The sequence below is a fragment of the Amblyomma mixtum genome, chromosome 4 (assembly GCF_055824585.1).
Source record: "Amblyomma mixtum isolate Tamu chromosome 4, ASM5582458v1, whole genome shotgun sequence".
Lineage (NCBI taxonomy): Eukaryota > Metazoa > Arthropoda > Arachnida > Ixodida > Ixodidae > Amblyomma > Amblyomma mixtum.
Window position 1 is genome coordinate 66,111,497 of NC_143015.1, and position 72,089 is coordinate 66,183,585.

Genomic DNA, 72,089 nt, shown 5'->3' on the forward strand with positions numbered 1-72,089 from the left:
CGCTAATCCACTACGTCGTAGACGAAACTGCGACGAACGCTTGTAAATGTGCTCTTATCAGTTCTAAGAAGTATTACCTTATTTTTCCGCTAGGTGGCGACCTGCTGAATTTCTTTACACGCAGTTTCCGGCAGCGGGGACTGCAGGGTTCAAAACGACGCCCCTCGAAATCCGGCGAGCCATCCCCTTGGCGACGGCAGGGTGGTGGTATACTTGGGCGTCTTCTATTTGGTCGTGCTGATACTTTGAGGAGCAGTTAGCGTTTCTTGCACGATTTACACAATACCAACTGCATCCCACTCGTTCGAAGATGTCGACGATGTGCCACCGCGAGACGGCTGTCAACTCAACGACGTCCAGTCACAGCGTGTCCCCGTCCAAGGACTATGGCGTCGGCAAGGAGGCATCGGGTGATTCCGGTGTTGCGAGCAGCGGCCACGAGCGAGGTTCGTACTCGACTCTGAGTCAGTCTCGTCGCACCCGCATCCTGGAGAAGAATGAGCTGGCGAACCTCAACGACCGTCTCGCGGCGTACATCGACCGAGTCCGTGAGCTTGAGACCGAGAACAAGATACTCGTCCAGATGGTCGACAAGCAACACGAGACGCGGGCCAGTGAGGCGAGCAGCGTCAAGAATCTGTACGAAAGGGAGCTGGCCGAGGCCCGGCGTGCGATTGACGTCGCAGTACACGAAAACGTGCAGCTTCAACTGGAAGCCAGTAAGTGGCAGGCTGACTGCGAAGCGTTGAAGGCCAAGTGAGTCCTGCCGTTTTCGTATCTGTTACTTTCGGTGTTATTTTGTCACTGTAATTTTCGGGGATGTATTCAAGAAAATATGCATCTTCGCCATAAAGGACATTGAAAGAAAGCGTAAAAAAAAATTCAGGGGGCACTTTGGATTTCCTGGCGCACTGTTTGGCATTGGCTGCGAGGCTGTTTCTGCTTTATTTGACTACACATTACCACTACACACTTTGACTGCCGGGTTTGACTGCTTCTTTAGCACGACGCTCCTCCGTCCTATCTGCTGTTTCGGATTGGTGGTGATGTGAAACTTTTATTACATCCTTTCTATTAGGCGTTCAGTGCGTTCTAGGCCAAGGCGACGAGGGCACGTTGCAGCCTCAGATCCAGGGAGGCGAGCCAGATGGGCCACGGTGGGGGTGGGGGGAAAGGATAGGCGGGGGACTGGAAGGCTGCGTGACACTGTGTAAGGATAGGCGGGGGACACTGTGTCTGCGACTGTGTCTGTGACACTGTGTCTGCATATGTGTGGGGACAGTTTGGGCACTGAGGTGTGGAAGTGTACCGGTACAGATAAAGTTTGGCTGGTGCATGTAGGAGATTAGAATAGTGTTTCAGCGACAGTTCAACTATTCTCATGCACGTAGCATATTTGGGCATCGCCGATTTAGACATCGCCGATTTTCTGAAGATCGACTTGCCGGTCGAAGGATCACTTAAACTCTCTTCCGATAATTCGGAAAGACTTCATGGTCGCTGCCACTGTACAGCCTTGCAGTTCGATCGGCCACGCACTTTAGTTCATAAAGTTCATACTGACTTTTGGCAGTGACTGTTGGCTTTCTTTGAATGTGTGCGTGGGCTCAGTTCGTTTAACTTTGCTGTCCTCGCTTAGTTTTACGCACAGATGTGATAGTGGCAAGTTGGCTGCATGATTAAATAACGTATATGGCTTGGCGAAGTGCACATCTGTTATCTTGATTTGTTCTATTGGACTTATGGTTGCGCCGTCTGTTAAAACCTAGTGATATTATTGATGGCAACCGGTACTTACAGTACCATACAACTCACGTTGGATGCAAAGAAATTCGAGTGGCGACCTATTGGCGAACTGGTCCAACTGTGATCTTATCATGCATTCTTGGCGTGCATCTCTCCTAATGTAAATCGTAGCTCAGGGGTGATTTTCTGTGCGCTCAATTTTCTCCGTGCAGGCGTGCCAAGAGAGAACATGGTTGGTCAACATCTGAGCGACGCGCAACAGAACTGGAGTCTCAGGTTGTCGTCTTGAAGGGACACCTGAACCAGACACTTGCCCAACTCAAGGTGAGGTTAAGGAATGTACTCCCCGAGGTGCTTCTTTTTCGAAAAGTGCCGGGGCACCTGTAGCTGGACCTCATTGCTGGGTTTGACTATGTGAGCGTAGGAAAGATTTAAAGGTGGCAGGTACTTCGAGAGCAGAAGGGGCATGGACTCTTCACTTCAGATATACCGGGTGTTTTACGTAAGATGTTCTAAAATTTAAAAATTGTGCTTTTTTGAATTGAAAGAGTGAATTTTTCAGCATAGCATTATCATCAATGTAGTGCATCAGATTGCTCAGCAAAGACGTGCTAACTAGCAGGCTCGTTAACTGATATTGACTAGTCGCCGCGGTGGATCAGTGATTGTGGTGCTCGGCTACTGACCCGAAAGACGCGGATTCAGTCCCGGCAGCGGCGATCGAATTTCGATGAAGGCGAAATTCTAGAGGCCTGTGTACTGTGCGATGACTGCACGTTAAAGAACCCCCAGGTGGTCGAAATTTCCGGAGCCCTTCAGTATGGCGTCCCTCAAAGCCTGAGCCGCTTGGGAAGTTAAACCCCATAAACAAACTAACTTTGACTAGTTAATTTTCTAACTATTACTGTTTGTCTCCTTAATTATTGGACGCCGCGTAGTCCGCCGTAGGGAATATCGGTAACAGTTTTTAGAATTTCGAAAACGCAGTTCCTCTCGGCGCTGTGGTCCAACAAATTTTGCCTGCATCGCCCCAAAATACACGCGCTTTCTAGAAGCTTGCAGGCGAAGCGACCTCTTCTGTGCGCGTAACTGGTTTCCATGTCTGGTTCTTCTTGTATTCGGCATCACTGGGTTGCTTGAGTCGATGATGACTCATTATTAAAATTTTTTTTCTTTGTGCGTGCTATATGGAGTTAGAAGCTTCTTCCTCATAATTGAGAATTGGAACAATGGAGGGTACGTGTACTGTCTACCAGAAAAAGAGTACAGTGCAAAGAAACATGCAAATGCTGTTTTACGCTCTTTCCAAAAGTTTTGCAAAATAACTTCTAGCAGAACGGTGCAGGATGCCCTACATTTTTTTTTATTTATTGCCACATGTTGTGTGGCATTCCAACGTCACACCTCAGAGGCTAAGAGGCAATTAAGTTGGCCTTTCTGCGCAGGATGCCGAAAGTGAGAAGGATGGCTTGGCGAAGAAGCTGGACAAGGCCAAAAAAGACCTACACGGCCAGCTTCTGCGTGTGAATGACCTGAGCAACCAAACCAACACACTGAATGAGCAGCTGGACTTCCAGAAGTCGCTTTACGAAAAGGTATTTTCTCCTGCCCGGGCCTGAATTCTGCATTGGTATACGTAGACTGCTTCCGTGTGAGAAGGCGCAAGCCCGACCGCTCACTTTGTGAACGCAGTCGCCGCGTGCTGCCGCATCCCCTAGTTAGCCGCATGCCCATATATGTGGAACTCCGGGCCACCTAGGACAAGAACTGCAAAGCATGATCAATCAGTTAGACAGGCAGATCAGAACGGTGGGGCTAAGAATTAACATGCAGAAAACCAAAGTAATGTTCAACAGCCTAGCAAGGGAACAGCAGTTCGCCATTGGTAGCGAGGTGCTGGAAGTAGTAAGAGAATATGTCTACTTAGGGTAGGTAGTGACCGCAGATCCGGATCATGAGAGGGAAATAACTAGAAGAATAAGAATGGGGTGGAGCGCATATGGCAGGTTCTCTCAGATCATGAATGGCAGCTTACCAATATCCCTGAAGAGAAATGTATACAATAGCTGTATCATACCGGCACTCTCCTATGGGGCAGAAACGTGGAGGCTAACAAAGAGGGTTCAGCTTAAGTTAAGGACAACGCAGCGAGCTATGGGAAGGAAAATGATAGGTGTAACGTTAAGAGATCGGAAGAGGGCGGAGTGGGTGAGGGAACAAACGCGGGTTAATGACATCTTAGTTGAAATCAAGAGGAAGAAATGGGCTTGGGCAGGGCATGTAATGCGAAGGCAAGATAACCGCTGGTCCTTAAGGGTAACGGAGTGGATTCCAAGAGAAAGCAAACGTAGCAGGGGACGGCTGGAAGTTAGGTGGGCGGATGAGATCAAGAAGTTTGCGGGGATGCAGTGGCGGCAACTGACAAAGGACAGGGTTAGTTGGAGAGACATGGGAGAGGCCTTTGCCCTGCAGTGGGTGTAGTCAGGCTGATGATGACGTGTTTTTGTTCTTTTAACAGGAGCTGCAGGAAGTGAGCGTTGCGACACAGACGGAGATCACGGAAATTGATGTCCGGCTCAAGGAGAACTACGATCGCAAAGTGGCCGAGACGCTGCAGGAGCTCCGTGAGCACTACGAATCCCGGATGGAGCTGCACCGGAGGGAGAGCCACGGCGTCTACGAAGCAAAGATGCGTGAGCTGCAGGATCAGCTGGATCGACGCTCCTCCGCCTGCTCGGCCTCTCTGGACGAGCTGAATAGCTGCAAGCACGTCTGGAAGGTGTCAACTCTCGAATTGCAGAGCTCGAATCTCTCGTAAGTTTACAAGGGTAGACGTGCAGGCTAGTTGGTGAACCATGAATCTTTAAAACAGCGCAAAAGACAGGGACACAGATAGAAAAGACACACACAGCGCTGACTTACAACTAAATTTATTCATGGAAAATACATGTATATATACATATGGCAAGATGCGCGAAGGCGGCAAACTGGTAAAATGCGCCAAAAAAAAGTTGAAAAAAAACCTAATGACGTGTCGCGCGCTTTGCCATGTACGCCCGTTCTTTTTCAGATAGCGCAAGAAAAGGGGTGCTGACGCAAAGGTCACCCAGAGCTGATATCCTTTGTGCCTCAATTATTTCCCTCGTGGTTCGGTCCTTGCTTCTTCTGAAAGTTCGGCACTTATGAAACATCGGTTTACACACTTCCTGATTTTTTTTTTGTGCATTCAGAGCAGTGAAACGGCAGGTTGCGGTCTTTGGAGGTAGCCAAATCATTATGTTCCCTTAATCTGTCGTTGAGGCAACGCCCTGTTTGTCCGACGTATATTTTTCCACAAGATAGCGGAAGTTTGCATTTTACCAGTTTGCCGCCTTCGCGCGTCTTGCCATATGTATATATACATGTATTTTCCATGAATAAATTTAGCTGTAAGTCAGCGCTGTGTGTGTCTTTTCTATCTGTGTCCCTGTATTTTGCGCTGTTTTAAAGACTCTCGTAAGTGTTGAGCCGCACGACTCATGCTGCCAACTTCTTCCTTCTAACAGCTAAAGTTTGATTCGGAAATAAACGCGGATTACATAGACACCGCAACCGACGTGCTTAAAGGCAACCGAAGTGCCGCCGTGGTAGCTGGCATGCGTGATGTACAATGCAGTTAGTCAAACTTTAAGACAACTAGGCCTTGAAATAAGATTCTCTTTTTGGAAGCTGGCATACACTTCACATCGCCACGACAAGTCGCAAATGGTCAACCACTGCAAAATCACATTTGAAGCTCCGAACAGAAGATGCAAAAGGTTGAAGGCACTGTGTGCATCTGTCAGTGGTGTTCAGGCAGAAAAGTTCACACTGCAGTACGCACAATTCTGCCTATCACACATGGACATTGTCACCAGCTATCTGATGGAAATGCAAGAGTCATAAAAAAACATGCAACATGCAACATCTGACGTTTACACGTCAGATAAAAAAAGCCGCTGCTGTAGCTGAGTGGTTATTGTGCTCGGCTTCTGACCCGGAAGACGCGGGTTCGATTCCGGCCGTGACGGTCGAATTTCGATGGAGGTAAAATTCTAGAGGCCCGTGTACTGTGCGATGTCAATGCACATTAAATGATGCGAGGTGGTCGAAATTTCCGGAGCCCTTCACTACGGCGTCTCTCATAGCCTGGGTTTCTTTGTGACGTTAAATCCCCATAAACCATAAAGGGCAATTGAAGAGGTTTTAGAATTCGATGAGCTTATGCGGGAAGAATGTGTGAAGCATGCAGGTAAACCTTGAGAAATCGTTTTGCTCTAGCATTTGAAACGGTGGTTTAATCGCCGAATAAAGCGGAGTCAGAGTTCAGGCTTCTCTGCAGTGCACATCGACGAGCAGTCTCCCGATAATGACGTCACGTACGGCGGCGCTGCGTTAACGAGGAAACGGTTGTTTAATGGAAGAAAACCAACGAAGCATTTTTTTTTTTGGTGGCATCAGACGACGCACAGCAGCATGCAGGCGAGGGCAGCGGACATCCGAAATTTCGACAAGTGATGTCACTACGAGTTTCCCCGCACGCCTCCATCGCAGTGAGGACGAGCCTGAACATCGTCGCGGTTTTAATCGACGATTACGTCACCATTTTAAATGCGAGTGCAAAAATACTTTGCGTGCTTTACCTAGAACCTTCATAGCTTCGAATTCTTGCATAACCTCGAACTCTGAAAAAACCGTTTCAGATTCCCTTTAAGCCCTAAATCGACCAGGCTCCTGTGCGACAAGTAAAACCACTTTTCTCGTAGTTTTCACTCTTTCTGGTTGTCACACATTGCAAAAGAAATCCTTAAGGTGAGTTTTTGCGAGCATACATTCTAGCTGCGGTTTAATGGCAAGTCTTTCTGTGGAAGCACTGCCGTAGGTATAGATGCCGGGTATTGGCACGTCCACTTTATGTATCCACATTTTTTGTAGCGCCTGCTCGCACACGCAGCCAGCCAAGTAAGCACGATGCCAGTAGCCGAACGAAGATCCTTTAATAGATTAGTCGCGGCAGTATATACACAGCCAGGGCCACCCGTGGCGCCCTCCAGGATAGGTTAATATAATTATATACATTCACGGTAATTACTAACCCGGCCTACTGTCCCTTGTGGGATTTGTGCAGAACCAGTCCCTGTCATCCCGCGTCCGAGACTTGGAGCGGCTGTTCGAAGAGGAGCGAGATCGGCACACGCGAGCACTGGGGGACAAGGAAAAAGAGACCCGGAGGTTGCGAGACGAGATCAAAGAGCAACTGGCCGTGTATCGAGACCTGCTGGACATCAAAGTAGCGCTGGACCTTGAGATTGCTGCCTACCGAAAGCTCCTGGAGGGCGAGGAGTCGCGCCTGAACATCACTCCATGTGTGTACTGCTCTTCTTTAAGGCGAGAGCCTTCAATGCCTCATCGTTGTCGAACGGAAGGTTGTCAGCAGAGGTGTAACGCTTTTCGGTTGGTCGAAATGGTTATGACGTCAGAGTGCTCGGATTCAAAGTAATGAGGTCAGGTATGGATGCCTGACGCCCCGTTTTGGAGCTGACGACCACTAATAAAAAATAGTTGTCGTCCACTCCGACAGGGGGCGTAAGGCGTCCGTGGGTGACCATATTACATACCTCATTACTGCGAACAGAGCCATGGACACAACCGAACTCATCGAAGCAGAGAGAGTCGTGCTAAAGAAGCAGTCAAAATAGGCCGTCAAAGGGTGTAGTTGTAATGCGTAGCCAAAGTGTGTCGTCAAATAAAGCGTTAGTACAGCACGACCAGTGTCGCAGTCAATGCCAAACAGTGCGCCAGGAAAGGCTTTTCGCCTTGCAGCACAATAGAGCCAAATTGCCCCTTGAATTTTCTTATCCTCTGGTTGCCCTGACTTCAAGGAGGGATATATTGCCAACTTTTTTTTTTCTCATATCTTCTGTTCGCAGAAGTATAAACTGCCCAACTCTGTTGCAGCATTTTTGTCTCGTCGCCTCTTTTTTCGAGATTTGACGTCACAGCGTTAAAGACCGCGTTACCCAGAAAATCGCCGTTGTGAGCCCAAGATCACGAGCATGACTCTGGCAGATGATGCCCAGAGAGCACCACGAGAGGCGGGCTAGCCTCGGAGGACGAGTGGTCTTGCGGCGGTATCGCAACCGGCCCACCGTGTGAGGTGGCAGTTATATCAATCGTTGCAGCCGTAGTGCCTCAGTGGTCATGGCGCCCGGCTGCTCGTCCGGATGACGCGGGTTCGATCCCGGCTGCTGCGGTCGCATTTCGAAGGAGGCTAGGTTCGAACCCTACCGCGGCGGCCGCGTTTCGATGGAGGCGGAACGCAAAAGGCGCACGTGTACTGTGCGATGTCAGTTCTCGTTAAAACATTTGCAGTTGCTTTGCTCTGGTTAAGCCTGGATATACAAGCGAAAAGCTGCAGTTACGCTTTGTTTGACATCATGGCTGTCGCAGTTCGCGCACAATGCACTGGGAGCACCACGATAACTGTGTAGGCAAGCGAGTTATATTGCCCTCCTTCCGCATGCTGTGGTAAACACGCGGCTGCAACGAAATGTCAAACGATGGCGAGGAGGCGAGCGCGCAGTAGTAGCGGCGGTGAGGAGGCGGCGCACGTGCGCAGTAGCGCGCGGCTGCGCCGAAAGGTGCGATGTCAGTGCACGTTAAATATCCCTAGGAAACCTCGAGCACTTCTTTTTCTTCTTTCTCTCTTCTTTCACTCCCACCTTCCTCCCTTCCCTTATGGCGCGCTTCAGGCGTCCACCGAGGTATGCGAGACTGATACTGCGCCATTTCCTTTCCTCAAAAACCAATTTAACTCAAAACCCGAAGTGTTACTAGCGAGTGAGTGAGTGAAAACTTTCAGTTCTAGATTCGGTTGTATTCTGCGGTTTTCAGATGGCTTCGTCATCTTCTTGCTCAAAGGTCGGTTGCCGTTAGTCCAGGGCTCCGCTGGATGCAGCTGCCAGTTGTGCTCGCCGAATCAGACCTTTTTGGTCGACCCGGCGATCGCTGGAGAGCACTCCCTCCCATTGCTCCGCACTCGGGTTTGTTATAACTTGTACCACGCTTATCCTCTGGCATGCCCACGTTATGTGGTACAGAGTGAGGGGTTCTTGGCACCAAGGGCATTTGTGTTTGTATTGTGTGGGATACATTTTGTTAAGTACGTACGTGTAGGTTCGGGTACGAGACTGTCTGTAGCTGCCTCCAAGCGACAGTCCTCTCTGCTAAATGAGCTGTCCGGTGGTGGATACCGCTTTCTACAGCCATTGTAATAGTTTAGTATCGCCGAATAATCTTGGGGTACAGGTTCGTTCCCCTCGAGGTCGCCTACGTTGGATGCTCGGTAATAAGTGTACCCTCGAGCTATCCTGTCCGCCTCTTGGTTCCCTGTTACTTCCGCATGTCCCGGCGTCCATATTATCGTATGCCTGATTGGTTCTCGTTTGTTTGTCGTTGTGTTATGTGGACCCAGAGCGCTGTATGCGGAGCGCTCTGTGCCCTATTCTGCCGCGTAGGTAGTTGCGGCATGCCGTTTGTGAGTCTGTAAGGATTGTTAGAGACCGTTTAGATCGATAGCCCTCCGCTGCCGCTAGAGCGACGGCCGCTTCCTCAGCCTCGACTATCGTACAGTCTTGTAGTGATGCGCTGGTGATATCGCCTAGGGTGGAGTCAATCACCGTTGTTACCGCATTGCTGTTGTGCTGCCCCGCTGTTCTGGTGTATGTGGCTGCGTCCACGTATACCGTCGTTTCTTGGGGTGCTAATGTCTTTTGTAGGTATTCAGCTCTTGCCTCTCTGTGTGCTTCGTGCAGGTTGGGATCCATGTTCCGGGGTGTGGGCGTTACTTTTAGTGTGTTGCGATGTTCGTCCGGGATTGTTTCTGTCCTCTGTATCTCTTGAATTTTATCGGCGCGGCCCGGTTTCTTCAGGAGCTCCCTGCCAGATGGGGTCTGCTGTAGTCTGCGCCGTTGGGAGACTAGTTGTGCCTCTCTCAATTCATAGAATGTGTTCTGTAGTCCAAGGGCTAGGAGCTTTTTAAGTGCTGTGAGGAAGGTGGAGTTGGCTTTGTAGGCTTTGCGTAGAATCACGTCCGCCTGTTGTACCTAACTCTTGATGGGATTGTAGTAGGAGAGGCTGTGTGTCACTCGGCTGACTACCAGGCTTCTGACCAGCTTGAGCGTGTCCTCCTCTCGCATGCCATGACGTCTGTGTGAGATGCGCGTGATCATGCGGGCCACTAGTAGAGTGGTTGCTTTGAGTAGAGCGAGGGTGTGGGTGCAGTGTTGGTTTGACTGTATCCACATCCCCAAGATTCTGATTGAGCGTTATTTCCGGTATCGACTTCCCCTCGAGGTAGACTTTTAACTTTAAGTCGTCGCTAGTGGGGACTGTGCGATTTTGCATTCCTGTTCAAACTCTTAGGAGCTGGGATTTCTCGGTGGAGCATGCTAGCCCTCTTGCTCTGACGTAGTTCTGTACGCAGGTTTTTGTTGTGGCTGCCTTTTGTAATTTCTCGTCTTTCTCTCCGAGCGAACCTGTGTTGACCCAGATGGTGACGTCGTCGGCATACATGGCATGGTGTATGCCGTCGATTGCTTTTAACTGTTTTGCCAAGCCAATCATGGCTATGTTGAAGAGCGTCGGGGAGATGACCGATCCTTGAGGTGTTCCTTTATTTGGAGTAAGGAATTTGATCTGAGCTCCCCCAGGCCAATCGTTGCCGTTCTGTTTGAGAGGAAGGCTTTGACGTAGCCGTACATTCTGCTCCCGCAGTTCAAAAATTATTCCGGAGACCTTCACTGGAGAGACCTTCACTACGGCACTTTTAGTTTCTTTCACTCCCACCTTCCTCCATTCCCTTGCGGCGCGGTTCGGGTGTCCACCGAGATACGCGAGACAGTTACTGCGACGTTTCCTTTCCTCACAAAACCAAAATTCTAGAGGCCCGTGTGCTGCGCACGACAGTGCGCGTTAAAGAACCCCCAGGTGGTCAAAGTTTCCGGAGCCGTTCACTACAGCGTCCCTCATAGCCTGAGTCCCTTTCGAGCGTTAAATGACCATAAACCAAACCAACCAACATGTATTTATATTTCGGTGTCCTAAATGCACTCTTTTCGGTTCAGAAGTATCGTCCGTCTCTTCCTGTAAGTACCTGGGTATTACTGTAACGCAAAACCTAACATGGTCATCTCATATCACGAACATCGCAAACGAAGCTAATCGTACCCTTGGTTTCATACGGCGCAATCTACGTTTTGCCACCCCATTCATCAAATCATTAGCATACATAACTTTTGTCCGTCCTAAACTAGAATATGCTTCGGCAATATGGGATCCTCACCAGTCTAACCTCTCTTTAACCTTAGAAAAAATACAAAATCGAGCTATCCGTTTCATTTATTCTGACTATTCGTACTACACTAGTGTGTCTGCCTTAAAAACTAAAGCTAACTTACCCAGCCTTGAAACGAGACGAAAAATTTCTCGATTGTGCCTCTTTCATATGTTTTATCATTCATCTTTAGGAGAATAAGTCATATCACCTGCTTATCGCCTCCCAAGCCGTATTAACCACCATAAGGCCGTCTACGCCCCCACCGCAAGAACTACCGCTCATTCTCGATCTTTTTTCGTCACGTCATCCCGGGACTGGAATGATCTACCACAGGACGCCGTGCATCACATCAACGCCATCCATTTTAAGAACGCCATCAAGACCATTATTGTTTAACTGTCATGCCCATCCCTCATGTAATGCCCCATACCAGGGGCCTTTGAGGTATCAAATAAAAAAAAAATTTGTACAGTGTATATTGTCGTCCTGCCCCTATCCTTCCTTCTATCGCTCCCCTTTATTTCCTTCTCCCTGTCCTCGCCAGCTGCCCTTTTATTCCCGCTAGCCGCAGCTCAGGTGCTTCAGGTTTCGATGGCAGATGCCGCGGCTAGCAGCATCTTTTATTGCGAAAGCAATACTAGTTGCACTTTCAGCCCGTCGCGTAGCGAGGTCGGTAGCTACCAATGACCTTTAGCATGACCCCCTGCTGTGACGTCATGCCGTCTGCCGCAAAAACCAGGGGCCCAACTCGCGGCCCGCTTAGCCCGCTTAGCGGTCCGCGCTAAGCGGACCCCCGAACCGCACCGTACAGGAAGGGAGGAAGTGGGAGTGAAAGAAGAGGGAAGCTTCTAGACAATCATCCGTTAGCGTCAGCCGCTCGTTTTGGCGACCGAGGCACGCATAAATCTCCCAGCACGTGGGGGCCCTCCTGTGGTGAGTATTGTCACGTTGTAGTGACGGCAGTCCAGTGGCCAGGAAAACACCAGAAAGACTTGCAAACGAAGCTCTTTATTTGGGCTGACTTGCGCCCGCAAAAGAACTGGATCACTCGGCGGCGGCGTAAGCAACAAGCGTGCTCGTCAATCGTCGAACTACGAATGTCCGCCGCTCGCGGCATCGCTCAATTTAAAGGCGGCAAGGAAACTTCCAGATAACAGGACAAGATCATCTACAGTAATCTAGAAAAACCTAGATGCAGCCCTTCATGGCTGCGATCAATCGAGATTAGTCTGGTCGCTTCTCGCGCCACGAACAAAAGTGATAACAACCCTTTCCTGCAGCCTTGAGCGTGAACGAACAAACACTACAATGATACGTGGCATTACCCCCCTTCCAAAGAAGCATCGTCTCGATGCTTTAAAATGAAAATAAACACGGAGAATGAAACTTCGAGTCCTTCAGCGTTCGTAATATGGCTTCAGGCGTACGACATGTACGACTTCCGGGCGTGGGCGGCGTCGCTGAGATGCTGTCGTGCCGTCGGGGATGACTTCATAGTCGAGGTCACCGATGCGACGGAGAACCCTGTACGGGCCAAAGTAGCGTCGCAGCAACTTTTCGCTCAATCCGCGGCGGCGAACTGGCGTCCATATCCAAACCCGATCACCTGGCTTGTAATGCGTGTCTCGTCGGCGCAGATTGTCGCGTCGGGCGTCGGTGTGCTGCTGGTCTTGAATGCGAAGCCGTGCAAGTCTTCGGGCTTCCTCGGCGCGATGAAGGTAGGCGGCGACGTCGAGGTTGTCTTCGTCGGAAACGTGCGGGAGCATTGCGTCGAGTGTTGTTGTGGGCTTCCTGCCGTATACCAGCTGGAATGGAGTAAACCTGGTTGTCTCCTGGGTGGCAGTATTATAGGCGAAGATCACGTAGGGCAGAATAGAGTCCCACGTCTTGTGTTCGGCGTAGATGAACATGGAGAGCATGTCTGCGATGGTCTTGTTCAGACGCTCTGTGAGTCCGTTGGTTTGCGGATGATAGGCAGTTGTCCTCCGATGACTTGTCTGGCTGTACTTTAAAATGGCTTGCGTCAGTTCCGCTGTAAATGCTGTTCCTCTGTTTGTGATTAGTACTTCGGGTGCGCCGTGTCGGAGGAGAATTTGTTCGACAAAAAATTTTGCAACTTCTGTTGCGGTACCACTAGGCAACGCTTTTGCTTCGGCGTAGCGGGTCATGTAGTCGGTGGCCACGATGATCCACTTGTTACCTGATGATGAAGTAGGAAAGGGGCCGAGTAGGTCCATCCCGATTTGCTGAAAGGGTTTAGTTGGCGGTGGTATGGGGTTCAGGAGTCCGGCTGGTCTAGTCGGAGGCGTTTTGCGTCGTTGACACTCACGGCACGTTTTCACGTAATGCGAAACGTCGGTAGCTAGCCGCGGCCAATAGTACTTCTCCTGGATGCGGTGCAACGTGCGAGCAATCCCGAGATGCCCTGCAGTCGGCTCATCATGACATGCCTGCATAATTTCTTGCCTGAGATTTTTGGGCACGACAAGAAGATGCACTGTCCTGTTGGGCGCGAAGTTCTTCTTCAGAAGGACATTATTGTGAAGGACGAAGGACGACAGTTGGCGCTTGAACCCTCGGGGAGGCGATGCGGTCTTGCCTTGCAGATAATCAACCAGGCTTTGCAACTCAGGATCCGAGCGCTGCTGCTGCGCGAAACTGCTCGCGCTTACCGGTCCTAAGAAAGCGTCGTCGTCTTCCTCTTCCGGTGCTGCGTCGACGGGGGCTCGCGACAAGCAGTCTGCGTCGGAATGCTTGCGGCCAGATTTGTAGACTACAGTTATGTCGAATTCTTGAAGGCGCAGGCTCCAACGAGCAAGGCGGCCGGAGGGATCTTTCAAATTGGCTAGCCAGCACAGAGCATGGTGATCGCTCACAACCTTGAATGGTCGTCCGTACAGGTAGGGGCGAAATTTCGACGTGGCCCAAATAATGGCGAGACATTCTTTCTCGGTGGTCGAGTAGTTGGACTCGGCTTTCGACAGTGAACGGCTAGCGTACGCGATAACCTTCTCTTGTCTGCCATTTTTCTGAACGAGGACCGCTCCTAAGCCCACACTGCTTGCATCGGTATGAACTTCGGTTTCGGCGTTTTCATCAAAGTGCCCGAGCACAGGAGGAGACTGTAAGCGGCGCTTCAGTTCGTTGAAAGCTTCCTCTTGCGGCCTTTCCCATTTAAAAGGCACGTCAGCCTTGGTAAGTTGGGTCAAAGGTTCAGCGATGCGCGAAAAGTTCTTGACGAATCGCCGGTAATAAGCGCATAATCCAAGGAATCTGCGTATAGCCTTCTTGTCATTAGGCTGTGGAAACTCTGCGATCGCAGCCGTCTTCTTGGGGTCTGGGCGAACTCCATCCTTGCTTACGACGTGACCAAGGAACAGCAGCTCCTCGTAAGCGAAGTGGCACTTCTCTCGTTTCAGTGTCAGGCCTGAAGACTTGATCGTTTCCAGCACTATCCGAAGCCTTCTGAGGTGGTCTTCAAAGCTTGAGGAGAAGACAACAACGTCATCTAAGTAGACTAGGCAAATCTGCCATTTCAAGCCTGCGAGCACCGTATCCATTACTCGCTGGAACGTCGCTGGGGCAGAGCAGAGGCCGAATGGCATCACCTTGAACTCGAAGAGTCCGTCTGGCGTGATGAACGCAGTCTTCTCGCGATCTCTTTCGTCGACTTCAATTTGCCAGTAGCCGCTCTTCAGGTCCATCGATGAGAAGTACTTAGCGTTGCACAGCCGGTCCAGTGTATCGTCGATGCGGGGGAGGGGGTAGACATCCTTCTTCGTAATGTTGTTCAGGCGGCGGTAATCGACGCAAAAGCGAAGGGTGCCGTCTTTCTTTTTCACTAGGACGACCGGTGCTGCCCAGGGGCTCCTCGATGGCTGGATGACGTCGTCACGAAGCATTTCCTCAACTTGCTTGCGGATAGCTTGGCGTTCTAACGGCGTTACGCGGTAGGGGCTCTGTCGCAGTGGTCGTGCGTGTTCGTCTGTGACAATGCGGTGCTTGGCAAGCCGGGTTCGTCGCACATTCGATGCTGATGAGAAGCAATCGGTGTACCTTTGAAGAAGACTGCGTATTTGGTCTTGTCTGCTCCGGGGTAATGCTGGGTTGATGTCGAACGTGGGTTGATGGCCTTGTTCAGATAGTTCTGCAGGTTGGTCGGGTAGGGCAAATACGTCTCTGATGTCTGCCAGCTCGTCGAGGAAAGCGATCGTCGTACCTTTGTTTAGATGCCGGTATTCTTCGGTGAAGTTGGTTAGCAACACCTGGGCTCGGCCATTTCGGATTTCGGCGACTCCCCTCGCGACGCCCAATCTTCGATCCAGGAGTAACTGGGTGTTCCCCTCGATAACACCTCCGGCATTTTCGATGTCTCCAGTACCTATGCCGACGAGAACACTTGATCGGGGCGGCACGCTCAATGCTTCATCGAGGACGTTTAAGGCAACGTGATGAGTCGCGCTCGTCGCAACAGGTATGCAGGGTTGCCAGATGGCTCTGACCTCAGGTAGCCAAATTGGCCTCCGTAGTAGCCCAAACGTAGCCAACAGCGAAATTTTTGCGTAGCCCAAAAGTAGCCAAAAAATTTTTTTTTTGACGACATTTCTTAAACATATTGAATTAATTTTCGGCAAGAATATTTACATATTAGATTTCTTTCCCGCAGATGATGTCTGAGGGGGTGCGCACGGCGTGTTCTTTCCGTTGTTACGTTTCGCATCCGTCTTGCGCGCTAACCAGTGCGGCTAACAGGTGCGCTAACCAGGTCCTAAAGATGGGGCCGCAGTTCCACTTTGCAGGCGCGGCAGTAGGCCATATCACCTGAGGCGGGTGTCGCCAGCCAGTCTGCACTCGGAAAAGAACGGCGGCGCTAAAAAACGCAATCGCAGCTCTAGTTTAGGAATATTTCACCTTTTAAATGTTCCCGCGCAGATTAGACACGCCGACAGTGAAAATACCTTACTGTATACTTACGCAGCCTCACTTTCAATTGTATGCTTTAAGAGGAAGGTTCTGAATGAGAGCGTCACCTCAAAGCATGCATCGAGCATGCGCCTTCTTGAAGTTACATTCTACGATATTCATGAGCTCAGAATAAACCAAAAATGATGAGAAAAACAATTACCCTTGAATTCCGGCCCCTTTTTCCATTTCTTTTTGTAGTTCCGGATGTACATCGCCCACTTGCCCATTCTTAAAGTTCTCGTAGCGACGGATCTAATGCCATGTGATGCCACTAACTTCGGCCGCCTTCGTTAGTTACAGTGCGTTCCGCTCCGCGTCGAAGGATGGCTCCACGGCTCCGCATGAGTGCACGCAGATTACGCAACGGACACGGCGCTCTCGCGTCGCTCGCAATGAATATCGAGGGCTGCACGTGTGCCGCTTGAGGCTGCAGAAAAAGCGCAGGCTCTTGCGAGTGGCACGCTTGCTGTGTCCAGCACGAGAATAGGAAGAAACAGAAAAAGACCTTAATAATGCGTAAGCATTACTTACCCCATGCGCGAATCTTCAGCAGAATGTGCCAGCAGAACCGGAATGAACAATACAAGAAAAGAACATGCCTGGCGGTGGGTTTCCAAACAGCCACCTACCGCAGCCGAAGCGGACGCCCAAACCACTAGGCCACGTCTATGGTTAACGGTTAACACGTGAGGATCACGAAACCAGGCAACAGAAGCGAAACAGTAGCATTTAATGCTTACGCATTCACACCACGTGGGGAGACTTAAGTTCTCTTAATGTTTTCTCTCTATTCTGGTACCATGGTTGTCATGGTCACCCGAGGTGCACCGTCAATGGTAGAACGCTCACATGTGCAGACGGCAAGTCTATATTCAATAACGTGCGCGCGGGTGGCGTTCGTTCGCGGATTAAGTGGAATCTATAAGCCGTGAAGTGTTTCCGCGGGGGCAACTTTCACGTTGTGTCAACTCTTTATAAAATAAATCGAAAGGCCATGATCCTTGACCACCTGAAATACAAGTTTTTTCGAACACAGCGTTTACAAATTGTCATTTTGTAGCAGACGCGCTCAATTTCTTTAACCTTCTATAGCGTGAATTTTGATTGCAGCATGCCTTTTATTTCTGTCACTGCATAATTGTAACAGAACACATTATAACTACTATAACATTTTTTTTCACGCATGAAAAATATGTAGCCCAAAAGTAGCCACATAGCCAAAACGAAATTTCTGACGCCAACTCGGACAACAAGTAGCCCAATTTGGCTATTAATAGCCCAATCTGGCAACCCTGCAGGTATGGCTTTTTCCGTGGAAAGCTTGATCGACTTAGATCGAAGGTCGATGATCGCCCGATGTTCGTTCAGGAAGTCCATTCCCAAAATCACGTCTCTCGAGCATTGCTGTAGGATCAGGAAGGTTGTCGCATAGGTTCTCCCATTTACAGTAACTCTCGCGGTGCAGCGTCCTGACGGCGTAATCAGGTTGCCACCTGCGGTGCGGATCAGCGGGCCATCCCAGGTTGTTGTCACCTTCCTGAGTCGGACAGCGAGTGGGCCACTCATGACAGAGTAGTCAGCTCCCGTGTCCACCAAGGCAGTAACCGCGTGACCGTCGACCGTAACTTCAAGGTCACTTGTTCGCGTTCTGGTATTGTACGTTGTCTTCGGTGCCCGATCTCGGCTTCGTCGAGTAGTGAGGCTGCGGTGGGCGTACTGCGACGTTACTTCACTGGGCAGCGGTAAAAGCTTCAAGTCTGGCCGCGTCGTCGTCGGTGTCGTCGGTGTCGTCGTCGTCGGTGTCGTCGTCGTCGGTGTCGTCGTCGTCGGTGTTGTCGTCGTCGGTGTTGTCGTCGTCGGTGTTGTCGTCGTAGTTGAGGCATGGTCTTGAGTACTCGTCGATGGAGGATCTTTGTCATTGCGCTTAGAAGCAACCTCACCTCCAGAGGCTGCTTTATTTAGTTTAACCTTCGTGGGCTGGGGGAGCGTCCACGCACGGCGTAACCTCGGCTAGGAGAAACAAAGCGCGGGGACGATGGCGACGGGGAACGTGATAGGCGGCTCGGCGATGAGTATTCTTCCCGACGTAAAAACTCCTCGATTTCGGCTGGTCGCTGGCCGGGTCGGGGTCGTGGAGCGTCGTATGAGAACCCTCGGATGCCCAGTCTTCTGTATGGGCAGTGCCGGAGGACGTGACCGGCTTCGCCACAGTGGAAGCATAGTGGGCGGCGCTGGTCGGGAGTTCTCCACTCGTCGCATTTCCTCGGCTGCGCGCGTCGCTCGTAGGACGGGCGGGTTGGGGCGAGTGGGCGGCGGTCCAACGCAGCTGGCTGAGGGCGATAGGGGCTTGGGTCCCGTCGTCGAGGTGCAGGACGGCGCACAGCTGCGGCGTAAGTCATGGCTGGGGGCTGCAGAGGCTGCGTGGGTGTCGGCGTCACACCCAAGGCCTGTTCAACCTCGTCCCGGATGACGTCAGTGAGCGATGAAAGTTGCGGCTGCGTTCCCGTTGGCAGCAACCGTCGGAGCTCCTCTCGCACAACTTCACGTATAACCTCCCGCAGGTTATCATTGTTAGCGGTGTCCATGCAGCTTGCTGACAAAAAGCGCTGCTGGCGGTCATACTGGCGGGCTCGGGCGTCGAGAGTTTTCTCCATTGTGGATGCCTCTTCTACGAATTCAGCGACGGTTTTCGGTGGGTTGCGAACGAGGCCGGCAAATAGTTGCTCTTTAACTCCTCGCATAAGCAACTTCACCTTCTCTTCTTCCTTCATGTTCATGTCGGCACGCCGGAAGAGACGCTTCATCTCCTCAGTATACACTGCAACGGTCTCGTTTGGGTGTTGTATGCGAGACTGTAGCAGCTGCTGGGCTCTCTCCTTTCGCACGACGTTTGTGAAGGTCTTCAGAAGCTGTTCCTTGAAGGTTTCCCAGTTGGCAAGGCTGGCTTCCTCATTCTCGAACCAGACTCTTGCTGGTCCCTCCAGGGCGAAGAAGACGTACCTAAATTTCATGGCGTCGTCCCAGTTGTTGAAGACAGCCACACGGTCGAACTGCTCCAGCCATTCCTCGGGGTCGGCGCCAGGCGAAGCGTCGAAGGTTGGTGGCACCCGGGGCTGCTGCAGAATGATTGGAGTGGTCGTCTGGGGCAAGGTCATGATGGACGTTGGTACTTGCTTTCGCTTCCGGGTAGGGTCCGGCAGGGTGCCGAACTCAGGTGCGTCCCCTTGCAGGCGTCGGCTTGCGCGGTGGACTGGACTCAGGTCTTGCGGTAGATGACTCAAAGGGCTGGCGTCTCGACTTGTAGGGGGTGTCCGGAACATGGGAGGCTACCCAGCACCTCCACCAGATGTCACGTTGTAGTGACGGCAGTCCAGTGGCCAGGAAAACACCAGAAAGACTTGCAAACGAAGCTCTTTATTTGGGCTGACTTGCGCCCGCAAAAGAACTGGATCACTCGGTGGCGGCGTAGAAAGAGAAGTTTATTTTTTCTGTTTTAACATAGAAAATACAAAACAAAACAGATGAACTTAATGCCCTGATCAGTCAAGCACATGCTCAGTGACGCAGCACTGAGCACGTCAGTAATGCAGTAAAAATGCCGATACTCGACCGCCGCGCAGGACGATAAAGTATGTCGACCATTTGCGCAAGAACTCAGCCTCGCTCATTGACAGAGCGTCCATGCATGCTTGTTCAAAGAGGCGCGTGCGCAGGCGCTGCAACATTGGGAACATTGTTCTTTGCGGACGCCCATTTAAGGATGCCACTCCACGCTGCCGCCACAAAACGAACATGCCGACACACAAGAGCATATTTGTGAACAGTTCGCGTGAACTAGTGCGCGCTTCGAGGCGGGTTAAAAACATGCGTGACACTAATGTCCAAAAGGTGCGCGCAACTACACACTCAAACATTGCGTGCTGCAAAGTTTCAAGCAGACCGCACTGCGGGCATCGGGCGGAGGGCGCCACGCCCCACGCCGCAAGGCGGTCTCTTGTGGGCAGGACCCGCCAGCCTCGCAGCCAGCCGAAGTCCCTGACATCTGCAGGAAGCGTAGCTGAGGTCAGTTGGCGCCAGCGTGCCCGTCTCGTTTTCTGGAGTTGTTCGCGGGTCAGCGCAGCGACCGTTAGTGCTTCACATATCCTGGAGGGCGGGGTTTCATCAACATCCAGATCGGGCACGCTGGCAGTCAACGACGTCAGTGTGCGGCGCACATTAACGAAAAATGCCGGGGGCTGCTCGGCTGTAGGGCCAACCACGTGTTGTGAAAAAAACACGTTACGCGCTGTACCCAGAAAGTATGTGAGGAGTGTTCTCCCGGGATAGTCTGGGTTGCGTACAAGATCTCGTACTCCTCGCAAGGCGAGCACATTGCACATGGTGCGGATACAAGGTATACCAAACCCACCCATGTACGATGGAAGGCGCATGAACATTCGTGACACAAGTTCGGTTTTGCCCGCCCAAACGAAAGAGCCACAGGCCGATGTTAGCCTGCGCGCAAACGTGCGCGGTGGGTTTGCGACGCGGGCGACAAAAAAACATGCGGCTAGGATTGTAGACTTAACTACATAGCAGCGCTCTGCCATTGAAAGGCGGAAAGTTGACGCCACCGAGAGGCGTTTCTCAGCGTTCGTGCGGAGGTTAGTCCAGGTTTCGCGGGCTACTTCTCCGCTGGCGAGGAATACTACTCCCAGGACTTTCACTCCCTGCACCCACTCCACCTCGCCCGCAAGGTTCGGTGTGAAGGTGCCAAACCTTAGTGCCTTGCTTTTTCCCTGTTCAATAGGGCCCCTGATATCTCGCTGTACTCGAGAAACAGCCGCGAAAAAGCGGCGTAGCTATCCTCGTCCTTGAGGAAAAGCGACACGTCATCGGCGTAGGCCGATACCTTGATTTGGCCCTGGCCAGGCAGAGGGAAGCCGCGTATGGATGGGCTGTCGTTAATGCGCCGGATGAGTGGATCCAGGCATAACACGAAGAATGTTGGGGAGAGAGGGCATCCTTGCCTTATGCCCCTGGTGACTGAGAAGGGAGCGCTCTGGTGGCCGTTTACAGAGAGACGAGCATTCAGGTCTGCGTAAAGTAAGCGCAGCCTGCTGACAATTTGCGGAGGGAATCCGAAGGCTTCAAGGACTCCGAACAGATACGAGTGTTCCACCCGATCGAATGCTTTCGCCTGGTCTAGTGAAACAAAGCACCCGCTGAAGCCCGTCCTGCTGGCAAATGTGAACAGGTCTCTAGTGAGTGCCAATGCATCAAACACAGAGCGGTCAGGGACGCTGCTGGTTTGAGCCCGGTGGATTAGGTGAGGTAGGATCGTCCGCATTCTTGTGTTCAGTAAAGATGTGACTATTTTGTAATCTGCGTTTAAGAGGCTTATGGGCCGCCATGCTTGCGGGTCGGAGGGGTCACCGCCCGCTTTCGGAATGAGTATGATGCGACATTCGCGGAAAGAGTTTGGACGTAACCCATCCGCGAGGAAGCCGTTGACCATCTTCAGGAGCGCTCCTTGGATCTCGTAAAAAAAGTTTGAATAAAAACTTGTTGGAATGCCGTCTGGACCGGGGGCAGAGGCTGCATTCATACTCTGCAGGATGGCGTGCAGCTCTTGGCTTGTGGCTGGTGCGCAAAGGTTTTCATGCAGCTCTTCAGCTACTCGTGGAAAGTTTCCAAAAAAGCTTTGTAGAAGCCCGTCATAACCATCTTGAAGATTTAGCCAACTGTCCGTAGAGAACAGGTTCGAGAAGTGACTTGCAAAGATCGTGCAGATATCGGACGCGGTTTTGCTTTGGGTGCCGTCTGGGAGTGTTACGAAAGGCACAGTAGCGGGAGCGAATTCCTCTGCCGTGCCTGCGCGTACGTGTCGTAGCACAGCCGGGTCTGATATCGGCCGCCCGAGCTGGTGTGCACGACTAGCTGCCCGTGATGACTGGCAGAGCAACACGTGGTAACGTGCTTTAAGTAGACTCAGGTAATCGCTCATGGCAAAGGTTAAGGGTGCTCCCCTTTGCACTATACGGATGCGCTTGAGGGTGTCATTCAGTGCATGAGTTACCCGGCGTCTGCGGTCTTGACCGGCCGCCACCAGGGTTGCTTGCCAACGAGCCTTGAGTGTGTCCCATGAATCAGTCGCAACGAAGCTCCTGCACGATGCTGCCAACGCCGTACGCAGCGACGCCACGCTTTCCGGGTCCGCCAGTAGGCTCGTGTCCATGCGCCACGTAACAGTACGTGGGGTGTCCTCACCAAAGTCGAGCCTGACTGACAAGGGGTGGTGATCGGAAATCACCGGCGTGCCTGCAGGGAACGCGAGAACTTCGCAGCTAACGACAAAAGAAGCGAGCTCTGGTGGAAAATAGAATTTGTCTATCCGACTCGCTGACTGTGCTCTCTCAAACGTCGCTCCAAAGGCATCCCCGTGAAGCTGCACCCACGCGTCAGACAAGCGGAACTGAGTCACGAGATCGCGGAGCGCGGGGGCACCGCAATAACGGCGACCGTGACCCTGTCCGCGGACGTCACGGTCGATGTTAAGTACACAATTGAAGTCACCGACGATGAAAGTGGGGTAGGGATCAAGGAGGAATGAGTCGAGGCGCTCAAAAAAATCAGAACTATTAGTCCGCCGTGCTGGCGCATATACAACCAACGCACGTACCCGCCGCTGGTTTAGTGTGAAGTCGACCGCAAGAGTGCGGCCGTCCAGCCCGAAAGTGCAATGAGCACCCGCGCGCAGGCAGGGGTTTACAAAAACGACACCAACACCGCACATATGAAAATCAGTCAACGAAAAATAAGCAAAAACAGAAAACCGGGTGGTGAAATTCAGCACATCAAGTGAAGTACGGAAGTTGCATTCCTGTAAAAACAGGATGTCGACGCCCCTAGCCCTGGCAAAGTGCATCACCTCTCTCTGTCTGTCTACGGATTGAAATCCCCGAACATTCAGGGAGAGGAGATGCACAACCGCCATGACTGCCAAGAGCACCGACGGCATAGCATACAACCTAAAGAGCGCTGCCATGGGCGGCGCTTGGCGCGCGCGGCACTTTTTTGCTAGAACGTTCGTTAACAGTCCCTTCGGATTCCGATGATTGGGGGTGGGCACGTTTGAAGTCTGGTCGGGAAAAGTCCATGTTTTCGGGGCCGTCGGCGCTTGTGGCCTCGCTCACCGGTTGCTGCGTGGTCTTGGCGACGCTCGCAGCTGAAGCCGATGCCGACGCCAGGGTCGCCGATGGGAGGGTGTGGCTGGCTGGTGACGGGAAGCGCGCGTCGTCCGCACCTCCAGGAGTCGTCGTTCCTGACACCTGGCCGCACGTCAAGTCGCCTGTCAGGCGAAGCGGCGTGACTTTGTTCGGTACGTCCACCAGGTCGCCCGACGCCACGCTCGACTCATCGCCGCTGCTGCTCTCGGTGTTGAAGGAAGCTGTGCGGGGTAGCGGCGGCAAGGGTTCCGCGAAAACAGCACCGAACGGCTCCACCTCGTTTGAAGGCGTCCCCTCGAGCTGCTCCTTCACGGGCACCTCCGTCGCGGGGGCGGGTTCGGGCTCCCTCGGGCGACTGGTCGTTGGGTGCTCGTCGGCAACAGGCGTCCGGACGGTTGGTGGGCTCCGCGTTTCTGCGGCCACGTTGTCCTTACTCGGTTCCTTCCTCGAGGCGGCGGCCGCCGCATAGGACCGTGGCCGCAGGCAGTCCGCTGTGGCGTGGCTTCCACCGCAGCGCCTGCAAGCCGCTCCGCATCCGGCCGTGTCGTGGCCGAACACCTCGCAGCGAGCGCACCGCGGCGTTCGACACGCCGCGCCGATGTGGCCGTCCTGCCCGCAGCGGGAACACACCTTCCGGACGCCTCGGTAGTCAAACATGACGCGGTGGCCCTGGACGGTCAAGAAGTTCGGCACCGCCTGCTTCATCTCGATCCGGACCACGCGCGTCCCGTTGCCGACGTGACGACGGCCCTTGAGGACGGGGTGGGTGATGTCCAGCACCTTGCCGAAAGAGCTCAGTGCCGCTGCCAGCGCCGCGTCTCCCACGAACAGCGGCACACGAAAAGCCGTCACGTGGACCACGGCAGGACCCACGCAGGCTACTGGGACGGAAGTGCCGTTCACGTTGAAGGCGCCTTCCACGAGCATCTTCTCCGCCGCCGCAGCCGAGGCCATGGCGACGCAGAACTTCATGCCTCCATGGTGCTGGAGGCTCTCTAGCCCTTTCGGGCCGACAACCAACTCGATGCCGTCGACGATGTCGTCAGCTGTCGCGTCGGATGTAACTGTGAACGAAAAACAGTGCGCCTTTGGGGGCGGCGCACGGAACACCGGAGGGGCAGCAGGTCCCGGGCCTCCCATGACGTCACGGGCGGCCGACTGGGCTGCTGCTTGAAGGCCAGGAAGTTGCCCGAGCACCGGCAAAGGCACGGCGCCTGGGCTGGGAGGCTGGTTGCGGATCCTCGGGGTCGCAGTGGATCCGAGGCCCGCCTGCACTTGTCAAAACTTCTCAGCAAGCCAGCGCCGAAAAAACTTCGCTGGTTCTGGACGAGCTCGGGCAGCAACAAGCGTGCTCGGCGGTCGTCGAACTACGAATGTCCGCCGCTCGCGGCATCGCTCAATTTAAAGGCGGCAAGGAAACTTCCAGATAACAGGACAAGATCATCTACAGTAATCTAGAAAAACCTAGATGCAGCCCTTCATGGCTGCGATCAATCGAGATTAGTCTGGTCGCTTCTCGCGCCACGAACAAAAGTGATAACAACCCTTTCCTGCAGCCTTGAGCGTGAACGAACAAACACTACAATGATACGTGGCAGTATAATGCCATGTAAAACAAATCGGCAAAACTTTGATAAACATAAGCTTTACTAAGAGCACTACCAAGACACGCCACCAGCCAAACCAGGCGCAGCCAGGGCTGTTGCTTTCGCAGCTTAACGGGCTTAACCAAGCTAAGCCTCTGTAAATTTTTGCTTTCATTTCTGTTTTTTATTACCAATAAATAGCCACTAACAGCAAACCGAAAAATCGAACTTTCGCGATCGAAAAGTGCAAGCCATAACATGCTGCAAAATATGCACGTGAAAGTGTGGTTTATATTCTCTGAAGTGCATTCTTACATGCAGTAGGTGGTGTCCAACTTATGGCGGACATTGCGTCACGGCGAGGTTTCGTCACGTGAATTCTGACTTCCGGGTCTTCTCTGTCGCGGTGTTTGCATTGGTTTTGCCTGTGAACGTGAGTTTTCGAGCATATTTTTTTTATTTTAGACGTCCACAGCACCGAGAAAATGGTGTGTTGCGCTGCCCTCAACTGCAGCAACTCTGGCAAAGCAGGCTACAAGATGTTCAGAGTGCCATGGGACAGAGAGCGACGAAAACAGTGGGCCGTTGCTATCCGCCGGCAGACTGCTGACGGCAAACTGTGGATGCCCACCGACAACTCTCGGCTTTGCTCCTAGCATTTCGTCAGTGGTACGTGTTTGAGACCCTTGCGTAAGAAATGCAGTCTGCTTGAGTGGGTTTTGCTCTTCTTTTTCCTTCAGGAGCACCAAGTGCTGACCCAGACGACATTGATTATGTGCCGCAGCTGTTTTCATATGACGACAAGAGCAGCGCTCGGTCATTTCGCATCCTGAAAAGGTTCGTACGAATGCCTTCTTGTTCCTTCAGCGTTTAGAGATGCTATAGCATTGAAATATTTTTCTTTTTCCCTCAGTCATCAGCGATATCGGCGTGTGCCACCACTGCCGGCAGCTGTAGGAACGGAAACAGCAAGCGCTGCGGAGTCAGCTGCAGGCGGTGGCTCTGTGACACTGCCAGACGAGGCAGACTCATCAGGCGCCACGCTCGCGGACTTCGAGGCTGACTGTGATGCTGGACGAAGGCTGGCCGATGCAGGCAAGCAGCTATGCACTTATTTGCAGCAACAAGTTAGTGTAATGGGTGCTAGTTAAAATTTTAAGTGAATCTCATTTTCTTGTTGAGATCTTAATTGAAGACCGTTGTTTCCTTTTTGTCATGTTGAAATCATCCGAGTTAGAGCACCCACATATGAACTATTCTTTTGGCAGCTTTGAACGCTTCTATGTTTCTCACACCTGTTGGATATTTTCTAGTTAGTGCTTTGATTTACATAATGATATTCTCTTCAATTTTAGGAACTCAGACAGAGGCGTCTGTCTGTATCAGCTGCAGCCAACTGGGCGCTGAATGCGAGAAGCTGAGACGAAAAGTGTGTGACCTGAGCAAAGCGAACAGGCGGCTAAGGCAGCAAAAGGCCAGGGATGCAGATGTGGCTGCAATGACTGAAGCCAAAGTTGCATTTTACACTGGTATGTGTGTGGCTCCTTCCTCTAATATAACACCTCTTTCTGCATTCCATTGTGACAACTTGGATTGGTGTAAAATGAGCCCCTATTCATTCAGCCATACGATATAGTGGTGCTCTTAGGCCAGAATATTATGTGGAAACACAACTCTCATTGCGGCTTCCAACTGTTACCAGGATGTAGTACAGTTCACTGAAAGTCGTTTTCTTCTATCTTTTCAGGTCTGCCCAAAGCAATTTTTTTTAGTCTTGTCGTTTGTCGCAGCAGGCCTGCCTTCTAACCATACTGCATTGCCACAGGGAACAGAGTTGTTTTTGTTCCTGATGCATCTGAGGCAAGGTTTTTCTGTAAAGGACCTGGCGTACCGTTTTTTTGTGTCCCGTACCACAGTGCATGCCATTTTGAAGGTTTGGATGGAGCCTATGAAGGCTTTGTGCAAGGAATTAATTAAATTCCCTGACCCGGCTGTTGCCCAGTCATGGCTGACTGCGAAGGACAGGCACTTTTTCCCGAAGCTGCGGTGCATCATCGACAGCACAGAAGTTGCAGTGTCAAGGTATGTCTGCATTATAAGCTCTGGTATATTTCTTCAGCACTGTATAGAAACGGATTTTCACGCCCAATACTGAAACTTTTTTTTTTGCTTACAGATCATTCAACCTCAACCCACAGCAGGAAGTGTGGAGTAACTACAAGCAGGACTGCACACTAAAGTTTCTTGTATGTGTGAACCCACATGGTGCAGTTACGTTTGTCCCCTGTGTATGGAGGGAGAGTGACAGACAAGCAGATCACATTAGAAAGTGGTAAGTTTGTTTATTGCTTCTTTTCACTCTTCATGTTTTAATTTTAGCGTTATGAAAAGCCCCACTTTGAACAGTCGCAGTCGTTCACCTTTATTCATACAGCACATAAACTTCAGATGAGGCGGATGAGATGAGCGGAACTTCAGATGAGGCAGATGAGGCGGAACAAAATCAATCCTCCAAAGTAGAGCCTTTGCATTTAAGATTGCTTACGAGCTGAGTATCGTAGTACAAATAAATTACAATTTACAATTATTTACCATTAATACATTACAATTCTATTACAAATAAATACTTTCATCTAAAGCTGAAGTGTGATGAAGTGCATGCTTTTGAATTTGTGTTGTACTTAAATGAAGTTAGTTTCACATTTTCAACTTAAAGGTCTACCGGACATGCTTGGAGATGGTGACCAGGTGCTGGCTGACAGGGGTTTCCTCCTTCACGAAGAGTTTTTTGTTAGAGGAGTGCACCTCATCACACCCGCCTTCACGAAAGGAAAACAGCAGCTCCTGGAAATGGAGGTCATAAAGTTCAGGCGTGTGTCCTCGTCAAGGATCATCGTTGAGAGGACCATTGGCCACCTCAAGAAATGGAAGATGCTGCAGGGAACTGTAGTCTACAATCTCGTCCCAAAGTTCGAGGATTACCTCACTATTATTTTTGGGCTGACAAACATGGCCCCATCCCTGGCAGCAAAATGTAAGCGTTCATATGCTTAGATTTGTACATTCATCTGGTTGCTAGAAACTGCGTAGCCTGGGGAGAATAATTTTCCCAAAAAAGCTTTCGAGGGCTTGATGTGCGTATCACTTCAGTCGAATGGTTGTTCATCTAAGAGACGTGTATGCCCAGACTGAGTACGAACCGGAGTGGCACTCACTATTAGTGATGTGCTCTGCATTGCCCCTTTTCTAGTGCATGGTCTTTTCAATATGTATTGTTTAACACTGTTTTCATAATGGCTTATATATAGTTCATGTACATAGAACATTACATCACTGTAATAAATACCGTGTTGAAGAAAAAAAAGCTGGCATGGCGGAGTGGTTAGCATGCTCGTCTCGCACTCCGGAGACCGGGGTTCGATTCGCGTCTTCGACCAATTTCCTACTCTGTTTTATTTAGTTATCTGGCTTACTAGAAAGGTTAATTAGGCTAATTGGGTTATTAAGCAATGAAATAAACTAATTCCCACTTACTTAGAGCATCACTATACGATCCCTTTAATTGGTTGCATGGTTACTAGCCAAAGTACAATTAGCCCCGTTTGAAATTCGCGCACTGTGACATCACCACCGTTTCGACCAATTGAAAACCGTGACATTTCTGTCGACAACTCATGCTTACAACGATGAGGCATTAAAGGCTTCCGCCTTAATAGCGCTTCTGTGTCCTTGAAATATGTGAAAGATACGAGCAGGCTACACTTACATAACCAGTTTTTTTACGAAACACCAGTAAGCACGCTCAAAAGTCTTCGCTGGTAACGACAAGTCGGATCCTTCGCACATTGCAACATCACAGCAACATTAAGCGCAAAGTTTAAGCTAGAAAATGTAAAGTACCCGCAAATATTTCACCTCAAAAAGGGTCGTACCACGAAAAACCCCCACCACGTCCATTGCTGCAAGTATCCGGTAAACAAGAATAGAGAAACGCATGATCCGCATTGTTTATTAAGCACACTTGTTGATTTTTTAAGAACTGCTAGAAGCTGTAACTATTAGTAAAACGAGCTTCCACATCACTACAGCGTAAAAAAGACGAGCACAAAGGAAGAAAACACTTACGACACGGACAAACGCTGCACTCACAACTGATTTTATTTCGCCAGCAATGGGACATATAAAGATTCCGCCGCGAATGCGCGCGCTCGAAAGTACACATGCCATGAATAACAAAGATACATTATCACCCATCAGATACATATTATCGTGTGGCAGAGAAAAGATCACATTCCGCTTTGTACAAATGGATAGAAGTATCGCTTACGCAAAAATCGCCCTTTTTCTTTATATGGTAAGCTTCTAGTAGTTCACGTGCAGTTTGATCTTTGCTTTTGCCTAGAATCCTTGCACCGTCAAAATGAGGCGAACAATCCTGGCAAGACCTGCAATGTTTTACTAAGTTAACATCTTCATCATTCTCAAAATTTCTTTCATGCTCCCTCGATCGATCATTGACACATCGGCCAGACTGGCCGACATTGATGCTCCCTCAATTGATCATTGACACGTCGGCCAGACTGGCCGACATAGGCTTTTCCGCATGACAGTGGAATTTCATATACCACTCCTGACTGGCACTGCACATGCGCTTGGTATGCTTTTTCCCGCATCCAGATTTTGTAGCCTCCTTACCGGAGATACGAGGGCATAGTTGGCCAAGGTTTTTCGGAACCGAAAAAACGAGTGGCACCCCAAACCTGTTCGCTACTTTTTGCAAGTTATGCGAGACTGTGTGCAGGTAGGGGGCAACTTCCGGACGCACAGTGCGCTCAACTTCCCTCGTCGTCGTGGACGTCGCGCTCTTCTTTACCTTTTTCAGGAGGGTTTCGGCAACAGCCGTCACGATCGACTGAGGGTGGCCCTAGCTAGTCCAATATTCTTGCCAATTGGCCGTCAAAGCTGATCTGCATTTCATGTTCGCACGATTTATCTAGTGCAGATTCTAGGCATAAGTTCACAATGCTTCTCTTTATTATTTTAGAGTGTGCAGAATCATAAGGTAAAAGTCCTTTCTGCACACGTGGAGAGTACCGCCAACACACGTGATCCCCACCGAACTTTAACCGAATATCTAAGAACTGTAGAAATTTCTCTTTTGGAACTTCGCAAGTGAAAGTCAGTCCTTTTCCATGCTGTTTAAAAGCGTCTAAAATCTTGTCAGCAATAGCGCAGTAGTGTAAAGGGATCTGCTTGTCCAATAAGATAAAAAAATCGTCAACATAACGGTACACTTTTGTAACTAGCAGCAATAACAATGACATTGTGTGCTTGCGTCTCGCGAGCGAAGTAAAAAAACACCGACACTTATCAAGACCAGAAACGAACTGCCGTGCCGTAGCGTCTCATGACACCGACTGGCGCCGTCTGTATTCGCTTCTAGGTGCGGAGCCAAAAAAGGGTGCTACGCCATGAACGTTAAGTTATAGTGAACAGCGATGCAAGAAACATAGTCGGAATTGCCGGGGAGAGGCTGGGTACATATTACACCTGCCACACAAATTTAGGGTTTGGTGCCCGAACGCAGTTTCAGCGTATTTACTTCTCCACCAGACACCTTGCATGATTACAATGTTTTAGCTTGCTCAAGGTCTCAAGCTAATTTTTCTTCATCCTCTCTTAAGAATCAACACTTGGGGCATTAGTAGTATTGGCCTAAGCTAAACATAAAGCCACCCGCTGCTAAGCACAATGCGAACATACAAACAACTTTAAACGATGTGAGAGTACAGGGAGCACAGGCTGCAGAGGAAGGAAGAGTAAAAGGTTTACCATTTACCAGCACCACTCTCTCGTTCATGTGCTAAATTAAAGTGCTACAGCGCGGCGGCTGAATTTCGGTGAAGGCGAAATTCTAGAGGCCCGTGTACTGTGCGATGCCAGTGCAAGTTAAAGAACCCCAGGTGGTAGAAATTTCCGGAGCCCTCCACTACGGCGTCTCTCATAGCCTGAGTCGCTTTGGGACGTTAAGCCGCAAAAAACCAAACCAAAGTACTGCAGCCGTTATAAGGGCGAGTGTGGCGACGTCTGTGTGCCGATCTGTGGCTACTTCATTTCACACCGCACAGACGGTGGTGAAACAGCACTACATTGCGGGAAGAATGAAGAGAGGCGGTTTCACAAGCACACTAACGGACACAACAACGGTGTGACGTCCTCACATACTGCGCGGGTCCACACAGGACCGAGAGGCAAAGGGACACCGCTCGAGACAGATGGAACAAAACATATATTCAAGATTCATATATAATCTACGTGATACAGAGGCTGGGGTACACAAGCTTACATGCAGATGCGCCGACAAGGAAGTTGTCCGTGTTCGTTCACTGATGCTCGTCTTCTCCCCGATGGCTTGTGCGCTTCGGGCGTCGGAGGAGCGACAGCCCAGCGGTGTCATCTCGGGTCCTCGTCTCTCTACTGCCCCGTTTGTTTTTCCCGTCCATTCGGGTGGTCTTTCTTTCCACTGCCCGTCTTCCCCGGACTTCCCACTGGCTCGGGCCTTTTCTCCTCCGGCCGGCGCCCCTGTCACTCTTGGCGGGTGTTCTTGGCCAGTTGAATGCTTGTCAGTGTGCGAATAAAGCTGACGGCCAGGCCATCGGCCTTCGGAGTCCTAATGAGCCTTGGACCCTCCGACGATTCCTGGCGCCATACAGTCTCTTGCTCAAGCGCCTCCGGGGTCCCACAAAGGGAAGATGTCGCCGAAGATAGTGGCCCCCTCCGGAGACACGCATCGCACTGTCACAATAGTAATGAACTGAAAACATGCAGAAGGTACACAAAGGGTTCCTAATGTTTTCCATTTCAAGGGTGTTGAATATTTCATAAGACCACAAACTGCAGGTATCTGAACAAGTTGACAAAATAATGTGAATTGTGGCCTAGGGTTCTGCGCGCAAATGTAATGAAATTCCATTTGAAAGGAGCTGAGAAGGGAGATGACTTTATTTGTCACCTGTCAACGTTCTGGGCACAGTCAGGTAGAAGCTCTTCCTTCTCGGGAACACCCAGTGAAGAGGTCACGCATCACACATTGAGCACTCCTGTTACCCGTTTGTTTAGTTTTGTAGAGGGCAGGCTTAACTTAATGCGAAAAGCTTGTGTAGAAGGCGGTTAAAATCCTGATCCTAAGCAGGAGGCTCAAAAAAACGGTTCCCCGTGCTAGGAATAAAAATTTCCGCCGGTGTTCCTCTCATGATGGGAATGGAAGCAAAGGGAAGTGCTCGTGTCCACACTAAAATCTTAAGAAATCATTAAAAAAAACATGGGAATCCCATAAAACACGGTGTTTTAAAGAGGACAAAGCACCAGAACTGATAAGCACAGTTAAAAATATACTACAGATAACCGATCAGAAATGTAAAGTACTTGCGTACTTCTGGGCATGCATAATAATGGCCCCTTATATTCCCGTTTGTAAAACACGCACAAATAAGCTGGAAACTGCACAGAAACATGCATGCGCACTCAATAATTAGCCTGTCAATGCTAGTCAATAGCGGCTGTCGACGGCGGCGATGAGCCCCGACCGTGCATTTCCGCTGTCTCGATGGAGATGGCATACTTGGAAAGGGTACTTCACATTACACTGCACTGACTGGGGTCATCTTGGTCCACCTGGGAAAAAGAAAACAGTTCATGTCAATCATTTTACTAATCTCAAATAATTTCTCGATAGATTGGAAAACATTTATTCCGTCAAAAATGCAGCTGCAGACGGTCCGCGCTAGATGGCCACCAAACCACGGCTGGCGGCGACCTGAGCGGCCCACTCGGTGGCAAAGCCTTGAATGCCCGGGTCCGAGCTGACCAGCACGGTCTGCCATCGCTCAATAGAAGGAATTTGTACTAGGTCCTCCGGTGAAGGTTCTTCTTTACATTGCCATAGTATACGGTCACACGTGGCTGTTTCGCCCTAGAACCTGCACTCGGGGATATAGTCATCCGGGTACATTTTTGATAATAGATAGGGGGTAAGAAAGGACCTCGTTTGGAGTCTCCTCCAGGTGGTCTCTTGTGCCTTATCCAACGTTTTGTCAGGTGGTGGAAATTTGTGTCTTTCCGATTTGTAATGAGTTGTAATATCATGAAAAGATGCCAGCGCCTCCTTGGAGTAATCCATCTACACGGACGACCCACCGACTCGGTGGACGAAACTTCGAGCCATGTTGTGGGCCGCCTCGTTTCCTGGATTCCCCGAGTGAACCGGCACCCATATCACCTCAATTTCTTTGCAAGGTTCCCTGGTCAGTTTCAGCATTCGCTGCGCCGCATTCGAGATTCTGCCCCCCGCAAAACTACGGACGGCCGATTTGGAATCCGAGAAGATCGTTTCCGCGTCAGTGCCATAGCTATGGCTAGCGCCACAGAAAATGGAACTTCTGAAGGCTAGATAGTACGAATGTTCGAAAGTGGCCGTGGGACATACAGTTCAAGCGTCAGCACGGTTAATGTTTGGTTCACATCACCTTTAGGATGGCGTCAACTTTTTTGCAAGTGATCCTAAGTCACGTGACTTTCTGATAACTTTTTGCAAGTCACGGGAGGCCACGTGGAGGATCGTTATATCCGGATTCTAGTTACGCCATACTACGACACTAATATCCGCTCCTTTTTTGAAAGTGATTTCAAGTCATGTGACACTTCGCTATACGTGGTCTTTATTAACTATCATTACGGCATACTACACCGGCATCAATTTTATAACCCCTTACGTCACGACTATGACGTCACCTGAATTCCGGTTCCACGGCCTGCGGACAACTTCTGGTGACAGATTCTGCGAACAACTTTCCGTCTCAAGAGCCATATAATGCTTTCGCATTAATCAAGACTCAAATCAACACTGACCTTTGATGCCTTGTTGTAAACGATCTCAAATGTGCCACTGTTGCACTGGTCAGGCACTTCGATCTCTTCTTTTGCAGATGCAGTCACGTGGGAATCTGCGTCGCTCTCTTCTCGGAGGGACATGCGTTTACGCTTCGTGCCTCGATGTGGTCCGTCCAATATCTCTGTGCTGCCTGCTGAACTGGAGGCTGGGAAAGGCAGGAAGGTACCACAAGCAAGGCACAATAAACGCCGCACGTTGACTGGAAAGCTTAGTTGCGTCGCTACCTTCTTTTTGTCCCTTCACAGCACTACGCCGTAGAAGCGCTATTCACATCTGTAACAGCTATTACAAAGGACATTGCAGAGCCAACATAGGTGCAACTTGGTTTGGTTTATTGTAATTTAACGTCCCAAAGCAACTCAGATTATGAGGGACGCCGTAGTGAAGAGCTCCGGAAATTTCGACCACCTGGGGTTCTTTAACGTGCACTGGCATCGCACAGTACACGGGCCTCTAGAATTTCGCCTCCTTCGAAATTCAGCCGCCGCGGTGGCTCAGTGGTTATGGTGCTCGGCTGCTGACCCGAAAGACGCGGGTTCGATCCCGGCCGCGGCGGCTGGAGTTTCTTTGCAGGAGAAATAATAGAGGCCCGTGTAGTGTGCGATGTCAGTAAACGCTAAAGAACCCCAAGCGGTCGAGATTTCCGGAGCCCTCCACTACGGCGTCTCTCATAGCCTTAGTCGGTTAGGGAAGTGAAACCCCATAAACCATAAATCATAAACCGAAATTCGGCCGAGTGCAACTGCATGTAAGAATTCACTGCAGAGAATGTAAACCGCACTTTCACGTGCATATTTTGCAGCATCTTATGGCTTGCACTTTTCGATTGCGAAAGTTCGATTTTTCGGTTTGCTGTTAGTGGCTATTTATTCGTAATAAAAAATAGAAATGAAAGAAAAAAACTGACAGAGGCTTAGCTTGGTGAAGCCCGTTAAGTTGCGAAAGCAATAGCCCTGGCTGCGCCTGGTTTGGCTGGTGGTGTGTCTTGGTAGTGCTCTTAGTAAAGCTTATGTTTATAAAAGTTTTGCCCATTTGTTTTACATGGCATTATACTCACCATCACGAGGGCCCCCACGTGCTGGGAGATTTATGCGTGCCTCGGTCGCCAAAACGAGCGGCTGACGCTAACGGATGATTGCCTAGAAGCTTCCCTCTTCTTTCACTCGCACTTCCTCCCTTCCTGTACGGTGGTGGTGGTGAAAAACTTTAATCAAAGAGAGCTTGAGGGTTAAAAAAAAAAATAACCCTGCTGCATGGTCGGTATCCTTAGTCCGGGACACCGCATGACGAGGCCCCGTCTCGCGCCCGCTTGACCAGAGCCCTTTGGGACTCCAGCGGTTCGGGGGGTCCACCGAGATGACAGAGGGGTTCGACCACCTGGGGTTCTTTAACGTGCACTCTCGTGCGCAGCACACGGGCCTCTAGAATTAAAATTTTGTTTTTGTGAGGAAAGGAAACGTCGCAGTTAATGTCTCGCATATCTCGGTGGACTCCCGAACCGCGCCGCAAGGGAATGGAGGAAGGTGGGAGTGAAATAAACAAGAAGTGCCGCAGTGAAGGTGTCCGGAATAACTTTTGAACTGCGGGAGGAGAATCTATGGCTACGTCAAAGCCTTCCTCCAAAGGCTTCCGTCAAAGCAAAAACAGAACGGCAACGATTGGCCTGGGGGAGCTCAGATCAGACAAATTCCTTACTCCAAATAAAGGAACACCTCAAGGATCAGTCATCAGTCATCAAGGCAAAAAAGTTAAAAGCAATCGACGGCATACACCATGCCATGTATGCCGACGACGTCACCATCTGGGTCAACACGGGCTCGCTCGGAGAGAAAGACGAGAAATTACAAAAGGCAGCCACAACAAAAACCTGCGTACAGAACTACGTCAGAGCAAGAGGGCTAGCATGCTCCACCGAGAAATCAGAGCTCCTAATGGTTTGGAGAGGAAAACAAAATCGCACAGTCCCCACTAGCAACGACTTAAAATTGAACGTCGACCTCGAGGGGAAGTCGATACCGAAAAAAAGACTCACCAGAATCTTGGGGATGTGGATACAGTCAAACCAACACTGCACCCACACCCTCGCTCTACTCAAAGCAACCACTCTACTAGTGGCCCGCATGATCACGCGCATCTCACACAGACGTCATGGCATGCGAGAGGAGGACACGCTCAAGTTGGTCAGAAGCCTGGTAGACAGCCGAGTGACACACAGCCTCTACTACTACAATCTCATCAAGAGTTAGGTACAACAGGCGGACGTGATTCTACGCAAAGCCTACAAAGCCAACTCCACCTTCCTCACAGCACTTAAAAAGCTCCTAGCCCTAGGACTACACAACACATTCTATGAATTGAGAGAGGCACAACTAGTCTCCCAACGGCGCAGACTACAGCAGACCCCATCTGGCAGGGAGCTCCTTAAGAAACCGGGCCGCGCCGATAAAATTCAAGAGATACAGAGGACAGAAACAATCCCGGACGAACATCGCAACACACTAAAAGTAACGCCCACACCCCGGAACATGGATCCCAACCTGCACGAAGCACACAGAGAGGCAAGAGCTGAATACCTACAAAAGACATTAGCACCCCAAGAAACGACGGTATACGTGGACGCAGCCACATACACCAGAACAGCGGAGCAGCACAACAGCAATGCGGTAACAACGTTGACTGACTCGAGAGAGAGAAGAGAGAAAAAACTTTATTTACAAAGGAATTCGGGGCACGCCCCAGGGTCCCCGCACGACCCCACTGCACTGAAGTGTTTATGTTCCTGAGGTCCATAACACTGGCAGCACGGCCGGTGGCGATGGTCTGCACGGCCGGGTCCTCCGAGCGCAGCAGGGCCTGCCAGTCCTCCCAGGTCTTGAGGTTCTCTAGGTCTAGCGGGGGAGGGTCCGCCGGGCAGAGGGAAATGATATGTGGAGGGAAGAAGCGAAGGGTTCTGAGCATAGGGCACATGCGGGAGTGGGAAAGGATCGATGATAGTGGGCTAGGGTAAGGGGCGAGGGGAGAGAGTGTGTCTGTAGTCTGCGCCAGAGTGTTGCGTGTTTGTTATCTAGGGAGGGGTGGGGCGGGGGGTAGAGCTGGCGTGGTGGTACTACACTTTGATCTTAGCCAAAAGGCTGGCGTGAGGCTCTGTATGCCTGGGTCAGCTCACTGAATGTGTGCATGCGCTCCTTCGTGAATCCCCGATCCGAGGCCACCTGAGCACGGTTTAAAGAACCTCGGGCTAAAAGGTTGGCAGCCTCGTTTCCGGGATTCCCGGAGTGCGCAGGCACCCATATCAGCTCCACATGGCGGGGCGGGGGTGCATCGGGCGAGTCCAGTATGTCAAAAGCAGGGACATGAACTCGGCCTCGAGCAAAATTTAAAATCGCAGTTTTGGAGTCACTTAATATATACCGGGCTTCCGTGCGAGCGATAGCTAGTGCAATGGCGGCTTCCTCTGCAGCCTCTGGGGACGTGTCTGGAGGGAGAGGTAGTGTGAGGAGGGCGGATAAAGAGGAGCCCACCACAGCTGCTGTCGCTTCATCACACGTGCAGGCAGCGTCCACCCATACGGCGTCCTGCTCGGGGCCGTACGCTCGATGGAGTGCCTTCGCACGGGCTCTGCGGCGCTGCTCATGGTGGGACGGGTGCATATTCCTCGGGAGCGGCCTAATGAGAAGCTCCCGGTGAAGGGGTCGTGGGATGGCGAGGAGGGTTGGGTCGTTGGCCGGTATTCTGATGCCGAGGGAGTCCAGGATATACCGACCTGTGGAAGTGTGTGTGAGCCTGATGTATTGGACCTGTCGGTGGGCCTCCACTAGTTCCCCGATCGTGTTGTGGAGGCCCAGGCCTGGTAATCTTTCTGTGGATGTGTTGAGGGGACGATGAAGCGCTACTTTGAATGCCTTGCGAATCAAAGCATCCAAAGCGTTTATGTCATGTTTGGATAGTTGTAAGTATGGGGTAGTGTACAGCACTCGGCTGAGGACAAAGGCATGAGTGAGGCGACATAGGTCGCGCTCCTTCATGCCTCTATGACGTCGACTGGACCCTACGCGAGATCACCAGCGCATCACTACAAGACTGTACGATAGTCGAGGCTGAGGAAGCGGCCGTCGCTCTAGCGGCAGCGGAGGGCTATCGATCTAAACGGTCTCTAACAACCCTTACAGACTCACAAACAGCATGCCGAAACTACCTACGCGGCAGAATAGGGCACAGAGCGCTCAAATACTCCGCTCTGGGGCCACATAACACAACGACAAACAAACGAGAACCAATCAGGCATACGATAGTATGGCCGCCGGGACACGCGGGAATAACAGGGAACCAAGAGGCGGACAGGATAGCTCGAGGGTACAGTTATTACCGAGCATCCAACCTAGGCGACCTCGAGGGGAACGAACCTGTACCCCAAGATTATTCGGCGATACTAAACTATTACAAGGGCTGCAGAAAGCGGTATCCACCACCGGACAACTCCCTTAGCAGAGAAGACTTTGTCGCGTGGAGGCAGCTACAGACGGGCTCGTACCCGAACCTACACGTACTCAACAAAATGTATCCCACACAATACACTGACAAATACCCTTGGTATTTGTCAGTGTACCCTCGTGATCTGAACACGACCTTGTAGTCTGCAGCAGGAAGCGGCGGCTGCTGCCGCGAACGCTGCGCAGCTGTGCGCGTTGCTTGTAGGTGCGCTGATTTGTCAAGGCGCGCAGACTTGGGGGCACCGGTAGCAGAAGCTGCGGCCTCCTGGCTTCGGGATGGTGAAAGGACGTCCTTGGAGTGGGCAGGCACACTAAGAATGTGCGTCCAGTCCCTTGGGTCGTAGTCGTGGGGGTTAAGAACCTCTCCCTGCACCTGCACCTCCATGATGGTGTTGGTGGCGGAAGCGTCCGACGCAGTAGGCCTAGCTCCCAGCGGAGCGAGGCCTAGCTCAGGCGAAGAGGTCACAAAGAAAGGGCCGTGGGTGCCCGAAAAATGGCTTAGTCGGGTCAAAAATTAATGGCTGCGGCACTCACATTCGTAGATCAGTGGATGGTGAAATTTGGGCCGATGATGCTGGCGATTGGCGAATTCCGCTGTCTTTGTGCGGAGCCGATGTGGGGTGCGTCTGTACTACTCGGCCCCCTAGCGGCCAATCTTACTCACAAAATGATGCGAAATGTCCGATTCTTTTGGAGCTTTTGACATGCATAAACGCACGAAGGTGGCATCGCGGTGCACGAGAGCGCGAGTGACTCCTTGTCGTAGGCAGCTCCTTGCTTTAAGAGCCTTGATCCGATAGCTTAAGCAACTTGAAATCAGATTCGAAAGGAGAAGTTTAAAACCGAAACTCCGAGAGCGTTTCTCAGTTTACTCGTGAACGTGTTCACAATCGTCCGATATTAAAAGAAATGACCACAATCAGTATGCTAAAGATTACAAAACGTATTTAAAACATTGAAAATATGCGTATGAGTGACATAAAATTATTTTTTCTGCCGCAGTTTTTCCGAATTCAAGTTCAAACTTCACCCATCCTTGACTTCGCGAGAAAAAACTGTGCTGGCCACATTAATGTGCTGTAAGATGGCGTCCAAGATGGCGACTTACATGCGTGGACCGCTTTGCTGGCTCAGCTTTACCCCCCTGCGCAGTAATGAGGTATGTAATGTGGTCACCCACGGACGCCCTACGCCCCCTGTCGGAGTGGACGACAACTATTTTTTATTAGTTGTCGTCTGCTCCAAAAGGGGGCGTCAGGCATCTGACCTCATTACTTCGGATGCGCGCATTCTGACGTCATAACCATTTCGCCCAACCGAAAAGCGTGACCCCTCTGCTGACAACCTTCTGTCGACAACGATGAGGCACTGAAGGCTCTCGCCTTAAAGAAGAGCAGTACACACATGGAGTGATGTTCAGGCGCGACTCCTCGCCCTCCAGGAGCTTTCGGTAGGCAGCAATCTCAATGTCCAGCGCTACTTTGATGTCCAGCAGGTCTCGATACACGGCCAGTTGCTCTTTGATCTCGTCTCGCAACCTCCGGGTCTCTTTTTCCTTGTCCCCCAGTGCTCGCGTGTGCCGATCTCGCTCCTCTTCGAACAGCCGCTCCAAGTCTCGGACGCGGGATGACAGGGACTGGTTCTGCACAAATCCCACAAGGGACAGTAGGCCGGGTTAGTAATTATCGTGAATGTTATAATTATATTAACCTATTCTGGAGGGCGCCACGGGTGGCCCTGGCTGTGTATATACTGCCGCGACTAATCTATTAAAGGATCTTCGTTCGGCTACTGGCATCGTGCTTACTTGGCTGGCTGCGTGCGCGAGCAGGCGCTACAAAAAATGTGGATACATAAAGTGGACGTGCCAAGACCCGGCACCTATACCTACGGCAGTGCTTCCACAGAAAGACTTGTCAATAAACCGCAGCTAGAATGTATGCTCGCAAAAACTCACCTTAAGGATTTCTTTTGCTATGTGTGACAACCAGAAAGAGTGAAAGCTACGAGAAAAGTGGTTTTACTTGTCACACAGGAGCCTGGTTGATTAAGGGCGTTTAATGGTGTCCCCGCAGGGGGGCGTCTGCAGCATGCAGACATTGGTGAGTGGCGACACCACGGGGTTAACCCGAGCATCCACACGGACTTCCCCGCAGGGGGATGATGGTGAACAATGCGTCACCACGGACCCGAGCATCCGCGCTTAGCTGTGCGTGGCATCGCCGTGTCCGGAGAAAAGGGGATCCTGGTGGTTGAGCCGATGCCGAGCGTTTGGACCCTTAAGGCCCCTCGGCGGAGGCAACACACCACTTTGGCCCCAGCTTCCTGCAGACGGCACCTCCGGCCTGAGCCGACCGGAGGAAATCGGCAGTCGCCTTTTCCTGTCCACCCCTCTATCTTTCACTTTCCTATTTCCTTTCTTACAACTTTCCTGTATCCTCCTCTCTTCATCGTTTTTCCTCTTTTTCCTGGCGGCGAGGGTTAACCGTGTATGACCAACTACCTTGAGTTGAGTCATATTAGGTTATAGTTAAGGGGTACAGCTGGCGTGGGCAGGACTTTCTTTCAAGTTCCTGTCGCGTCCCCTTGTTGGGCTCCATGGTGGGTGGCTGGCACCATGACCGAAAAACTAAACTTTTTTATGACTCCCCCCTTTCCAAACCAGATCGCTCTCTTAAAAGAGGGCGGAACAGGGCATCAGACTTTTTTTCTAAAAAGAAACCGACATTCACAAAGTTTCATGTGATACACAGCAACAGTGACGAAAAGCAAGCCAGAAAAATATCCCCATTTCTTGTAACCAAATGTTTAACAGATACCTCAGGGCCTGGCTACAAGGTATCAAAAATGGCCAGTGGCGACCTACTCCTCGAACTGCGTGAGTGCATCCAATGATCGAAACTCTCAAACATTGCTTCTATAGGAAACATCTCTGTCTGCGTGACTCCCCACCGTTCTCTTAACACAGTTAAAGGCGTTATCTCAGAGGCTGATTTCATCCATCTAACAGAAACCGAAATGCTTGAAGGACTTTCTGATCAAACTGTAATTGACGTGCACAGGATCAAAATCCGCAAGGACCACAAAGAAATAGACACCAAACACATGGTCCTGACGTTTAACACCAGCAGTTTGCCCGAAACGATCGATTTTGGATACCTGAAAATCACCGTCAGACACTACATACCGAATCCCCGCCGCTGTTTGAACTGTCAGAAGTTTGATCATGGCTCACAGAGTTGCCGCGGCCGTAAAACTTGTGCGACATGTGCTTCGAAGGACCACCCTTTTGAGGAATGTGACGCAGCCCTACGTTGCGCGAACTGCGAAGGAGAGGACGCTGCATACTCCATGGCGTGTTCGTCCTGGAAAAAGGAGAAAGAAATTATTACAATAAAGACCAAAGAAAACATTTCATTCAAAGAAGCGAGGAGGCGTTTTGCGCTTACCAATTCATTCTCCTTCACAGCAAAACCCAACTTCGCTGATGTGGTGCGCGGGGGCGTAGCACCACACAGCGTTCCGGCACCTGCCGAGGCCAGTTCCACTGCGCCTGTAGCAGGGCCACCCACGCCCCATGCAGGGACAGCGAAAGCTGCTCTGCCAACTCCAAGCCAGGGAGTGCCGGCCCATGGGTCAGCATCCCGCAGGACTTCCCCCCGTTGGGGGAGGCCTGACACCAACACATCCGCGGCTTCCCCGCGGTCTTCCAGCACCTCCAGTTAGGTGATGGAAGTAACTCCCGATCCGCCCGCTTTGCAGCGGCGGAACCGCTCTCTTGAGAGAAGAAAAGACAGGACCCCGATAACGGGCCCACAAGACAAGTAAATCCCTTCAGTTCTCATCCAAAAACATAAACACGACTTTCCTACTTCAATGGAACTGTAGAGGATTGCTTCGGTATTACAATGACATAACACATTTACTTGGGTCAATGCTTCCTGTAGCTTTGTGTCTTCAGGAAACCAACCTCGGTCCACAACATACAAATATCCTGAGACATTATAAAACATTCCGACGCGATCGCGAGCATGCCAACAGACTCTCAGGAGGCGTCGCAATTGTCACTCAGCGCTGTGTCCCTGCAAAAAAAATCAATCTTAACACAAAACTGGATGCGGTTGCGGTTGGCGTCGTTAGCTACAAAACCATAACGATATGTTCTGTATATCTTCCCCCGCACATGACATTAACAATGCAAGAATTAGAAGGCCTGATAAATGAACTACCGGAGCCATTCCTGGTAGTTGGTGATTTTAACGCTCACTCACCGTTCTGGGGAAGCGAACGCTGTGACTCGAGGGGCCAAATAATAGAAGATTTTATCCTCTCAAATAATATCTGTCTTTTAAATACAGGAACAGCGACATATTGTTGCCCAAGCTCAAGAGGGATGAGCTCCCTCGATCTAGCTTTCTCATCGCCATCTGTTTTTAACGATTTTAAATGGGATGTCATTGACAATCCATATGACAGTGATCACCTTCCAGTACGAATTAGTTGAACATCTGCACAACAAATCATCTCAACAACACCGCGACGTTGGAAGCTTCATCTCGCTGACTGGTCACTTTTTAGAGCTAACGCAAATTTAGAAGATATAGTTTTAGAAAACCTCACCATCGATGAGATAAATGAAAAGTTCACAGATTGAATAAGTGCCGCACTCACTGCTATTCCTCAGTCGTCAGGAGTGGTGCGACCGAAACACAAAGTGTGGTGGACAAAAGACTGCAAAGAAGCAAAAAAACAACAAAACAGAGCATGGGGTAAACTTCGCCGGTGCCCAACACAGGAGAACTTCGTGAATTTTAAAAAGGCGAGAGCTAAAGCTCGGTACGTTCGTCGCAATGCTGAGAAAGCCTCATGGCAGAGATATGTTTCATCCATCAACAGTTCAATTACATGAAAAAAGATGTGGGAAGAGGTGCGTAAGTTAGACGGCAAATTCTCTCCCTTTACAGTACCATTTCTAACAGCCCCTGGAACACAAACAAATATAGATGAACAGGCTGACATACTAGGACAACATTTCTCTGACTTTTCAAGCTCTTCACACTACACACAGTCATTCTTAAAACACAAAAACACAACTGAAAAGCAGAAACTTCCAACGACTGGCAGTACAAACGAAACATATAATACAATATTCACAATTCAGGAGATCCGAAACGTACCGTCCTCCGGTAAACAGACAGCACCTGGCCCGGATGATGTACATTATCAAATGCTTGCCCACCTGTCCGAAGCTGCTGCAGCAGCACGTCTGCAATTTTTCAACAAGACAGGGGTGTCCGGAAAGATGCTGGAGGCTTAGAAAAAAGCAGTTATCGTACCGTTCTTAAAACCTGCAAAGCCACCCACCTCTCCTAATAGTTATAGGCCCATAGCTCTTACAAATTGTATCGCAAAATCATTTGAAAGTGTGCTCAACGTTAGGCTCATGTTCATTCTTGAATCACGCGAACTCCTTGACATCCACCAGTGCGGATTTAAGAAAGGATGTTCGACAACTGACTATCTCGTCCGCTTAGAAAGCACAGTTCGAGAGGCGTTCATACATCAACAACACTGTCTGACAGTCTTCTTTGACATGGAGAAAGCGTACGATACCACATGGAGATATGGGATTCTACGCGACTTGGCAGATCTTGGCATCCGGGGTAGGATGTTGAACAGCCTGAATGATTTCCTGTCAGACCGGTCTTTTCAGGTGCGCCTGGGTGCAACCCTTTCGAAGAGCTTTGTCCAGGAGAATGGGGTACCGCAAGGCTGTATCCTAAGTACCACTCTTTTTGTCATGAAAATGAATTCCATAGCGAAAATAATTCCCAACTCCATTATGTATTCCTTATATGTCGACGACCTTCAGATTGCTTGCACGTCCTCCAGCCTGTCAGCGTGTGAGAGGCTGGTACAACTAACATTAAACAAGCTAGCTATCTGGGCAGACAAAAATGGGTTCAAGTTCTCTCCACAGAAAGCAGTGGCTGTTGCTTTCTAGCTTAAAAGAGGCTTGCAGATCAATCCGAACTTACACCTAAATGGAGCCACACTACCGGTAAAACAAGAACATAAATTTTTAGGAATAACATTTGATAAAAAACTTACACTTCTGCCGCACATAAACAACTTGAAAGTAAAGGCCTCCCGTGCAATGAATATTCTTAAAGTACTCTCCAGGAAACGCTGGGGATCTGACAGAGCATGCCTCTTTCACATCTACCGTTCTCTAGTGCGCTCATGTCTAAATTATGTTAGTATAGTGTACGGTTCAGCAAGGCCTTCATACTTAAAAAGATTAGATCCAGTTCATAATCTAGGTATCCGCCTCTCTTGTGGAGCATACAGAACGTCTCCGGTAATGAGCCTTCATGTTGAAGCAAATGAGCCATCGCTTGAAGATAGAAGAAAAGCCCTTACATGTGCATACATTCTTAGAATTAGGTCGCGAACAAAACACGTGCGCTATTCAATCGTCACAACATGCCCTTCTCGAATAATATTTACAAATAAGCCCCAAACAACCAGGCCTTTGCTAGTGCGGTTTGAGGAGATGTGCCGAGAACTTAACTTATCAGAAACATTACCAAATGTCGCAGAACGTTGCGATGCATTTGCCCCTTGGTAAAGATTTCCGTTGGTCTGCGATATAAGTCTTACACAGTTCAACAAGAGACAAACTCCAACAGAACACATCATACAAGAGTTCCTTACACTAAAGGAGAAATATGATAGCTACACCGAGTTCTACACAGACGGATCGAAAACTACAGGTTATGTTGGAAGTGCAGTAGTGGAAGGGAACTGGGAAAAAATAGTAAGGCTTCCTCAGTGTGCATCAGTTTTTACAGCCGAGTGTTATGCTGTGTTTCTTGCTACGGAGAAAATAATAAGCACGAACATCGAAAACAGTATTATATTGTAACAGTTGCTAAACTGAAAAGTAACTGCAGCGGCTGAACGAGGGCATCAGAGAAACGGACCTCCACTTCAGCGTCGTCTACTTCTTGCGGCTGCGATCTTTTTTCCTCTTCTACGTCCAATCCTCGTGTCACTGCCCCCTCTTCAGGAGCATCGCCCCGATGCGGTGTTACCGTCAGACCGAAGAAAAAGTGTTCAAGAGTTGCACCACGAGTCTGACATCACGGAATATGACTACATGCAGCCGGAAAGTCACTCGGGGGGTCGCTCGTAGTACGGCTTCATTCGCACCACATGCACAACGTCGCTGCGCTTGCCGTTGTGCGACGAACGAGCTGGCGAGGCTGGTGCAACTTCGTACGTTACGTCGCTGAGGCGGCGGACAACAAGGTAAGGGCCGAAGTAGCGGCGCAGTAACTTTTCGGACAGCCCGCGGCGACGAACGGGCGTCCAAACCCACACATAGTCGCCTGGGTTGTAGGTAACGTGGCGGCGTCGAAGGTTGTAGCGGTCAGCATCGATCTGCTGCTGACGATGAATGCGGTGTCTGGCCAGTTTCCGCGCTTCTTCCGCACGCTGAACATAGGTGGCGACGTCGACATCAAGTTCACTCTCACTGTCAGGGGGGTCCACGGGTAGCATAGCATCCAGGGGGGTGGTAACCTGTCGACCGAAGACTAATTCGAACGGAGTGAACTGCGTCGTCTCTTGCTGCGCGGTATTATACGCGAATGTTGCGTATGGAAGAATTTCGTCCCATGTCTTGTGCTCGATATCAATATACATGGAAAGCATGTCGGTCAAGGTCCTGTTGAGGCGTTCCACCAAGCCGTTTGTCTGCGGGTGGTAGGCCGTTGTACGTCTATGGCTGGTGTGCGTGAGCTTGAGTACAGCCTGAGTGAAGCGGGCCGTAAATGCAGCTCCACGGTCAGTAATGATAGCTGCAGGAGCGCCATGACGCAGGACGATGTTGTGGACGAAGAAGTCGGCGACTTCAGCAGCAGTACCGTTTGCAAGTGACGCGGTCTCAGCGTATCGGGTCAAATAATCTGTCGCGACCGCAATCCACCGTTTTCCTCTGGACGACTTCGGAAAAGGGCCGAGGAGGTCTATGCCAATTTGCTGAAAAGGGGTCTTTGTTGGTGCTATGGGCTGCAGAAAGCCTGCTGGCTTTAGAGGAGGAGATTTGCGCCGTTGGCAATCCCGGCATGTTGTTACGTATCTACGCACGGATTGTAGTAAATTGGGCCAGTAATACTTAAGCCGAATCGTTGCCAGTGTGCGACTGACCCCCAAGTGGCCGGCGGATGGTTCATCATGACAAGCGCTTAAGATTTCGGAGCGTAACTGGGATGGCACAACAAGCAGAAACGTCTCCTTGTTGCTGTCGAAGTTGCGCTTGTAGAGGACTCCACGCCGCAGAATGAAGGACTGTAGTCCACGGCGAAACACACGAGGTACATGAGCATTCAAACCCTCCAGATACTTAACGAGTGGCGCCAACTCAGAATCTGCTCGTTGAAGCTGCGCCATACGGGAGATGCTAATGGCACAAAGAGTAGGGCAATCTTCGGTGATGTCTTGCGTAGCCGGTTCCACGGGCGCTCGTGATAAACAGTCCGCGTCTTGGTGCTGCCGACCCGATTTATAGACGACCGTAACGTCGTACTCCTGTAAACGGAGGCTCCATCTAGCCAACCGGCCGGAAGGGTCTTGAATGCTGGCTAGCCAGCATAGCGAGTGATGATCGCTGACAACACGAAACGGTCGGCCGTAGATGTAAGGTCGAAAGTTACTCAGAGCCCAGATGACGGCAAGGCACTCCTTTTCTGTCGTCGAATAGTTCCGTTCCGATCGAGAAAGTGTGCGGCTCGCATAAGCGATTACTCGCTCTGCGCCGTCCTGCCACTGTACGAGGATCGCTCCGAGGCCGACATTGCTGGCGTCAGTGTGGACATCAGTCTCTGCATTCTCGTCGAAATGAGCTAGTATTGGTGGACTTTGAAGGCGGTAGCGGTGTTCCTCGAAGGCTGCGTCTTGGGCACTTCCCCATACGAAGGGTGTGTCATCTCGAGTCAAGGCAGTCAATGGCTCAGCTAGGCGAGAAAAATCTTTAACAAAGCGGCGGTAATACGAGCAGAGGCCCAAAAAACGTCGGAGGGCCTTCTTGTCGGTTGGGCGTGGGAAACGGGAGACGGCGGAAGTCTTGTCGGGGTCTGGAAGAACACCTTGTGCGCTAACAACATGTCCTAAGAAACGGAGCTCCTCGAAGGCGAAATGGCATTTCTCTGGCTTGATAGTTAGTTGTGCAGACTGGAGGGCTTGAAGGACAATGCGCAATCGCTGCAAGTGTTGTTCGAAGCTAGACGAAAAGATGACCACGTCGTCCAGGTACACAAGGCACGACTGCCACTTCAAACCAGCTAAAACAGTGTCCATCATGCGTTGAAATGTGGCCGGAGCGGAGCAAAGTCCAAATGGGAGCACCTTAAATTCGTACAGACCGTCGGGTGTCACGAAAGCCGTTTTCTCGCGGTCTCGCTCGTCCACCTCGATCTGCCAATATCCGCTTTTCAGATCTAAGGAAGAGAAGAACCTGGCGTCCCGGAGTCGGTCGAGGGCATCATCGATCCTCGGGAGTGGGTATACGTCCTTTTTGGTAACATTATTCAGTTTCCTGTAATCAACACAGAATCGCAACGTGTTGTCTTTCTTTTTCACCAGGACCACCGGCGACGCCCACGGACTTGTTGACGGCTGTATAACATCGTCTGCAAGCATTTCATCGACTTGCGTTCTAATAGCTTCGCGCTCTTTAGGCGAAACGCGGTATGGACGCTGACAAACTGGTGGCGTGGTCGAATCGGTGACAATGCGATGCTTGGCTACCGGCGTACGTCCGACCTTGGAGCTCGCCGCAAAGCAATCTTTAAAATCAAGTAGCAGCGACGACAGAAGGTTCTTCTGATGAGGTGACAACTCCGGGTTGATTTTAACCTTCTGAAGGGCGTTACTTGGTGCGGCATCGTCGTGAAGATTCACCTGTACGGGGCACAGATTCGGCAACCTATCCACGTCGTCGAGAAAGGCGACGGCCGTTCCCTTGGCGAGGTGCTGAATTTCATTCGTGAAATTCGTCAGAAAAACTGTCGCACAGCCGTCATTCAGTTCGACAAGACCGCGCGCGCTAGCCACACCCTTCTCGAGCAACAGCGAAGGGTGACTGTCCGCAATACCTTCGTAGTCGTGAAACGAGTCGTTCCTCACTAACACCAGTACACTGGACCGTGGTGGCAGCATTACGCCGTCTTCGACTATACGCAGAGCGTTGACTCCTGGGCCTTCTGTGTCACTCTGCGCCAGGCTTGCTTCGTCGAAAATCTGACTCGCGCCTCGTGTAGATCGATCACAGCACCGTTTGCCTGTAGAAAGTCGAGGCCCAGAATCAAATCTCTCGAACACTCGCTCAAGACGACGAATTCACCCACGTAGACGAAACCGCGGATGCAGATTCGGGCTGTGCACCTTCCGGCCGGGTTAATGAGGTGACCTCCAGCTGTGCGAATGCTAGGGCCCAACCATGGTGTCAAAACTTTGCTCAATTCCTGGGCGAGGGTGTGGCTCATCACTGAATAGTCAGCACCAGTATCAAGTAAAGCGATGGTGTCAGTTCCGTCAATCGTCACACACAAATCAGAAGTAGCGCGTCGGATGCTGTCGCTACCCTGCCCCGGTGAGGAATCAGCGTATCGGTATATCGGCGGCGGAGGATCTTCAGTTTTCCCGACAGCAGCGGCCTTGCCTCCGGAGACCGCTGGAATTAGTTTTCCCGATGTGGACTGGGAGAACGCCGCTCAGGGTAGCCGGCGTCTCGGCGAGGGCTTGGGGAACGGTAACGCAGCGGAGATGACGACCTAGGATCGTAGCGACCGTATGTCCCAGGCCTCTGACGGGCCGACAGATGAGCTTCAATTTCGAATGGTCGTTCGCCATTCCGGGGGCAAGGGTCGTCGGGCGCGAAACCACGCAGACCCACTCGGCGGTACGGGCAGGCCCTGTAAAGATGTCCCGCCTCACCACAGTGGTAGCAAAGGGGCCGCCGGTCCGGTGCACGCCACACATCACACTTCCGTGGCCGCTGGTAAGCTGGTCGATCAGGCACACGGGAAAGACCAGACGGCTGCGCTGCGTGAGTCGCGGTATTCACGTCGTAGCCTGACGTTGGGGCCCGGGAGAGGACAGACGCATAGGTAGGTCTGACCTCAGTCTGTCTTGGGATCTCAGGCAGTTGTTGCTGCTGTGCTGCTAGGCGCACCTCGTCCCGGACGACTTCAGACAGCGATGTAACAGACGGCGCGCTGGGAGGCAGCTGGAGGGCTTGTAATTCCTCCCTGACGATCGACCTGATTAGGTCCCGTAAAACGGCCGCATCACTCCCTAGCGGCATCGAAGAAACAGCGGGCCCAAGCGTGCTTACATCCCGATTGTACTGCCGGGCTCGTTGCAGGAGCGTCGTCTCCATTGTAGTCGCTTCCGTGAGGAATTCGGCAACAGTACGCGGTGGACTGTGCACAAGACCGGCGAAAAGCTCCTGCTTGACCCCGCGCATGAGGTGGCGAAGCTTCGTCTCCTCCGCCATGGATGGGTCAGCACGCTTGAAGAGGCGTGTCATGTCCTCCACATACATGCGGACGCTTTCGTTAGTCCGCTGGTTACGGGAGCGAAGCGCAGCTTCAGCTTTCTCCCGGCGGTCTGCGTTGGGGAATGTAGCTAGGAGATTTTGGCGAAATGCCTCCCAGGTGGACAGGTTGCTCTCGTGGTTCTCGTACCATGTCCTAGCGGAGTCCTCGAGCGCAAAATACACGTTATGCAGCTTACGGTCGTCGCTCCAGCCGTTGTAGCGGGCGACCCGCTCGAAGGTGTCTAGCCAGTCTTCCGCATCTTCGTACACGTCACCGTGAAAAGATGGCGGTGTTCGCGGCGTGTGGTAGAGGATGGGCGCCGGGGACCTACTGTCTGTGGTCATTTCCGGTGGGACCGCCGGTCGAGGCTGCGTCATCCTCGTCGGGTTGGCAAGAGGCCCGAACTCAGGCGACTCACCGCGGAGGCGGCGGCTTGGGCGCTGATGGACCGGTGTGAGTTCCGTCTTTATCTCGTAGGCGTACGCAGGTCGGGAAGCGTACCCAGCACCTCCACCAGATGTGTAACAGTTGCTACACTGAAAAGTAACTGCAGCGGCTGAACGAGGGCACCAGAGAAACGGACCTCCACTTCAGCGTCGTCTACTTCTTGCGGCTGCGATCTTTTTTCCTCTTCTACGTCCAATCCTCGTGTCAATATACACAGACTCCCTCAGAGCACTGAAAGCACTACAGTCCAGAAATGCAGTCATGCCATCAATAGGTAAGGTCATACATAACATAAGAAGGATAGTAACACAAGGGCATAACATAAAATTATGTTGGGTTCAGAGCCATGTTGGAATCGATGGTAACGAGAGAGCGGACGCATGCGCTGCTGAAGCCCACAACAAGGAAATACAGAAAATAAGCATGCCACATAATGATTGTATGAAGCTAGTTCAGAGCAGACTGAGAAACAAATGGCAGAGCATATGGAATAGTCAGATAAATAACAAGCTACACTTAATAAAGCCAATTTTAGGAGAATGGAAATCATGCACTCATCAGGAACGCTTTTTTGAAATTATTTTATGTCGTTTACGTATTGGACACACACACCTTACCCACAACTTCCTACTAACAAAACAAGACAAACCTACCTGTGAAAAATGCGGAGATGAACTCACAGTAACCCACATCCTAATCTCGTGCAGACAACTTGAAACATTGAGAAACAAGTTTTTTACCCCGTTTTAGAACCAACACATCCCTCTTCATCCGTCATTGATTTTAGGTGAAGAAGCTCTTATTGGTAAGTCAACCGTTTTTAACTTTTTAAAAGAAGCCAGTGTACTCGAAAAACTCTGAATTCCTACCCCGTGCTTTACAATTTATTGACACACCTCATCCACCTTCTCCGTTTTGAGAAGACGGCTGAGGTCCCTATTCCATCGGGTGGGAACCTCGAGATCCTTGCCCAGCCAAGGATGGCTGCTGAGGTTACCGACCCTATATAAAGCTTTTACCATAAGTCCTTTCTAAAAATTTTCTTATATTTTTATATTTTTACTCTGCTGCACAAACTAACTTTTTAGGCCCTTTACACCTCCGTTCATTTAGACTTTTGTATAACATCCTATATAAAACAATTTTTACACCCTGAGCATGGCGCATGATAGCCTTAGTCGCTTATGCGCCATAAAACCCAACACAACACACAACTTTTAAGGGTGGGACCAGCTTTCTTCCTCGCCCCTCCGTAAGTTGGGACGGCACCGATGATACAAAAAGGCCCCCACTATATACTACACAAGCAAACCTCTTGGGCTCTTTATTTTCTTACAAAGACCGTACCATGCGTTGATTGCCTACTCGCGGCTGTTTGGAAACAGCGACAGGCCTCTGCATAGCACCGTATAAACGCGGGAAGCCTGCGGCGCCATCAAGAGGGGACGGCAGTCAGATTGGTTGTCTCTAGACCCGGGGTCATTCTCTTTTTTGGGAGGCTTGTTTCCTTATATGGCGAACCTCGCTGCTTCTTTTGAAGGTTGAGTGCGCGCCGCAGCGGTGCACTATGCGTTCCTTTGCCTCGCCGTCGCAACCACGGTGCCGGCAGCGCCGCCTATAACATTGCCACCTCCAGCCACGATCGTGGTGGGCTCATCCGAGGCCCTTTCTCTCGCGTTAACGTCGGACCCGCGGTGGTTGGTTGGCCTGTGCGTGCCGTAAAAATCATACCTTATACGTACTTAGGTCTCGACGCCACGTGGTTTCTTGACGGGTGCCATTTTGGCGTACAGCACGCAGCCTGATCAGCTATGCAGGCTGGAGCCAGGGCTGGATTAAGGAGGCTGCAGCCCAGGGCCTCACCTCCGACAGCAGGAGAAGGGGCCCATTTATTCTAACCTGCTCAGTATATGGAACCACGGGCAATGGAACTTCGAGCGACACTTATGAAGCGAGAAAACCAGAACGAAGAGAAGGGTCCCCACCTAATATAACTTCGTTTAGCCGAATCAGTTGAGGAGGGCTTGTGAGGGGGGGGGGGCTGCATGCGCATTGTCCCCGGCCCCATTTTTCTTAATCCGGCCCAGGCTGGAGGAGTCCATTTCGGTTTCAATGACCGAATGATGGTTGCGACATCACATGTACGTTTAAAATCACATGGAAACACAAAAGCTGCAATTATGAATATAGTAGGATACAACTTGCAAAAACAGCAGTTGCTAACACTGAGCCGCAGTCCGCCACGTCCTGTATGCTCCGCTGCCCAATCGCAACAGTTAAACGAAATCAACTTTTTAATGTTTGATATATGAAACAATCCACGTATCAAAATTCTAAAGCTCATAATTTTTTTCTTGCGATAAACTTCTTGTGTAGGTAACAAGAAACGTTTAAGCAGCGGACTACTTTTTTGTCGCGGGACCAAATTCTGTGCGCAGAGGCTGAACGTGGGCGGAAAATCTGCTGACGCATTTGATAAAATATCTTGGCAATATGTTGCAAACACCTTAAAGCGCCAAATAAAACCAGTCTCACGATTTCCAAACGAAACGCACTGCATAAAATACAATGTGAACGGCAAAACGAAACGCGCGCGCGCATGCACTGGTCAGGTGCCTCTGAGACGGTCTCACGATCGGAACTAAAATCCAACCATTCCACACGGTTATCTGTTCTAAAGACAAAAATATTGGCGGGGGCTTAGCTTTGTTTAAGCCTGGTAGGTTGCGAAAGCGCACAGCGCCTCCAACTGAAGGAACGCAGTACATTGATGTGCCCGGCAGCGCTAAAACATTTTGACCCCTCCTTTAGCGGCAGCTGCCCACACTGTAGTGCAGTGTCTTCTGACACTTATCACATGGTGTGGGCCTGCCCCTCCAACCCCGCTATTCCCCCCATCCCCAACCCAACCCGGGAGGACTGGGAGGCGACCCTGCTCGGCTGCCACGACTTACAGGCCCAACAAGCCTTAGTCGGGCGCGCCCGGGCGGCGGCAACCATGCTCAGCTTTTCTTTCTTATTATTTTTTTGTTAACTGTGTTGACAATTCTCATTAAGATTCGCCATCACCTTTACCTACGGTTTCCTACAATTCTAACCTTATGCCACATCTCTGCTTTTCAGCCACCAATCCTCCAATCGCTTTTTGCTGACTTCCACTGCAGATTTATGTACATGACCATTGTTATCTTTAAACCCTAGGGCCTCAGAAAGAGTGACTGTGCCTGCATCGACATCCGGATGGATACCATCACATTTGATCATGAGGTGTTTATTTGTTTCCGCAGATCTACCACACACTGCACATGTGTCCCCTTCTTCGTTAAATTTCTTTTTGTAGCTGCGCGTTCTAAGACACCCTGATCTAGCTTCAAACAGTAGGGCACTGCCTCTTGAGTTACCATAGAAAAATTCTTTCCTGATCTGCCTTTTCCAGTATAGATATAGTTCTACACTATGTTTCTTTTCCATTGAATTCATCCAATTTTTAACTTCCGCGTTTTTAACCTGTCGTTTAATGCTCTTTCTTTCTCCGTCCTCATGACCGGCATACTTACTGGTTAGTTTTCTAGTTCTTTTCCGCCACTGCGAGTCAACGTTCTTTCTGTATAAATATTTAAATACCTTAGCTGGCCATCTGTTATCGTCCACTTTCCTCAGGCGTTATTCATATTGTATTTTACTCTTAGCTTCCCGTGCTTCGAACGATGCCCAGCCCATATCCCCTTGTACTGCCTCGTTTGTGGTTTTGCCGTGGGCACCTAGTGCTAATCTTCCAACAACTCTCTGATTTACGTCTAATCTCGACTGAACTTCTGCCCTTAAGCACAGAACCGCATTGCCGAAAGTAAGTCCCGGCACCATTACTCCTTTCCAAATACCTCTTCGTACTTCATATTTGTTGTACCCCCATAATGCCCTATGTTTCATTATCCCGGCGTCTCTTCGTCCTTTTGCCCTAAGAGCCTGTTCATGCTTTTCCGTGTATATCTGCCCTTCGTTTAGCCATATCCCGAGGTATTTGTATTCGGCCACTTTGAGTATTTCGTGGCCTTGTATTGTAAGCACCTGATCAGTTGTATCGTTAAAAATCAACACACCTGATTTATTTGCGCTAAAAATGAATCCTAGAGCGTCTCCTTCGTCTCCAGAGCAATTAACCAAAGTTAGTAAATCTTCCTGGCTATCAGCTAACAGTACAATATCATCCGCATACATTAAACCCGGGAGTCGCTGCTCAACTACATTTCCGCCTAATCTGTACGACAGATTATAACCCAGATTACTTTCTTCTAGCCTTCTTTCCATATTTATCACGTAAAGCATGAACAGCAGCGGTGATAGAGGACAACCTTGCCTTAATCCTTTGTGCACCCCCACAGTTGTGGTACTTTTTTTCCCTTCCCATGTAATTTCAACTTCATTATCTCGGTAGATTTCCTGTAGAAAATCAATTACCTCATCACCAATACCTAAATCTTTCAATATGCTCCACAGGAGTTCTCTGTTCACGTTATCGTATGCACCGCTTATGTCCAGAAAGGCTGAAAACAGAGGTCTATTTTCCGCCTTAGCTATTTCTATGCATTGGGTAAGCACGAACAGGCTATCATCTAACCGCCTACCCCTTCTGAACCCATTCTGAAGTTCTCCGATTATCCTATTCCCTTCTACCCATGACTGCATTTTTAATTTCACCGCCTGCATTGCCAGCCTGTACATGACAGATGTTATCGTAATCGGACGGAAGGATTTTATGTTCATCTTATCTCCTTTCCCTTTATAAATCAAATTCATTTTGCTCTGTCTCCAGCTGTGCGGAATTCGCTGATTTGTTATGACTGCCTCCAATGCTTTTATCAGCGCTTCATTGCTTCTTGGGACAAGTTCATTAATCAGCTTAATTGGAATTTGGTCTATCCCTGCGGATGTGGTTTTAGGAATATTCGCTTCCGCCTTTTCCCAGTTAAGACTAGTCAGTTCTAAGCTCTTCTCTTTTGTGCTGTCCTGTGTTGCCGCCTCACTTGGGGAGATTACCCCAATGGCGTTGCTGAAAGACGCAGTTATAAATGACGTAATGTAGTCCACAGCATCGTCTCCCTCTAAACATTTTCCCTCAGCATCTATAATCTGTTCCTGCTTTCTTTGATTTGTTTTTCCCAACCAGCTTATATGGTTCCAGAATTTTCTGACCCCCCCTTTATTTGCCTCGCGAACTTCAGCCAGCCATTTATCAGAGGACTGCTTTATTTTAGCCTGGACTAGGACCTGAACTTGCTGTTTCTTTTGTCGATAAGATTCCCATTTTGTGCCTATTTCCTCTTCAGATAACTGCGCCATCTTTGCTTCTCTGTGTTCCCTTGAAGCCACCCGTCGTTGTTCGATGGCCTCCTTAATTTCCATATTGTCACGTTTTAGTGACGGCAGTCCAGCGGTCAGGAAGACACCAGAAATACTTGCAAACGAAGCTCTTTATTAGGGTTGACTTGCGCCCGCATAAAGAACTGAATCACTCGGTGGCGGCGTAAGCAACAAGCGTCCTCGTCAATCGTCGATCTACGAATGTCCGCCGCTCGCGGCATCGCTCAGTTTAAAGCCGGCAAGGAAACTTCCAGATAACAAGACAAGATCATCTACAGAAATCTGGAAAAACCTAGATGCAGCCTTTCATTGCTGCGATCAATCGAGATTAGTGTGGTCGCTTCTCGCGTCACGAACAAAAGTGATAACAACCCTTTCCTGCAGCCTTGAGCGTGAACGAACAAGCACTACAATGATACGTGGCATTACCCCCCTTCCAAAGAAGCATCGTCTCGATGCTTTAAAATGAAAATAAGCACGGAGAATGAAACTTCGAGTCCTTTAGCGTTCATAATATGGCTTCAGGCGTACGACATGTACGACTTCCGGTAGTGGGCGGCGTCGCTGAGATGCTGTCGTGCCGTCGGGGATGACTTCATAGTCGAGGTCACCGATGCGACGGAGAACCCTGTACGGGCCAAAGTAGCGTCGCAGCAACTTTTCGCTCAATCCACGGCGACGAACTGGCGTCCATATCCAAACCCGATCACCTGGCTTCTAATGCGTGTCTCGTCGGCGCAGATTGTAGCGTCGGGCGTCGGTGTGCTGCTGGTCTTGAATGCGAAGCCGCGCAAGTTTTCGGGCTTCCTCGGCGCGATGAAGGTAGGCGGCGACGTCGAAGTTACCTTCGTCGGAAACGTGCAGGAGCATTCCGTCGAGTGTTGTCGTGGGCTTCCTGCCGTATACCAGCTGGAATGGAGTAAACCTGGTTGTCTCCTGGGCGACAGTATTATAGGTGTAGATCACGTAGGGCAGAATAGAGTCCCACGTCTTGTGTTCGGCGTCGATGTACATGGAGAGCATGTCTCCGATGGTCTTGTTCAGACGCTCTGTGAGTCCGTTGGTTTGCGGATGATAGGCAGTGGTCCTAAGATGGCTTGTCTGGCTGTACTTTAAAATGGCTTGCGTCAGCTCCGCTGTAAATGCTGTTCATCTGTCTGTGATGAGCACTTCGGCTGCGCCGTGTCGGAGGAGAATTTGTTCGACAAAAAATTTTGCAACTTCTATTGCGGTACCACTAGGCAACGCTTTTGCTTCGGCGTAGCGGGTCATGTAGTCGGTGGCCACGATGATCCACTTGTTACCTGATGATGAAGTCGGAAAGGGGCCGAGGAGGTCCATCCCGATTTGCTGAAAGGGCTTAGTTGGCGGTGGTATGGGGTTCAGGAGTCCGGCTGGTCTAGTCGGAGGCGTTTTGCGTCGCTGACACTCACGGCACGTTTTCACGTAATGCGAAACGTCGGCAGCTAGCCGCGGCCAATGGTACTTCTCCTGGATGCGGTGCAACGTGCGAGCAATGCCGAGGTGCCCCGCAGTCGGCTCATCATGACATGCCTGCATAATTTCTTGCCTAAGATTCTTGGGCACGACAAGAAGATGTACTGTTCTGTTGGACGCGAAGTTTTTCTTCAGGAGGACATTATTGTGAACGACGAAGGACGACAGTTGGCGCTTGAATCCTCGAGGAGGAGATGCAGTCTTGCCTTTCAGGTAATCAACTAGGTTTGCAAATCAGGATTGGAGCGCTGCTGCTGCGCGAAACTGCTGGCGCTTACCGGTCCTAAGAAAGCGTCGTCGTCTTCCTCTTCCGGTGCTGCGTCTACGGGGGCTCGCGATAGGCAGTCTGCATCGGAATGTTTGCGGCCAGATTTGTAGACTATAGTTATGTCGAATTCTTGAAGACGCAGGCTCCAACGAGCAAGGCGGCCGGAGGGATCTTTCAAATTGGCCAACCAGCACAGAGCATGGTGATCGCTCACAACCTTGAATGGTCGTCCGTATAGGTAGGGGCGAAATTTGGACGTGGCCCAAATAATGGCGAGACATTCTTTCTCTGTCTTCGAATAGTTGGCTTCGGCTTTCGACAGTGAACGGCTAGCGTACGCGATAACTTTCTCCTGTCTGCCATTTTTCTGAACGAGGACCGCTCCTAAGCCCACCCCGCTTGCATCGGTATGAACTTCGGTTTCGGCGTTTTCATCAAAGTGCCCGAGCACAGGAGGGGACTGTAAGCGGCGCTTCAGCTCGTTGAAAGCTTCCTCTTGCGGCCTTTCCCATTTAAAAGGCACGTCAGCCTTGGTAAGTTGGGTCAAAGGTTCAGCGATGCGCGAAAAGTTCTTGACGAATCGCCGGTAATAAGCGCACAATCCAAGGAATCTGCGTATAGCCTTCTTGTCATTAGGCTGTGGAAACTCTGCGATCGCAGCCGTCTTCTTGGGGTCTGAGCGAACTCCATCCTTGCTTACGACGTAACCAAGGAACAGCAGCTTCTCGTTGGCGAAGCGGCATTTCTCTGGTTTCAGTGTCAGGCCTGAAGACTTGATCGTTTCCATCACTATCCGAAGCCTTTTGAGGTGGTCTTCAAAGCTTGAGGAGGAGACAACAACGTCATCTAAATAGACTAGGCATATCTGCCACTTCAAGCCTGCGAGCACCGTATCCATTACTCGCCAGAACGTCGCTGGGGCGGAGCAGAGGCCGAATGGCATCACCTTGAACTCGAAGAGTCCGTCTGGCGTGATGAACGCAGTCTTCTCGCGATCTCTTTCGTCGACTTCAATTTGCCAGTAGCCGCTCTTCAGGTCCATCGATGAGAAGTACTTAGCGTTGCACAGCCGGTCCAGTGTATCGTCGATGCGGGGGAGGGGGTAGACATCCTTCTTCGTAATGTTGTTCAGGCGGCGGTAATCGACGCAAAAGCGAAGGGTGCCGTCTTTCTTTTTCACTAGGACGACCGGTGCTGCCCAGGGGCTCCTCGATGGCTGGATGACGTCGTCACGAAGCATTTCCTCAACTTGCTTGCGGATAGCTTGGCGTTCTAGCGGCGATACGCGGTAGGGGCTCTGTCGCAGTGGTCGTGCGTGTTCGTCTGTGACAATGCGGTGCTTGGCAAGCCGGGTTCGTCGCACATTCGATGCTGATGAGAAGCAATCGGTGTACCTTTGAAGAAGACTGCGTATTTGGTCTTGTCTGCTCCGGGGTAATGCCGGGTTGATGTCGAACGTGGGTTGATGGCCTTGGTCAGATAGTTCTGCGGGTTGGTTGGGTAGGGCAAATACGTCTGTGATGTCTGCCAGCTCGTCGAGGAAAGCGATCGTGGTACCTTTGTTTAGATGCCGGTATTCTTCGGTGAAGTTGGTTAGCAACACCTGGGCTTGGCCATTTCGGATTTCGGCGACTCCCCTCGCGACGCCCAATCCTCGATCCAGGAGTAACTGGGTGTTCCCCTCGATAACGCCTTCGGCATTTTCGATGTCTCCAGTACCTATGCCGACGAGAACACTTGATCGGGGCGGCACGCTCAATGCTTCATCGAGGACGTTTAAGGCAACGTGATGAGTCGCGCTCGTCGCAACAGGTACGGCTTTTTCCGTGGAAAGCTTGATCGACTTAGATCGAATGTCGATGACCGCCCGATGTTCGTTCAGGAAGTCCATTCCCAAAATCACGTCTCTCGAGCATTGCTGTAGGATCAGGAAGGTTGTCGCATAGGTTCTCCCATTTACAGTAACTCTCGCGGTGCAGCGTCCTGACGGCGTAATCAGGTTGCCACCTGCGGGGCGGATCAGCGGGCCATCCCAGGTTGTTGTTACCTTCCTGAGTCGGACAGCGAGTGGGCCACTCATGACAGAGTAGTCAGCTCCCGTGTCCACCAAGGCAGTAACCGCGTGACCGTCGACCGTAACTTCAAGGTCACTTGTTCGCGTTCTCGTATTGTACGTTGTCTTCGGTGTCCGATCTCTGCTTCGTCGAGTAGTGAGGCTGCGGTAGGCGTACTGCGACGTTACTTCACTGGGCAGTGGTAAAAGCTTCAAGTCTCGCCGCGTCGTCGTCGTCGTCGGTGTCGTCGTCATCGGTGTTGTCGTAGTTGAGGCATGGTCTTGAGTACTCGTCGATGGAGGATCTTTGTCATTGCGCTTAGAAGCAACCTCACCTCCAGAGGCTGCTTTATTTAGTTTAACCTTCGGGGGCTGGGGGAGCGTCCACGCACGGCGTAACCTCGGCTAGGAGAAACAAAGCGCGGGGACGATGGCGACGGGGAACGTGATAGGCGGCGCGGCGATGAGTATTCTTCCCGACGCAAAAACTCCTCGATTTCGGCTGGTCGCTGGCCGGGTCGAGGTCGTGGAGCGTCGTAAGAGAACCCTCGGATGCCCAGTCTTCTGTATGGGCAGTGCCGGAGGACGTGACCGGCTTCGCCACAGTGGAAGCATAGTGGGCGGCTCTAATCGGGAGTTCTCCACTCATCGCATTTCCTCGGCTGCGCGCGTCGCTCGTAGGACGGGCGGGTTGGGGCGAGTGGGCGGCGGTCCAACGCAGCTGGCTGAGGGCGATAAGGGCTTGGGTCCCGTCGTCGAGGTGCAGGACGGCGCACAGCTGCGCCGTAAGTCATGGCTGGGGGCTGCAGAGGCTGCGTGGGTGTCGGCGTCACACCCAAGGCCTGTTGAACCTCGTCCCGGATGACGTCAGTGAGCGATGAAAGTTGCGGCTGCGTTCCCGTTGGCAGCAATCGTCGGAGCTCCTCTCGCACAACTTCACGTATAACCTCCCGCAGGTTATCGTTGTTAGCGGTGTCCATGCAGCTTGCTGACAAAAAGCGCTGCTGGCGGTCATACTGGCGGGCTCGGGCGTCAAGAGTTTTCTCCATTGTGGATGCCTCTTCTACGAATTCCGCGACGGTTTTCGGTGGGTTGCGAACGAGGCCGGCAAATAGTTGCTCTTTAACTCCTCGCATAAGCAACTTCACCATCTCTTCTTCCTTCATGCTCGCGTCGGCACGCCTGAAGAGACGCTTCACTTCCTCAGTGTACACAGCAACGGTCTCCTTTGGGTGTTGTATGCGAGACTGTAGCAGCTGCTGGGCTCTCTCCTTTCGCACGACATTCGTGAAGGTCTTTAGGTGGTGGTGGTGAAAAACATTTTTAAGCAATTAAATTTTTAGAAGCTGCTCCTTGAAGGTTTCCCAGTTCGTGAGGTTAGCTTCCTCATCCTCAAACCAGACTTTTGCTGGTCCCTCCAAGGCGAAGAAGACGTACCTAAATTTCGTGGCATCGTCCCAGTTGTTGAAGATAGCCACACGGTCGAACTGCTGCAGCCATTCTTCGGGGTCGGCGCCAGGCGAAGCGTCGAAGGTTGGTGGCAACCGGGGCTGGTGAAGAATGATTGGAGTCGTCGTCTGGGGCAAGCTCATGGTAGACGTTGCGGCTGGCTTCCGCTTCCGGGTAGGGTCCGGCAGATTCCCGAACTCTGGTGCGTCCCCTTGCAGGCGTCGGCTAGCGCGGTGGACTAGACTCAGGTCCTGCGGTTGATGACTCAGAGGGCCGGCGTCACGGCTTGTAGGGGGTGTCCGGTACTTGGAAGGCTACCCAGCACCTCCACCAGATGTCACGTTTTAGTGACGGCAGTCCAGCGGTCAGGAAGACACCAGAAATACTTGCAAACGAAGCTCTTTATTAGGGCTGACTTGCGCCCGCAAAAAGAACTGAATCACTCGGTGGCGGAGTAAGCAACAAGCGTGCTCGTCAATCGTCGATCTACGAATGTCCGCCGCTCGCGGCATCGCTCAATTTAAAGCCGGCAAGGAAACTTCCAGATAACAAGACAAGATCATCTACAGAAATCTGGAAAAACCTAGATGCAGCCTTTCATGGCTGCGATCAATCGAGATTAGTGTGGTCGCTTCTCGCGTCACGAACAAAAGTGATAACAACCCTTTCCTGCAGCCTTGAGCGTGAACGAACAAACACTACAATGATACGTGGCAATATTCCACCAGCTTCGTGGCTTCCTCTTTCCTCTGCAGCGGTTAACTCCTTTCACTTGTTTCATTTTTGTAGCGATGAGTAGTTCTAACTGATTATAATCCCACTTTTCCATGGGGTGTTTCTCGATTACTTCTATATCGGCTGATATTAGCGCTATTTGTCCATCATTTAATTGTGCGTTGTCTTTTGGACTTCGCTGCATTTCTCTTTTGACTAGGGCTCCCAACTGTGGACTAATACGTTTATGATCACTTCCTAGGCTGTCCTTCCCCTCTTCGTCTATTTCCATTATTGCGAGCTTACTATAGATGCCCTGCGACATTAGACAGTAGTCAATGGTTTGCCTGTTACGGGATTCCCACGTGATTTGTCCCTCACATTTAGTTTCTCTATTGACAATAACTAGGTTGTGCCGCTCACACAAGTCTAGCATTAACTTCCCGTTACAATCTGTGTATCCATCCAGATCCTCGATGTGGCCGTTCATGTCTCCAAGCAAAATAATATCGACACCGTCTCCAATCTGCTTTATACTGGCATTGAGGCACTTAACTAGATCCTTGTTTTCTTGCCTGCATTTGTCCCCGGTCCCTAAATAAACTACCCCTAGCCATGTCCTTTTGCCAGCAATTGTACCTGATACCCAGACATGTTCTTTGCAAGTTGATTTTAATTCTTTGCCAATTTGTTCCTTGATGTATCAGCATACCTACTCCTCCTCCCTTCTTCTCCGTTGTTGTTCTGTTGCACCCTTCCCAGACATAGCCATCGATGAAAGGTGGATCTTCTAGATCCCTCAGATGTGTCTCGCATAGAGCGTACACACCTACTGCTTCGTCCTTTAACTGCTGTTCTATTTCTAGCCATTTCGCTCTCTTTCTACCCCCTTGCATGTTTATGTAACTGATCCTGGCGTTAAATTTCTTTTTCGTAGTTTTCTTTCTGGGCCTCCTAGTGGCCATTTTGTTGGGATCAGCCGCCATTGTTACTTTTACACCGCTTCTAACGACCCGTACACCCTGAGCCACCGTGGACCCCCTAAAAAAGCTACCGCTCGGCCTCCCAAGCGCCTGCCTATCTCTTCTCCTACCCTTCCACTGAAATGGATGCCATCTCGTCCAAAGCCTCTGCCCGAACCTGCTCTGTGCACTTCCTTGTTTATGTCTACCACCTCAAAGCCTTTCTCGAGGTCTAACTGCCTTATCTCTCGATTAAGATTCACAACGTCTTTAGCTCCCCGCAGGGAGGCGTCTGCAGCATGCAGACGTTGGTGATTGGCGACACCACGGGGTTAACCCGAGCATCCGCAGGGACATCCCCGCAGGGGGATGATGGTGAACATGCGTCACCACGGACCCGAGCATCCGCGCTTAGCCGTGCGTGACATCGCCGTGTCCGGGGAAAAGGGGATCCTGGTGGTTGAGCCGATGCCGAGCGTTTGGACCCTTAAGGCCCCTCGGCGGAGGCAACACACCACTTTGGCCCCAGCTTCCTGTAGACGGCACCTCCGGCCTGACCCGACCGGGGGAAATCGGCAGTCGCCTTTTCCTGTCCTCCCCTCTATCTTTCACTTTCCTATTTCCTTTCTTACAACTTTCCTGTATCCTCCTCTCTTCATCGTTTTTCCTCTTTTTCCTGGCGGCGAGGGTTAACCTTGTGTGACCAACTACCCTGAGTTGAGTCATATTAGGTTATAGTTAAGGTGTACAGCTGGCGTGGGCAGGACTTGCTTTCAAGTTCCTGTCCCGTCCCCTTGTTGGGCTCCATGGTGGGTGGCTGGCACCATGACCGAAAAACATCAATTTTTTATGGCTACCCCCCCTTTGCAAACCTGATCGCTCTCTTAAAAGAGTGCGGAACGAAGCAGAGTACTTTTTTTCCAAAAAGAAACCAACATTCGCCAAATTCCATGTCGTCCACAGTGAAGTGCAAGATAAACAGGCCAGAATTCTATCCCCCTTCATCGTATCGAAATGCTTAACAGAGGCTTTGGGCCCCGGCTACAAAGTTTCAAAAATGGCCAGCGGCGATCTATTGCTGGAACTCCGAGATAATGTTCAAACTTCGAAACTCGCAAACATAGTGTGTATGGGGGAGACACCTGTCTCCATCACAGCACACCGATCCCTCAACACTGTCCGTGGCGTCATCTCAGAAAATGATTTTCTACATCTCACAGAGAAAGAAATGCTGGAAGGCCTTTCCGATCAAAACGTCATTGATGTGTACCGAATCAAAATCCGCAAGGACAACAAAGATATAGATACCAAACACCTGGTCCTGACTTTCAACACATGCACATTGCCAGAAACCATCGACGTTGGATACCTCAAAGTAAATGTTAGACACTATATCCCTAACCCCCGAAGATGCTTTAACTGTCAGAGGTTTGGCCACGGCTCACAGAGTTGCCGTGGCCGCAAAACTTGCGCGAAATGTGCATCAAATGACCACCATTCTGAGGAATGTGACGCAGCTCTACGCTGCGCTAACTGTGAAGGCGACCATGCTGCGTACTCCAGGGCATGTCCGTCCTGGAAGAAGGAGAAAGAAATAATCACCATAAAAACAAAGGAAAATATATCATTTCGAGAAGCAAGAAAGCGATTCGCAGTCACGAACACTTTCTCTTTCACAGCAAAACCAAACTTCGCTGATGTGGTGCGCAGGGGCGTAGCACCACACAGCACTCCGGACCTGCCACGGCCAGTTCTACTGCGCCTGTAGCAGGGCCACCCACGCCCCAGGCAGAGACAGCGAAGGCTGCTCTGCCAACCCCAAAGCAGGGAATGCCGGCCCATGGGCCAGCATCCCGCAGGACTTCCCCCCGTAGGGGGAGGCCTGAAACCCACACGCCCGCGGTTTCACCGCGGTCTTCCAGCACCTCCAGTGAGGTGATGGATCTAACCCCCAGCCCGCCTGCTTTACAGCGGCGGAACAGCTCTCTTGAGCGAAAGAAGGATAGGGCCCTCATAACGGGTCCAGAAAATAAGTAAACTCTCAATCACTCCTATCCCAAACATAAACATGGCTTTTCTAGTTCAGTGGAACTGTAGAGGATTGTTGAGAAATTACGATGACATAAAAAACATTTTAGGGTCAATGTCACCCGTAGCCTTATGTCTCCAGGAAACCAATCTAGGTCCACAACATATGAACATCCTGAAGCATTATAAAACTTTTAGACGAGATCGTGAGCAGGCAAATAGACTCTCGGGATGCGTCGCAATTGTCGTACAAAGCGGCGTCCCTGCTCAAGAGATCAGGCTCAAAACAAAACTGGAGGCAGTTGCGGTCAGCATTGTCAGCTACAAAACTATAACTATCTGTTCTGTATATCTTCCTCCACATATAACATTAACAGTCCGTGACCTACAGGAACTCATCAATGAACTGCCAGAACCATATCTAGTAGTCGGGGATATTAACGCTCACTCCCCTTTTTGGGGAAGTGAGCGCTGTGACTCCAGGGGTCAAATAATCGAAGATTTTATCCTCACAAATAGTGTATGCCTTTTAAATACAGAAAAAGCCACATACTGCTCCCCTGCCTCAGGGAAAATGACCTATTTAGATTTGTCTTTTAGTTCACCTTCTGTTTTTAACGATTTTAACTGGGACGTTATTGACAACCCATATGGCAGCGATCACCTCCCTGTACTAATCACTTTAACATCCACACCGGAAATAATCCCCACAAGGCCACGGCGCTGGAAGCTTCAGCTCGCCGACTGGTCACTTTTTAGAGCAAATGCAAATTTAGAAAATATACTTTTAGATAATCTCACCGTCGACCAGATAAACGAAAAGTTCACTAACTGTATCACAACTGCCGCACTCACAGCTATTCCTCAGTCGTCAGGAGTAGCGTGACAAAACCATAAAGTATGGTGGACAAAGGACTGTAAAGAAGCAAAAAAACAGCAAAATAGAGCGTGGGGTAAATTCCGCAGGTATCCGACACATGAAAATCTATTAAATTTTAAAAAGGCAAAAGCTAAAGCTCGGTACGTCCTTCGCAGTGCCGAGAAAGCTTCATGGCAAAATTATGTTTCATCTATCAACAGTCAGATCCCATCAAAAAAAAATGTGGGAGCAGGTCCGAAAATTAAAGGCACCTTTTCACCATTCACAATTCCTTTTTTAACAACACCCGGCACACAAACAAGCATAGAGGAACAGGCAGACATATTAGGGGAACATTTCGCTGCAGTTTCAAGTTCATCTCACTATACACAGTCTTTTCTAAAATACAAAAACACAGCTGAAAAACAGAGGCTCCCAACAAGTGGAGGCGCAAATGAAGAATACAATAGTCTAATTACCCTCCAAGAAATCAATAAAGTACTATCTGCCGGCAAAAAAACTGCTCCAGGACCCGACCATATACATTATGAAATGCTTGCACATCTTTCCGAGCCAGCCGTGGACGCACTTTAAGATTGTTTAACACAGTTTGGATATCTGGGCAAATACCGGAAGCCTGGAAGAAAGCTATTATTGTACCGCTTCTTAAGCCTAGTAAACCCCCAACTTCTCCTAGCAGTTATAGACCCATAGCCCTGACCAGTTGCCTTGCCAAATCCTTCGAAAGTGTCCTAAATATAAGACTAACCTTTATTCTTCAATCTTGTGAACTTCTTGATATCCATCAGTGTGGATTTAAAAAGGGATGCTGCACTACAGACCACCTAGTCCGCCTTGAAAATACTGTCAGAGAAGCTTTTATACACAAGCAACACTGTCTTAGCGTCTTTTTTGATTTAGAAAAAGCATATGATACTACCTGGAGGTTCGGCATTCTCCAGGACTTAGCTGAGCTTGGCATCCGTGGCAGAATATTGAACTCAATTAAAGACTTTTTGACTAACCGTTCATTTAATGTCAGTCTAGGCTCAACCCTTTCGAGGGATTTTATTCAGGAAAATGGATTGCCTCAAGGGTGTATTTTAAGCACAACCCTTTTTATTGTGAAAATGAATTCTCTTAACAAAATAATACCAAGGTCCATAACATATTCAGTCTATGTTGACGATCTTCAGATAGCGTGCACATCTTCCAATATATCTACATGCGAAAGACAAGTACAACTTACAATCAACAAACTGGCAACATGGGCAGACAAGAATGGTTTCCAGTTCTCACCACAGAAAACAGTAGCCTTACTTCTTTCACTCAAACGAGGCTTGCACACAGATCCCACATTACACCTAAACCAAACCAAACTGCCTTTAAAAAAGGAACACAAATTTCTAGGCATCACCTTCGATAAAAAGCTTACTTTCCTGCCTCACATAAACGCACTAAAGAAGAAAGCGTCGCTATCACTGAACATACTTAAAGTCCTTTCACGCAAACACTGGGGTTCTGATCGGGTATGCCTTCTACAGATTTATCGCTCTGTAGTACGTTCCGTTTTAGATTATGGCTGCATAGTGTATGGATCAGCAAGGCCGTCGTACTTGAAGCGACTGGACCCTGTGCACAATATGGGTTTGTGTCTTTCAACTGGTGCTTACAGGACATCACCCATAAAAAGCCTTTACGTAGAAACCAATGAACCACCACTTGCAGACAGACGAACAATGCTCACATGCTCATACATTTTAAAGATCCGTTCCCAGCCTAAACACATTTGTTACCCACTCGTTACAAAGTGTCCATCTCGAACACTATTTACCAACAAAACTCTAGCAATCAGACCACTTCTTCTCTGCTTTGAAGAGAAATGCCAAGAACTAGACATAATGAACATATTACCTAATATTGCCCGCAAACCTGATCCACTCCCGCCTTCGTACTGCCTACCATCTGTGTGTGACTTCACATTAACACAATTTCGGAAAAATCATACACCATGAACAGATATTACAAGAATATTTAGCACTCAAGGAAAAATACAGAGAATACGAAGAATTTTATACCGATGGATCAAAATCGGCGCACTACGTGGGAAGTGCTGTAGTTCAGAATAATTGGGAAAAAATAGTACGGCTACCTGAGTGTACATCCATTTTCACCGCCGAAGGTTACGCAGTCTTGGTGGCTGTAGAAAAAATAATAAATGAGAACATTCAGAACAGTATCATTTACACTGATTCTCTGAGCATACTAACCTCACTTCACCATAGAAATGCAGTGACACCACTAATTGGTAATATCATACACAACATAACGAGCGCCACAATACAGGGACAAGACATAAAATTTTGCTGGGTTCCCAGCCACATTGGAATCACTGGCAATGAGAAGGCGGATGAATGTGCTGCGAAAGCTCGCAACAAAGAAATAAAGAAAGTGAACATCCCCTGCAATGACTGTATGAAGTTGGTACAGTGCAAGCTAAGAAATAAATGGCAGTCGCAATGGAATATTGAAGGTAATAATAAGCTCCACTTAGTAAAACCATTTATAGAAGAATGGAAGTCATGCTCCCACCAAGAACGTTTCATCGAAGTTATTTTATGCCGTCTCCGTATTGGACACACACATCTCACACACAACTTCCTACTTACAAAAGAAGACAAACCTGTTTGTGAAAAGTGCGGAGATGAACTAACAGTAAACCACATATTATTCTCATGTACAGAACTTGAACCACTAAGAAAAAACATTTTACTACCTTTTACAAAGAACACATTCGTTTTCATCCAGCATTGATTTTAGGCAAAGATGCACTTGTCAGTATACCCTGTGTTTTTAGCTTTTTAAGGGAAGCCAGTATTCTTCATCAGCTCTAATCTACTCACCCTGTGCTTCACTACTTACAATTATACACCTCAGCCACTTTCTCAATCACGAGAATGAGGCTGAGGTCTTTTTCTGAGTTGTTGGGAGCCTCGAAATCCTTGCGGAGCCAAGGATGTCTGCGGAGGTAACCCAACCTTTAAAAGTTTCTGCTATCAGACATTTTTTAAAATTCTTGTCTTTCTTCAGCTAGTTAGTAAAAATAACTTTTAGGCCCTTTACACCACCGTTTTTATCCACTTTGTTTTCAAACTCTGCTCAAGCATATTTTTTCCATACCTTGTTCTTGGCGCATGATAGCCTTAGCTGCTTATGCGCCAATAAACCCAACACAACACAACAACGTCTTTAGCAACCTCTACATTCCTTTCTTGTACCTCCGGGACTGCACACACCACGATCTGCGCTTAGTGCTATCACCCTTACACCGTCAACTCCGTCAGCTCAGCTTTTCCCTACTTGTGCGGCGTTACCATTCAGGACATCATTTAGCCCCGCCGCTACCGCTACCAAGTTACGCCTTGCAGCCTTCTCGGAAAGTTCACTTTTAGTCGCTCTCAGAACATCGTCCATTGTCTTTCCTGGAAACACCCCGACTGCTACCCGCCTATCACCCTTCACCCGGTCCAGAATAGCTCTTTTGCAGCGCCCCATGTTTGAGTCACCAGCGATAAGCACCAGGGTACTCTGCCCCTCCCTCCTAACTTCCGGATCTTGCTGCCTCTTATCAGCGACTGTCACCTCATTTCCTGGAAATAGCTCGTGCCCCTTCTCAGTATCGCCTCTCGACTTCCCAGCTGCCACCTGTGCATAGCTGTTCCTGCCTGAACATGTCTGACCTACTGGCTTCTCGCTGTCCATGCCAGTGCAAGCCCCATCCACGTGGCTGGCGCTGGAATGCTCGCCATTGTGGCTTCCAATGGCGGTGTCAGCCGTTTTTGACTCGATCTGACAAAGCTGTACTTGAAGCTAACGCTTCTCTGCCCTCTCTATCTGTAACTCTGTTTCTAGAGCATCCATCCTTAGCACTAGTTCGCTGTTCGCCTGTTCAGCACTGTCCAGGCGTGCACTTAATACGCAGAATTTGCACATAAAATCTGCGCCTTCGGCCTCCTCAACTGAATCGAACCGCGTTTCTTTTAAATTCTGTATCCTCTCCTATCGAGCGCCCTCACGCGGCAGGCCGACGAGGCCGTCACATGGTAGCCGCCGCTCCGAGCGAAGGAAGGACTACGGCCGAAGAGACGAGTTGGGGCCCCTCATGGAGGAAGGAAAGAACTAAGGAGAGGCCCTGACGTCACTTTTTGTGAAGCGGCCCCGCAACCGGAAGTTGGCTCGGATCTCCTCACTATCTTCTTTCTCCACCGAGCTACGGGGCGGGGAAAGCGCGCGGCTCGCAAGCGCTTCCTAAAAGAAAGGTATAAAAAAAACCGCGCCGCTCGCCGCTACATTCCTACACCTCCCTCCCCGCAAACACGCACCTAGACACAGACCGGCGCACAGGTGCGGTGAACCTTTTCCGACGCCAGGTGAAGAAAGGCGACATTGCGCGCCGCTTATAGCGCAGCTCACCATCCTCCTCGGGCTACCGTACACCCGCCGTGTGGCCTTCGAAACGCAGCTGCAGAAAGCGGTATCCACCACCGGACAACTCCCTTAGCAGAGAGGACTCTGTCGCGTGGAGGCAGCTACAGACGGGCTCCTACCCGAACCTACACGTACTCAACAAAATATATCCAACACAATACAATGACAAATGCCCTTGGTGCCAAGAACCCCCACGCTGTACCACATAACGTGGGCATGCCAGAGGATAAGCGTGGTACCAGTGATAACAAACCCGAGTGCGGAGCAATGGGAGGGAGTGCTCTCCAGCGATCGCCGGGTCGACCAAGAAGGCCTGATTCGGCGAGCAAAACTGGCAGCAGCATCCAGCGGAGCCCTGGACTAAGGGCAACCGACCTTTGAGCAAGATGGACGAAGCCATCTCAAAACCGCCGAACACAATCCGAATCTAGAGCTAATAAAGTTTTCACTCACTCACTCAGCATCGCCGAGAGCGGCTTCATGTTTCTGTGCTGTTTGGTGAGGTGCAAAAGTTCGCTGATCAAAACAATCAACGCTTCTTCGCGTGTCGAAGCGCGGTTCCGGAGTGCCACCTTTCCGCGAGATTCCTTTCAATGCATTGATCGCTCCGCGTAACGACACCAAGTTTGACGAACAAAATATCAAATGTGCGGTTATTTGCTGCATTTAAAAGCAATCCTAGATGCGTACGTAACGTCACGACGCCAGGCATGTAGACTTTAACACGCAAGGCCGAACACACCGTGCCGAAAGCCCGTCCACCGCCACCGAGAAACACTCGGACCCCTAGCAACAACGACGCTAACGACGCCGTACGCCGTTGCTAGTGGCCCGAGTTTTCTTAGCAACAACGACAACGTTGCTAGTGGCCCGACTTTTTAAGCCTAAATTTTGACGTCACTTCCGCCACATTCTCGCCAATGCATTGGGAATACGAAGGGCCTCTCCTTAGTTTTCCTTCCTCCATGGGGCCCCTGCTCTCCTATGGTCGTGACGTCACGCTGTCACGCGGTCATGCCACGTGACAGCGAAGGAACGACCTCCACCGACGGCAGAAAAGTACTAGCAATATTGCTTTCGCAATAAAAAAAATATAGTGCGATTCAACTAATGTTGAACCTGGTTACATAGCGACAGCTATGGCGTATCGGGCAACTATAAGCGGCCTGGAGTCAGTGACGTTGAGTGCGTTCCGGACATTGGACAGGCAGCGCACCCACCCTACCACCCTGGCAGGTGGTGGTGGTGGTGAAAAACATTTATGGGCAATTAAATTTTTACAGAAAGGTGATTGGGGTAGAACCCTATTGGCCCTTTCCCCTCACAGTACTAGGTGGAGCCCCTATTCCGGGGCCCCATTGGCAAGCAACGCCGCCCGCGTCCGTTGAACCAAGGCCTTTTGACTCTTTAGGTCCTGACAGCCGAGCAGGGCCGCCTCCCAGTCCTCTCTGGTGGGGTTGGGGTTGGGGGGGATAGATGGATTAGATTGACACGCCCAAACCATGTGGAAGGTGTCAGACACCTCCCCACAGAACTGGCACGTGCCATCAAAGGATGTATTGAACTGTTTAAGCACCGCCGGGCGCAGTACAGTGTTAGTGAGAATTTTGATGAGGAGGCGCTCGTCAGCGCGATCCAGACCCTTACAAGGGGCCGGGTAGCGCCGGTGCTCCTCCTTGTAGTAATCGGTGATTTGTTTGAATGTAATGGCCAGATTGTCAGATTGGGAGTACCCTTGCAAGGACAGGGAGATAGCCCGAGGAGAGAGTGCGCGGGCAGCCTGATCGGCCTGTTCGTTTCCCTGGAGTCCCTGGTGACCGGGGGCCCAAATCAGGTTGCGTGGAGTTGGATCTTCAGATCGACAGCTATATTCCAGTATGCGCTAGGCAAGCGGGGGAGCCCAGCCCAACTCGTAGTTCCGACAGGCCCCTCGCGAGTCGGTGATGATGTGTTTTGACTTGGGATTCGTGAGAGCCAGAGAAATGGCAATCTCCTCCGCGTTTGTTGCGCTGTAGGCTTTGAAAGTGAGCCCGTTAACTGTGTTTGTGTTGTGTACG

General features: G+C 50.4%; 2 pseudogenes; both read left to right on the forward strand.

The window, feature by feature from the left end:
- Nucleotides 1-310: 310 nt before the first annotated feature.
- LOC149346690 (lamin-like) lies at nucleotides 311-26,719 on the forward strand (annotated as a pseudogene).
- Nucleotides 26,720-40,898: 14,179 nt separating this feature from the next.
- LOC149346691 (uncharacterized) lies at nucleotides 40,899-42,128 on the forward strand (annotated as a pseudogene).
- The last annotated feature ends 29,961 nt before the right edge of the window (nucleotides 42,129-72,089 follow it).